At 40.1% G+C, this 60948-nt stretch overlaps 2 protein-coding genes across 12 annotated transcripts; one reads left to right on the plus strand and one right to left on the minus strand.

The window, feature by feature from the left end:
• Nucleotides 1-10809: 10809 nt before the first annotated feature.
• On the minus strand, nucleotides 10810-11745 carry LOC104831873 (taste receptor type 2 member 40-like). Its single transcript, XM_010567696.1, has one exon. The coding sequence runs from the start codon at nucleotides 11743-11745 to the stop codon at nucleotides 10810-10812; it is 936 nt and encodes a 311-aa protein (XP_010565998.1).
• A 15553-nt stretch (nucleotides 11746-27298) lies between these two features.
• On the plus strand, nucleotides 27299-60281 carry KEL (Kell blood group, metallo-endopeptidase). Of its 11 annotated transcripts, XR_774352.1 has the most exons (21): nucleotides 27299-27390; nucleotides 27490-27642; nucleotides 29413-29716; nucleotides 29848-29915; nucleotides 32488-32629; nucleotides 34058-34261; nucleotides 34855-34979; nucleotides 35925-36071; nucleotides 37224-37286; nucleotides 38264-38452; nucleotides 38851-38996; nucleotides 40282-40405; nucleotides 40920-41030; nucleotides 42064-42162; nucleotides 42612-42689; nucleotides 43134-43237; nucleotides 44195-44305; nucleotides 46438-46505; nucleotides 46745-46902; nucleotides 47755-48746; nucleotides 49148-49234. XR_774352.1 is itself a non-coding variant. In XM_010567620.1 (19 exons), the coding sequence occupies exons 2-19, from the start codon at nucleotides 27625-27627 to the stop codon at nucleotides 49322-49324; spliced, it is 2160 nt and encodes a 719-aa protein (XP_010565922.1). In that variant the 5' UTR covers nucleotides 27299-27390; nucleotides 27490-27624; the 3' UTR covers nucleotides 49325-51257. The 11 variants fall into 11 exon arrangements, 2 of the variants coding, with proteins under 2 accessions (XP_010565922.1, XP_010565923.1); XR_774351.1 differs by lacking the exon at nucleotides 29413-29716; XR_774349.1 differs by lacking the exons at nucleotides 29413-29716; nucleotides 29848-29915; nucleotides 49148-49234 and adding an exon at nucleotides 60270-60281 and having other exon boundaries at nucleotides 47755-48428.
• The last annotated feature ends 667 nt before the right edge of the window (nucleotides 60282-60948 follow it).

Here is a 60948-nt window from a genome sequence, read left to right on the forward strand (position 1 = left end):
AGTAAAGTTTTAGTGACTTCTTTGAATTGTGGTCTAAGGCAGATGGTTTTGGTGCACTTTCTCTGAGACATTTTACTTTATACACGGAAACATTGGTGGTTTCTTTTTGTGGCTATTATTTCTTTCTGTAGCATTTTTCTTTAAAATAATAATAAAAAAATCTTTTAATATGATTCTCTGTTACTTTTTTTCTTTCCAGTTTTTATTAATTCCAAGTTGTCATGAAATCACTATTTATTCAAGCCATGTATGGTAAAATTAACTTGAGGTAACTGTCCAGGATTTCATGATGAGTATGCCATCAACTAATGACAGAAGAGCTGATCCAATGGCTTCTGAAAAGTTGCATTAATGATGGTGCATTATGCTATGACCTTTGCTTCAGAGAACTGTGAGGTCACCTTTAGTTTTTAATTAAATGCCAGCATCTCAATTCTCAAGATCAAAATGATTCCTTCAAGTTTCAACAGGAATGAGGTGACGTGTGTATGTCTGTGTTTGTCCCCTTGGTAAGATAAGGTTTCTACACTTTTTCTCTAAATACTTAAATCTTTTATCCCTGAATTTGAAGGCACAGATAAAAAAACAGTGGATCAGGTCTTTCTGGTAGCTGGCCTCCCGACCCTCAGATTCTCCAGTACCTAGCTCCTAAACTTCTTACTCCACTCACCAGCAAGTCCAGCTTGAAGTTTGCTGTGACACCACACACACAGAAGAAACAGAGAGCATACTCACACGAAAGCAGTTAGACAGGACAGTCTGTAGTGATCAAGTGCAGGGACTGGCCAGACAAGTTTCCTGCTTATGTGCAATGGCATCTTTTATACTCCCCTTCCTCCATTTCTGTCTATAACATGATCCTTCCCATTCCTTGTAAACATCCCATAATTCATCCTCTACATTCCCAAAACTCCATTGTTTAATCCCCAAATTCTCCTCTTTTCCCAAGCTCCCCATTTTAACTTCTGTACTCCTTTATGCAGTAGTCTGCTTTACTTTGCATTGCATTCCAAAGAGAACTGAACCACCATGGAGTGCTGTACAACAGGGGCAATTACTAAATTAGTCATCTTCAATGGTTTTAGGAGTAGATGATTCAGAGGGATTAGGTTGGCTGAGGTCTTGATTTGTCACTGTTCTTCTGATTGCTTTCTGTGTATTTGTATTGCCGTTAGCCAGATTTTTACTTAATTAATCTGAAGTATATGTATCCTATGAACTTAGTTGTGTCTCAAGAATCTTGATCCTTAAAAAGGTTAAAAAAGTAGTTCTGAGATTTACTACTTACAATATGGGAACTCTGAATAAGCACACACTCTTGAACTTCTAGAATGTTACTGTTAGGAAACATGTCACCAAATACTTGAAAGAAACAATCACTCCTTCAGTAGATCTCAGATTTGACTTATGACCCTTCATAAAGGGGCAGAGAGGCTTAAAGGGAGAAAGAAACCATGAACAACTCCATCTGTATCTGTGTGGTGCCATACTAAAAAATGTCAAGTTAGGCTATAAAACACCCCTAAATGTAAGAAAATCAGCAAAAGCACAAAAATTCTTGTCAGCCAACTGCTGAAACCAAAACACTACTGTGGACCTCCTGGAGATGCAGTGCAATCAGCTGTGCCCCAAAATGCCAAGGAATGGGTGGCACCTCATGGGTGCAGACTTCCTTCTGAAGGAGCAAGGACACTGTCCCAGGGACAGCGGTGCTCCAAAAAGCCAGCAAGGAGGAAGTAGCCAGTGGCATTGGACTCTTCCTGAGCTACCTGCATGTGGTGGAGGAGCTAGCAGTACCCAAAAGCGCCAGGTGTGGCATAACATACCCCCAAATGTTGGAAAATTCCAGAGAAGACTTGACAACAGGGGTTCTGGATCCCTCACTTCTGCCACCCCAAAGCCATTAAGGGTGGCTAAGCCAGGAAACACCATCAAATCCCTAAAGTTGTTCAAAGACATGTGAAGGACTGTGCTGAAAGGGGACCTTAGCATCTCACATTTGAACATCCAGAGATTGGTTCAGTATACAGAAGCATTTCCACATGAATGTGAACCACAGTACAGGCCAACAAGTGCACATTGAGGCTGTGTTAGGGATGACAGGAAATTACTTTGCAGAAGTAATTTTGAAGTGCATTTCAGAAACTGGAGGAAGCCTTTTCCCAGATAAACTCCACAGGCTAGAGTTCCAGCAGGAATTATTCTGGGCTAAAAAGTTTTACTAGAGCATGATTGTACATCTGTTCTTCAGGGTTTTTTTTCCCTAGGTATCAAAGAAAGATTCAGAAAGAGTGAGATTGAAAATAACTCAGTTCTAGCTTAAGAAAGTGATTTCAGATGGTGATCCTAGGGATGCAAATCAGTCAATAATCAACTTTCTACTGCTGCTCACAATATTTTCTTCCTTCAGTGCTAGTGATTGATTATTGCTAATATTTTAATTCTGTTTTCCTTTTGTAATTACATTAGGAGTGTGTGAGTGTATCCTACTCGTACAGGAGAAATACAGAAAAAAACCCAATTATATCTGGTACTGTAAAAAAGAAAATACATTTAAAGGAAGTCAAAGGAGTGGGAAGAAAGAGTCCAAAAAAGATCTGAGCATGTCTTCATGCTCACTGTTCTAGCACAAGATCTTCTTGCAAAAATTATCATCACTACACCTTTAAATTGTTCTGCGTGAGTTTGTGTAGGGTGTAGGTGGAGAAATAGTTACCAGAAAACAGCAGGTGGAAGAAGTGAAAACTACATCCTTAGAGGTATCATGAGAAAGTCTCCCAAGAGCTGATATACTCCAGACACCAGTGGTACTGTTGAATCCACAGGTACTGATAAATTCAGAACACGAGAAGACTGCTGAATGGATGCACAGTGACCAGCATACACTGGTGTCAACAGCAGGTTGAATAGCTCAGAGCACAGCCAAGGAGGCAATAGTTGTTAGACTAGAAGATTATATACAAATACAGATATACATATGTACACATATATATGTATATTTGATAAGAGCAATATCCCTTTAGAAATTTTCTGAACACCAACCTAAAAGCTACTGTTGCACAGCTGTTGAATAAACAGCTGGGATTGGTGTCTCAGCCATTATTCTGATGAGGTTACTATGAGTGAGCATGTATACAGGGTGTGTGGGGGGGGTGTATGGGAGACAAAGAGAGAGAGAGAGGGAACTGTGTAAGAGGGTAAGCATATTTACTGTGTTACTAGCTATCTATTAATAAAAAATGTATTCTAATAAAATAGCAGCTGAATTAATAACAGACATTAAAGTAAATATTGTTTGTGGACTGGGTTTCACCACAGCATAATCTTCTGTCAAGGAAAGTGGAATTTGCAATAACCCTAATGCCCCATGTATTGATATACAGGAGAAAATATTTTCAAGAGTTTTAAATGCTCTAATTATGTATGTCTGATGGAATCCTTAATTTTTCAAGTTTGGAGAGTAGAAGAATGCCTATATCTTTACAAGGAAATAATTTCAGCACTGAAAATTCAGGCATCAAGTATGATTAGTCACTTTTGACTAATCTTTCGAGGTGTTTATATTTTTATATTATATACAACATATATTAGGCATATTTTCAAGATGCTGTCTTAAAATTATTTATCACCTTTCACAAGTACCATATGTGTGTAGGCATTAATCAAACTAAAATCAGTATGATAGTACCGCTTTTAAGATATGTACCCAGATAAAGACAAAGTTGTGGATCTCTGGGAAAGCCTCAAAGATGCAATAGGATTTTCCATTTCTCTTAGCTCTGGAAAGAATGCTTTGATTTTAAAAGCCCAATCAGTAATCACAAGGATGCAAACTACAGTGAATGGCTGTTTGCATCTCCTGTTTGGATCATTTAACTCTTTCTATGTTTAACCTGTGTATCATCTTTCTGTACAATTCCATCTTGTGCCCAGAAAGAACAGGCAATAAAAAAATTAGGAATTCATTCAGAGCTGTGCCAGCTAAACTGCATCTGGTTTGTAACTGCTGCCTGAACAGTCTACACAAGTAAAACTGAGTATCATACAACTAGAATAAAGCCAACCTAGCTAATATCAATAACCAAGGCTCTGGTGATTGTATGAAATTGATTTGGTAAAGCAAAGTGATAGGATCCCCATAGGGAAATGATAACCCATGTACAAAGAACGAACACCTAGGACTGGTCTATAGAAAAACATAGGCCAAGGGTGTATAGCCCAAGCATGAGCATAACATTGGATTCCCAGGAAGACACTTCAGCACCTATGTGGGATTGCATCTGGCTTTTTTTTTTTTTCCCATTTCTACTGGATTTTTGCCCAATAAATGTTTCATGTAAACCTGATAATCCATGGATAGAAAAGGAACCAGAAACAAGGACTCTGGTCTCTTGGCTCAGGACACTTAATATTTTAAGTAGCAGTCACTTTCTCTGTTGTGTCCAATTAGTATTATACTAGGAAACATCTCCACAAAGCAAGTGGAGAGAACCTCCTTCATGCTTACAGCCTTGTAAGGTCTTGCTGGTATGTTTGTTTGCATGTTATCAGGTTGCACAAGACACTAAATCCAGGCTCTCTTTCTTGAAGAAGTATTCTAGACAGTAGACAAGGAAAGGGAGGAGAACCACATTCCTCTCCTAACTCTTAATGGAAATAAGGCAGCTGTGATTAGATCTTTGAAGCTGCTCAACTCTATCGATATATGCTGCATGTGGGCAGGGCAAACATAATGCATGGCGAATATATGCGCTGCTTTACCTAGTTTGTTTTTTTTTTTATTATTCTACCAGAATTCGAGTCAGAAATAGCATTGAGTACTTCTTGGTGCTTGCAGAACTCAAACTCTAGGCACATATAAACTTCAAAGACAAGCAATGAGAGACATAGAAAATTTTAGGAGTTCCTTCCAGTGTTTTTTGGATTTCTATTCCGAATCTGGTCTTCTTACAACGTGTTATATAAAGGCAACAGTAAGGGTTAAGTCCTTTTCTGGCTTGCAGAAATAGCATGGTTGTTGCTCCTAACAGAATGACAATGAGTTATCTTTATCTTTGACACAACTATTGTTTAGGATGAGTTATTGCTGGCAAGTCACAAAAATGTAAAGAAGTGCAATAAAAAACAGAGAAAAGTTACTCCTCAAGAACAGCAAACCTGCTTGCATAATGATGCCTATACATGAGACTGGTAATACTGTTTCTCAAGTTAATTCCTCTGTAGTCCTCTCCTAAGTATGTAGCTATCTGTAGCCCTGGTATCTCCGAGCTCTTACTGTGGTCAGAGAGCAGGCACACACCACAGTTCTCAAGTGTTTTGATTAACCCGTCAGTAAAGAACTACACCAGATAACAGCAGTTGTAACAGTCATCTTATTTTCCAAATTCTCAAAGCCACTGTTGTCAGGTAACCTTGAAAAAAATAGTCTGAAAAATCCCCACAGATACCATATGCCTGTAAATTCAGATATGAGATGCAGAACAGTTCAATCCATAACATGGTGTTATTTGATGAAAAAATTTACAAGACTAAGCACAGTTTACTTTTATTTAATCATAAAAAGTTTTCCTTAAAAATGCAAAAGCTAAAATTATTCAAACTTAGGAAATTATCTATAAACTGTCTGAAACTGTATGTAAATATAGTGTGAAACTGTAATACCATTTACAGTAAAAACTTACATTTGAACCAAATAATTATACAATTATATGATAACTGTACAAAGGAGTTTCAAAACAATTTGAAACATTACCTTACACTCAGTTATTCGTTAAAATATTGGGTACTTAAAGTATGTATGGAGTTTCAAGTCATCCACTTAACCCTTGAGACTCATTTGTGTTTAATGAGCACAGGAATATACAAAATTCTGCCTCATTTATGGTGTAACTATAAGACTAAGCTACTCTGCTAAAAAATATTAGACACAAAACCTGTGACTTCCTCAAAAATAGTCTTAATTGTTTTTAAATACGCAGGGAAAATCCATCTTTGTAAAATTTTTCTACAATTCAATGTCCTTCTCTTAACTTCTTGCTTCCTGAGAAAGGCTATATTGTTCTTCTGGCAACTGGAACATATATGAACATGTTCCCCCCTGCTTCTCTTTCAGAAGATGACCCAGTTTTGCCATAAAAGACACAACCCATTGAGAAATAATACAGGCTATTCGTATATGTGTCCTTATGCTCCTGCCTCTGGTTGGAAGGAATGTGTAAAACAGTGAAGACTTTGATGATCCTGCCTGTCCAAGAGTTGAAAAATGTGGTGACCTCCAATATAAATGGTGAAGAAACACAGATGCTGAGAAAAAACAATACAGATGATTACGGAAAGCTCCACCAATTAATTACTTCCCTTTGTATTGCTGGTCTCTTGTACTCATAACCAGTCATACAATAGTCTACTTTTTTCCATCAGTTTTTGTCTGATCCTTTTGTTCTCTCTGTCCTGCACTTAGTATGTGTCATGTTTGTGTTCCCTTTCAACTTTTTCCCAGCTTCAGAGAGTGCCAGTTACCACATGCAGCGGGATCTTCTTAGGCTTTGTTCAAACAATATTGGAAAAGAATTTAGCAGCTAATTCCTCTTATACTACTAAGGCTGATGTCTGTCACTTCAGCTTTTCAAACCTGGGTGTCTATATATCAGTGAAGTTGTTTAAATTTAGAAGCCTTACAAAGAGATTTCTGCAGAAAATGGGTTTGGTGAAACATGTACTTTCAGGACAACTTTTCAGACACACACACACAAGCTGAGTTGTGTTAAAATGAACATTTTTACTGGGAAAGATGAGGTTTCTATACAGGTCTCTTTTTCTGCCCTTTAAAATAAGTGATCTAGGAATCCATATGAATGTAAGAATACACCCATACTGTGATTGTGTTTCATTAAACTGTGTTTTGATGACAACTCCTTTTAGCAGAAATTTCCTTCATTTTGGAGGAACTGATGTTAACTGCTCCTGTGCTTTCACATACACATATATACTATCACAATAAACTGGAATTTCTGTCCATGCTGTATTTTAGATTCAACACATATCTTTGCAACAACTTGAAGATAATAGAAATCCCATTTTTCATCTCTGAGCTTAGTGTAGCATTCCAGGTGTCAAAAAAGAAAGAAAAGAATTAAAATGTTATGTGTAGGTATCACCACTTTAACTCCCCTTCATGCAACAAAGATACTGTTCTAAGAGGTTTCACTGCTTAAGTAAAAACGAAGAAGGTGGATGCAAAGAGAGCTCAGTGAATTGGTCTAAATAAACAGCAAAACTGGGCGTGTGTAAGACTCTTGCAACCTGCCATATCAGATATGCTGGTTTAGGCATGCATTAACAGTTGCATTTCCATATCTCCACAAATTAAGCCACATGAAGATGAAAGAAAAAGAAGGGTAATGAAGAAACTTTGCCCATTAAAAAGATGTATATTTTGGTTTAACTAGCTACCAGTTTAATGTTGAAGTCCTGCCTTCTATTTTTATATGCACATACAGAGGTATAAAGAACCATCACACAAGATGCCTGGTTGCCAATATGTACACATGCATGCATACATTGAAATGTTCCTTCATTTCAGGAAGGTGTATGAGGAACGAACTGTATCTGTGTATATAGCTAGGTTTTCCAATTTCTTGAAATCATGTTCTGACAGGCAGTGAAAATAGACTCCGTAGCATGTTTTCCAGAATTTCAGTTATGAAAATTCCAGCTGTGCTTTCAGCTATGCAAATCAGAGAAGGGTCCTGTAGTGATCTGTCAATTACATGGCACATCTTTGCATTTTTTGCCTTGAGCTAATGACTAGAATCAAATTACTGTTTCATTACTTGGAAAAGAGGCCAGACTGTGATTTAGAAAACAAATGAGGGCTGTTGTCCTTTCTTCTCTGAATTACTCATTGATGATTTTTTTTATCATTATGAAGGATTCTATGATTTACCAGTCATCTATAGGCTACTTTAATACAATATATTGTTATTATCACAAAAGTGAAGTTCTGTCAGTGAATCCTTTTCTTAACCATTTTGTTCAGGGCCTTTTCTGTGTATAGTTTACTCAGTACTCAATAGTCCACAGTCCCATGCAGTGTAATAGAAGTAATTTTCTGTCTGTCCACTACAAAAGAATCTAAAGGCCATACACCTTGTTAAAATATACACATAATGTTGCAATTTTATAATATGTCTCCTTCAGGGAACAGAAATCACATCACATCATAGATTACAAGGAATTTGCTCCTCAGGCAAAAAGAAAGGCTCCTGAACTTGTAAATTACAGAAATCCAGAAAAGTCTCTTTAGTGCAAGAGAGCTTTGTTTCAAATGCTGGCATCTTTGTTTTATGCTATATTTGAGCAGTTTCCTAGAAAATCTTGTATTTTTATTTTCTGGATCCTCAATGAAAAGAGCTACAAGACAATATGATTTGTATCATCTCATTCTGCTAGTGTTAGAACAGGATGAGCTTTGAACTTGGCTTGTCTCCTGATTTGATTTACCATACAGATTTTAAATAGAGCTGCCAGTGCCTCTAAGTAGCATTGGTGTGTGTGGAAATAGTTGGGATGTTTTGGAAGGGTCTCATAAGATGAATGTCAAACTTTCTTCAGGTTGCAAACTGGTTAAGTTTAAGATGGAGGAATCAAACCAACCTCTGGCATACAAACAAAACAGAGTAAAGAGAAAAATGCCTACTATCAGATAAGATGTATAACATCAAAGAATCATAACTCTAGTAACAATTATTTTCCTATTAGTACATGGGCTGTTTTTCTTCCCACAACAAATGTTTATCAATCTTATTTAATAATTTATCAACAACAAGGACTTAGTAGACTGTTTATAAAATGCATTTTAAAGATATTATTAATATGACAAGTTAGTTCACTGGTCAGTTACAGAAACAAAGGTCTACCAGAAGACTGACCCTATAAGGGGCCTTCCAGTATTTCTGTCTACCTTCCCTCTTAGGTTCCAAAATGCATGTTGATGCACAGGTACCTTTTTCATCTAACTCTATGCAAAGAAAGCTTTGGAGGGAAGATCCACTTAAAGAGTCTGAAAAATAACACAGCAACCTCTTTCAAATCTCATATCCACCGAGGAATGTGGTTAGGTTTATTCATGAGGGGGGAAATGGAAAAAAAAATGTAAGCCAAATTATGTAACAGAGGCTGTTCAGAGTATCCCTGCTGAGCAGCCACATACCTTATAGCTCAGCCTGGAGCAGGACAAAAGACATGTTCTATGGGTTGACCATACCTCATGTGTCTTGCTTGTTCCTGTGGTCAAGAGAGATCTGAGTTTTTTTTCCCTAAGGCCAGTGAGGGGACACCATGGAGGGGCAGAGGATAGACCAAACCTCCTAACATGTGTGTTTCATGGTGCTAAACTGGGAACCACCGTATTTCACAGATGGTGAAAATGGCAATGACACCATGACATGGCATGTCCTGAATTTTCACCAGCTCTGTTAAATGCCATACAAAATTCTTCTGCAAGCCACTGTTGTCACCTGTGGAACAGTTTACGTCATAAGGGGAAGAAAGACTCCAACAGAAATAATTCTTTAACTTGGTATTTTTAAATCCTTTTAAAAACCCAATTCTGACACAAACTCAGTTTAAATACAGATATATTGCTTCAAACAGATTGACTGTGACAACATCAAAACCAGATATTTTAAATCAGAATGGGCTTAGTCAACATGAGCCTCAAGCCATATATATTTCACTGATGATCACTTTAAAAGAATGTAGACTCCCACTGCAGCTGAAAAGAATCTTAAAGTTCCAGTCCCAATGTGCTGAGTTTTGGACTCTGCCAAAATATGTGATTTGTCCAGGGAACTGTAATTTATTTCTAAAGCTGAAGGAATTCCTGTGCAGAAAAAAATTACAGGACACAGCCTGTCAAAATTGAGACAATTCATGGAGATGTGCAATTTCTAGAAACTTTTAAAGAGAATTTCAAGCCATATATTTAAACACTGGTGAACTATTTTCTCACTAATACTATTTTAGTAATTTAATGATATTTGACAATATTTAAATGACACAAATCCATGCTTCCGATTTGAGGAATCTATTCTCCCTAGCAAAAGCCAAAAATTAACCTTTCAATTCATTCTTCAGAAAAGTCTGATATTAAGGAAATTCTTTTTCCTATTAGCTCTAGTCACAGGATTTTGGAGAGTCTTCCAATGTATCTTTCTGTTGGGAACAGCAACACTGATTACTAGTTCAGCAACAGCAGGAAGCGCAAAAGGCTGTGTCATCCTTTACTGAATCATACTGGAATCTTAAAGATGCTTTTAGAACCAACAAATATTTTTCTTCTAATATAATCAACAAGCAGTCAAAAATGACCAGTAAGAAACTCCCAAATTTTTGGGAATTCCTTAGCATCCTCATATGTGCTTGCACTAACCAGAAACAGCCTTCAAGCTTCATATTCATGTATAAAATTTGAGCATGCCTGTGCTTAAGCAGGTCTGTTCTGTTACTATCATGAGAGTCTGATTCGTAACTTAAACCATCTCAAGTGATTACATATTGGTGATTTCTAAATAAAGTACAGCAAGTACACTACTTATATTCTGCAGGCAATCATCTTTTAAAATAGGAGAGAACTTACAGAATTCCTCATTACAAGGATCACATCCAAGTAAAGCAAATTCCCAGCTTCATGATTCCAGATCAGGGCCATAGTCTACTCATTCATGCTTCTATTATTTTATACCTCTGGGGACTTCAGTTTAATTAATTTGGATCTAAACTAGAAAGCCCAGGCTATCCCAGCATCTTTTATGTGGATCTAGTTCTGACATGACAGTTTGCGTGGTGCAAAATCCTAGCTGGCAGCTCTCGAAATTTGGGGTTGCTCCAGATTAAGACCACAGAGTGTCCTGCAGGACAAGCAGCCATTACAGCTAAACACATGGCTTCCCCAATGCTTAAAGGTAAAAAAATGTTGGATAAAATGAGAACCAAAGAAATAAAATATGTAACATAGAGGATAAGGAAGGAAAAGATTGACTTGATGGCACCAATATGGGCCTCTAAGCTGGCATCCCTGAAGCCAGTTGCGTTATTTTGCATCTGTCTGGTGTGTATCCACAGAGACCTAATCAGCAGGATACTTGAAACAACAAACACTATTAAAGGCAGTGCTACACCAGCATTACAGAGAAGAATCAATAAAAAAAAACTAGCTTTCATTGTGACTCTCCTTTCTGAAGAGTTTGTCATGGTTGAAGGAGCAGTGAAGTTGTTGTGCACGTCATAGACATCCCAGGCAAAAGGAAGAGAGGTTGCAAAGGAGAAAAGAGATGATGTTATCAGCATCCAGGGCACAAGACTGGAAATTCTTTGCTTCAGCCAGATGAAGAAAGACTGAGTAAAACTAGCAATCTTGGTACAATAGAAGACACTAAGCCAGGCAGCAAACCAGAGGCTGGAGTAGTTCAGAAACATAAAAACTGTCTTGAAAATTACAAACAAATTTTCTTCGTAATAGGAGGTTTCGCAAAACAGATTTAGGAACAAATCCAGCATCATCCAGGACTGCAAAGAGAATCTGGATAAACTCAGAAAGATCACAATCATATCATACGAGGACAATATTTTGCTCCTGATGCAGCTAGTTGAACAGACAGCCAAAACAGCTCCATTTCCTAGAAGTCCTGCCATGGATTCAATTATAGCAATTGCTACAAAAAGGAGAGAAAATAATGCATACATAGCAAGTCAAGAACTCACAATTTTTACTCAGCTTTTCATGGGCTCCTGAAAGCCTTAGATTTTGCAGGGCAATGCCAATCCCAACTAGCTGTTATCAGCACATGCTCGCCTATTTATCTCAAAAGAAGAAGTATCATAATAAGTCATTTAATATTTATATTATTTTACATCTTTTTGATGATTAATAGCTCAGCTGCTTTCTCTAAGCATGCAAATTAGATGAAGATTCAATTACGGTCTTTTCAATTCAGAGAAAGGATTTGCATTTAAAGGACCCATGCATTTTTAAAAGTGTGTTGTAATCCAGTTTGCACAGAACCCTCTGAATTTATGTATGTAAAGATGGAGAAGAGTTTCAAATATGTGTATTCTCTCTCATGCTAGGATTGGGCCCCATAGCCCTATCGGGGAGAAAGACCATTTCAATATCAGAACATGCAAGAAATATGAGATATTTTCAGAAAATACAGAATGAGCTAACTTTTGTACACAAATGCCTAAAGTCTCTCAAACCTATCTGAGGAGCCTGATCTGATTTCCACATCTGGCCATCATGCAGTTAACATTCTTCCTCCTCCCTCACTCCCGCAACTGTTAGGCAAGCATTCTCACTGTGGGTCCTAGGTTTGCAGAAAAGACATTCACAGCTTGGCTACTATATACTTGATTTTTCCTAACAAAACAAAGGGTTCAGACCTTGGTTCAATTCCACTTACAACTTGTAATGGAATAGCTAGTGTTATTCCCACTCATCAGGGAACTGGATGCTTTAGTACACTTGTTTTCCAGTCCTTTTTTTTCCTTCCCTGAATCTATGGTGTTTTGTTTATGTATTGACCAGTCAGAAGTGCTAGCCCCTAACCATTAAAGTTCTGCAGCCAGCAGCCTAAATACACCTTTAAGGACCAATCACACCAAGGCCAACTGAAGAGAAAGGTATGATTTACACTGACTGGCAGCTCATTCCTACCAGCTAATTGATGAAGCAAGCATGCAATTTGCTCTTGCTGATCATCATGTCATGATGTCAATCTGATCTACCACTTTGTTTCTTTGCTTTGGCTGCTGTGAGCCCACTTTTTGTCCTTGTTTTTATTCACCCACCATGCTGGAGCATAGCAGTCCGGAGGATAGCTTGCTAACCCTGGCCAGAAGAGAATCTGGCCTTGCCTTCCAACTTTCAGTTAAATGTCTGTCATGGTTTCAGCCCAGCTGGTAACAAAGCCCCGGGCAGCCGCTAGCTCACTGCCCCCCCACCCCGGACACGGTGGAACGAGGAGAAAATATAACGGCAGGCTCGTGGGTCGAGACAAGGACAGGGAGGGATCACTCCCCACATATGGTCACGGGCAAAAGACAGGCTCAACTTGGGGAAGGAACAAAGTAAAACAAGGATATTGGGAAGCAAAACCCAACCTGAGAACACCTTCCCCGCAGCCCTCCCACCTTCCCGCCTCAACTCCACTCCCCGTTCTCTCCACCTCCTCCCCGCGGCGGCGCAGGGGAACAGGGGACGGGGTCAGCTCGTCATACCTGGTCTCTGCCGCTCCTTCCTCCTCAAGGGCAGGACTCCTCACTCGGCCCCAGCTCCACCGTGGGATCCCTCCCACGGGAGACAGCCCTTCACCAACTTCTCCAACGTGAGTCCTTTCCGCGGGCTGCAGTTCCTCACAAACTGCTCCAGCGTGGGTCCCTTCCACAGGGTGCAGTCCTTCAGTCACAGACTGCTCCAGCGCGGGCTTTACCACAGAGTCCCGGCCATCTTGGGGGGCATCTGCTCCCCCGCTCCCCTCCATGGGCTGGGCGACACACACACAACCTGCCGCCTCCCCGCGGGCTGCGGGGGCATCAGCCTTCTCAGGCGCCCCTGCTTCTCCTTCTCCGACCTCGGTATCCACAGAGAAGTTCCTCTCACATTCCAACCCCCCGACTCACTGTGGGTTCCGCTCTTAAATCTGTTCTCCCACAGGTGTTACCACTGTCACTGAGGGGCTCGGCCTGGGCTAGAGGCGGGGCCGGCTTGGAGCCCGGGAAGCTTCGAGCAGCTTCTGACAGGAGCCGGCCCTGCGGCCCCCTACCCGCTACTAAAAAAAAACACAAAACCTGCCACACAAACCCATAACAATGTCCTAACTGCTATATAGTAGAGGAGAAAGATATAGGGACCCTGCCTCACTTCCCATGACAAAAAGGCATTGTAACTTCAGAAATGATCTGAAGGTGACATTAGCAAGAACAGGTATCTCCACCTTGAAAAAGTACTTCAAGGTGAATAGTAGTCTGGATGGGAAAGTATCTACATCTCTTACGCTCCATTAAGAGAGATTTGGGCATTTTCTTTTCCTTTTCTTCCTTTGTGTCTGTTCAGTGGTGACTGGGAAACCAGGTGCTTTCCTTAGCACTGGCAGAGGAAGAGGTGACAGACCAGGCATATAGACAGGCTAACGCTATGAAGCATGTCTAAGGTTATGCAGCCACTGAACTGGGGTTTTCACAGCTACAGTTTTGAACTCTGGCATCTGATGTCCCACTTTACATGCCTAAATTTGTATTTTATATCTGATGCCTAAGCCTCTCCCTGGATTGCACAATTATCACTTCTGAGTTTATGAGAAATACTTACCATAGCCTCTTCTGCATTAAGAAACAAAATGGATGTCCTTCTATTGGGGCCTCAGGTCAGCTCCTTAACTTTATTAGATATATTAAAAGGGTTGTTACAACGTGTATTATCATGTTTTTCTTATGCGTGTGGAGATTTTTAAGCATTATAATTATCATTACAGGCTTGTTCTGAGTGTCCCAAACAAAAATAATAAATTTGTAGTAAGATAGAAAAAGCGAAAATGAAAATTATTTTGCCAAAGTACTTCACCAGTCCATTTTGCTCTAGTGTCCTGAAAAAATACAAGATTTAGCTGAGGAATTTAACATCTGGAAATATACAGCATTAAATACAGGAGAAATGGCACAAGTGTTACAAGAGTCAGAGTCTTGCTCCAATATGGAATGTGCATACTTTTAAGTTCTGTTGTACTTGCTAAAAGGAGTGAATTCAAACACTTTTCACATACAAGAAGAAAAATTTTAAGGGTCTTCTAAATGAGTGGACAGGTTTGGGTTCAGTGAAAAGGTTTGGGAAGGATGTTTTACATGTAGGATAGACCACTGAAGAAAAAACCCAAAGACTTTTTAGAAACTAAGTGATACAAATTGCTGTCAGTAGTACAGTAGAAGGTGTGGGCAGTTATCACGGGAGTAATTTTGAAATATTTTTTCAACACTGTTTCTTTGTGTAGTTTGAATTTACAAATGCTTTAATGTAATCTGTGATTGCCTAGGGCAGTGATCAAACTTTTTGATCACACACTCCTATATATAAAAAATTTTTGAGCATGCACCCCTGATATATGTATATTTATTTATTTGTAAATTATATACATGTACCAGTGCACATATTATGTACATTATAAAACATACACAAAAATAGAAATTTTAAAAGGATTAAAGATTAAATAAGCAGTATATTAAAAATAATGTTTGTTTTATTTTATTAATGGTACAAACCCCTTTTTTGTTCTCACTAAAAATATTATTAATAATTATTTTTAGTGAGAGCAGTGTGATTGGATATGTTTCATTATTTTTTAAAATCTTGGTTTAACACTTTGTGATACAGTGATCCAAAGGTCTGGTTCTATGTTCAGTTTATTTCGATACTTGGTCTTAATGGCTGTCATAGCTGAAAAAGATACCTCACAAAAATACATAGATCCAAATGGAAGAAATATATTGTTGGCCATGCTTACTAAATCATGATACTCATTTTTCAATCCCATCCACCACATATGCAAAGATTTTTGTTGAAATTTGGCTAGCAAATTTCCATCTGCCTGATGTCAAAACTTGCAAACTAATCAGAAGGTGTTGCATTCTTATATCTTTAATAAATGGGTTCAAAACCCACTGAAAGTCTTAACCTGGAAGATTTTTAAACAGATTAGAAAGTTCTATTTCCAAATTTTGTAAGTGTTCATGTATGAGAATTTTTGTAGGTGACACACATCATTTCTGGCAAGAAAATCACAAAAATCTCCACAGCACAAGTTTCTTTTGAAAAGCAGTTACTTTCTTACCCACTGTTACAATGTCACTTTCACCTTGAAGGGATGCATTAAATGTGTTTATTTTTTTTAAAATAACTGCTAGGTAGCATGCTACTGACAGACGTGTGTCATCACAGAAAAGATCAGCAAATTCAGAACACTTCTTTTTTTGTAAAAGAAAAACATATAACTGGTCTTTAAATTCAACAAGTCTTTTAAAAGCCCATTACCACGAGATAACCAGCAAATATCTGTATGGTACAAAGGATTTTCGTGGTCACTCCCCATCTCATTAGGAAGTACTGTAAAGATTCTGCTGTTCCAAAGTCTTGTTTTTACAAAATTAACCACATCGATGACATCCTGTAGTACTTTGTGCATATTGGCTCCCATTTCTTTGCTGCAATAGCTTGCCTGAGAACAACGCAGGGAATGAATTTCAGGTGTGTTGCTATCTATGTAACCTTACCACGCAATCCTTTTCTTATGCCAAAGCAGCTGCTCCAGCAGTCATTACACTTGCACAGCTTTTCCATAAAACATTTTTATTAAAGAAGTAATTTACTGTTGAGAATGTAGCTTCTCTGGTAGGTCTTTCCTTTAGTGGCTCACAGAAAGTACTTCTTCATGCATTTCACTATCAAAACAGAATCTAGCAAATACCATAAGCTGCATAGCAAGCCTCTCACACTGTGTAATTTGTACTGATACTTGTTTCTTCAAATCTTCAGGAATGTTTTCTATGCATCTTCCAACAGTGTTTGCTGACAAAGGAATGCATTTGTTTGCCGCCATATTGCTTTCTGCGTATCACTGCAGCCATTTTTACCATGGCAGGAAGAACAAGTGTTTCCCCAGTGGTATGTGGCTTTTTGTCTTTTGCTATGAAGCAAGAAACCTCAAAGAAGGCTTCTAAACATTTATCATTAAGTTCAGTGAAATTCTGTAAAGTACTGGATTGAATATCACATAGTTTGAAATATCACTGAAAAAAATTGTAGAGGTTTGTCTTCCTGTTCTGGATGCTTAGTTTTTAAATGTCTTGCTGCTTCTGATAGCTTCATAGGATCATTAGCTAACTTTTCAAGGCACATTATATGGGGTGAGGTACTTCCTGTGCATGCTGATCTCTGTGGCCAGCAGCGTGCTTGAGTATTCTGACTGTATGTGCTTGTGTGTTTCCGTATATGCCTGAGGAGTATGTGCTCAGCCTCACTACTGGCTCAACCTCAGGAAGACAGAGCCACAGCATCCATGCATCATCAGGATAATGGATTAATCAACCTGCAGCAGTACAATCCCTAGATAATAGAACATAATTAAGAGGAATAGTAAGTATAGAGACTGCTTTAAACAAGTATCATAAATACTTTCAATGCTGGTGATGTTTCAACAGGATAGATTAGTTCTACATTTAATGAAATTACGTAACAATGTGCTAACGTCTGTTAGTAGTTATTAACATACTACAGTACAGTCCTAGTGGTACAAGTTGTTTGTACAGTTAGCGAATTGGGCACAGATCATGTCACCAAATTGCTTACAAAAATTATTCTTAATTTAGTTTTGGTAGACTATCAGTATGTTACAATTCATCCCATATTTACAAACTACAGAACTTGGGAGTTGTTTCATGCAACTTTCTATTGTCCTGGTGACCCATTCCAGGCAATGATCTTTGTTTCCATGGCTAAGAGACACCTGGAGTGACTCACATGCATTTACTCGTTGCACACCTCAAAAGCCAGGCCAAGCCTACCCTGCCTGGCAACTGACAAGCTGACTGATACTGCTGCCATTCTAGCTGCTGTTTTTGATTTTACTGCTGCTGTATTCTCAATTACACTCATGCTCGGTAATTATCTAGAAAGTCCTGGACCAATAATTTTTTCCAGGAAGGGGCAAAGTGAGCTGCTGAAGGGTAGATAATTTCTTCACACTGCAGAAAATGACCCTCCATTTCCTGGGGTCATATTGTGTTGTGCACTTGGGTGGACCAGCAGGAAGTGCCAAATTTTGACATAAAGAAGGTTACCTTCAAGGTTCTATGCAGTGACCTACTGCCTGTCACCAAGTGTCACCATATCACATTCTGGATGCCAACACCTGTGAAGAAGGTCCTCCATTGAATTTTGTAGCCTTATCATCTTGATGTTGATTGCTAGGCAGCGAAATTGAAGTCCATAGTGCAGACGGAGATGGAGGTCTTCCAGGCCATCTTCCAGACTGTCTAGCCATGAGTCAAAAACAATATCACAGAGATTAGATGGGTGTTAGCTGAACCTGAACTCCCCATCTTCTTGGAGACAGTTAACAAAGTACATATCCCCATACGCTGTTTATAGGGAGGCTACTACCAGTACATCGATTTTAAAAGCTACTCAAGATTCTGCAAGTTGAGAGGGAGAATTATGGATGAAGCATGGATTGCAATGGCCACGTGTGTCAAGGAGCAGCAGGAGGAGCTGTTCCATAAGAGAAGGTGAGCCAAGAAGTTAGCACCACCGCAAGGCAGGCAGGGATAGTAAGGGCACTGTCAGGCATGCAGTCCCACAGCGTATGAGCAAGAATAACAGATAAGCTCTGTGATGGTAACTAGGGTCAGCTAGCAGTCCAGTGATTGCCAGAGAAATGGTAACTAGGGTCAGCCAGCAGTCCAGTGATTGTTAGACAAGTCCATAGTGATAAGGCATGTCCAAGATCAAGCCAGGAATTCAAGTCTGCAGGTCATAATCAGTATTCAGATCAGCTAAGCATGTGTAAAGGCACAGGCATAGCTGCAGCATAGCTCAGGTAGAGACCAAGGGTGAGCGCTCAGCTTAGAAGCAGCTCCTGAAAATAGGGAGGGCAAGCTCCACTGGGGCTTCTCACACCAATTTGATTTAAGGTCAGCCAGCTGCACTCTGAAAGTTGGCTCTGAATCTAGGCAGCCAAAACCCCAGAAGCAGTGGAGGAGGAGTGCACTCAAGGCCCTGACAATATGGACTATGGCAGTACCTGAGAACTTTATCAATGAGTCCATCCCAGTACCATCTTTCTACCACCTGGTGGTAAAATGAATAATATCAGTGCTATTCAACACAAGTAAATTCCAAGGGTTTGACTAAGAAAACTGTTTAAACAGAATTAACTACCACAGTAGGTGAGTAGTTAAGTACATAAAGTAGTTCAGTGAAAGTATAGAGAATAAGTATACAGTGTACAGTATTCTGAGCTGTTTTAACAGGAGATTAAGGGAAGTGATTCTCTCCCTCAGCACTTTTTAAGACAGTATCTGGAATACTGCATCCAATATTCAGGGATAATTTTATTTTTCTAGTGACAGGAGACTATTAAATCTGTAGATAACACCAGGCTTGGACTGGCCACAAAGTTTTTGGAAGACAGATTCAGAATTCAAAATCATCTTAACAAACTGGAGATGCAGAGTGAAAAAATACAGACAAATGCTTATAGATATGAATAAACATATGCATAAACACTTGATAGAGAAGAAGCTGTCAGCAAAACTGCAGAGAAGGACCTGGTGGGTACAGCAACAGTTGTGAAGACAATTGTAAAAAAGACAAATGGCATGCTGGGATATACAAACAGCAATTTTTGTTTGTTGTATGAATTAAGGCATTGTACTGTTCTATGTAGCTCTATTAAGGTTATGTGGCAGAACTCCAAAAGTTAAAAACATTTGCAAAAATTGAAAACACCAGCCTTGTTTAGTTGAGAGAGAAGCCCCTGCAAAAGGGCTTACACATGTGAAAAATAACTCTGAAGAATAAACTTTTCTCCACGTACATTGTGGGAAGGGCAAGGAGTGGCAGGCTTCATAATTACAAAGTCAGATCCTTTTTATGAGCAGAGTGTTAAAATTTAGATTAAAAAAAGTCATATATATTCTCATGGCAAACTTTTTAGAAGAGTTTGAACAAGAAGCTGCAGGAATGTCACAGGGAAAGTTGAACCTGCCTTTGAGAAGAGAATGAAAGCACAGCTTACTCATTTAACTACATAGAAGTGTACTAAAAATGCATTTGTTTCCATTTCAGTCTGGGAGAAAATCTTTCCCTGCTAATTAGCCTGTTCAGTTTGTCTTTTGACTTTGTGTACTGGAGTCTTTGGTACTTCATAATATCTCATAGTCACACAGGAAATTATTTAGTTAATTTAAAAAAATGCCACATTGCTGGGCAGATACAAACAACAAGTTAGGAGATGACTCAACCCCACATATTACATCAGGATCAAAGATAGGAGTGGAAGTTTAAATTACCAGAATCCTGAGTTTAGGCCTTACTACTGAAACACAGTGCAATAGCTGGAGATACCGAACAGGACGAAAAGGGTAAGAAGAGAAGTCATAAAATGAAAACTTGGTGGAAATACAGAGCAAGGAAATTGAAGATTCCTTCAGGAGAGATGAGATCACTTTTTTTTTTTAAATATGTCAGTCCTCTTTGCATTTCACAAGTGTTATTTGTGATATTGCTAAGTATATGAAGAGCTTTAGTATCAAGTACGATCTAAAACACAAATGGGGACAGCAGATTTGGAGACTGAACAGAAGAGAAGAATTTTTATTACTGATGACACTTCAATATCTGGTCCACAGCTGTAACAAATAGTAAATAATATGGATGTACTTCTATCCAAAAAAATATTGAAAAACAGTGTTCTTACTGACACCTTCTAAAGCATTGCCAATGGCCATGGAATTATGCTTCCACATAATTTCTTGTTGTGGCATAACAGTTAAAATATACATGTTGAGACACAAGTCTCTGAGTTTTGGTCAAACGGCTATTGCATTTTAACAGTCATGACTCAAGTGATTCTGCATCAGAAGAACTTAATCTACATGTGAAATATAATTGATTCTGCCCCATAATCTCTGAAATTCAAGGCCCTTTTCACCTCACACATTAGCATCCATCGTTTATAAGGCTTAATTCTGTTTTACTGTCACCAAGCACAGAACTTAGCCTGAGTTTGCCATAAGTAGATATTAGTGAACAGCTCCACATCTCACACAAGGTTGTCTCTCATCTCAGTTGGATCTGTAGGGCTAATGCAGTAAAACACAGGACATACATAGCTTTTGTATTATTAAATTCACCACTTCTGATTATGTGGAATGTGAAAGGGGATTTTTTTTGTTCTACTGATTTTTCAGAATCAGAACTGAATTTTAGAGCAAATATCCTTTTAAATCAGCCTGTAAGCAATTGTAAAAGACAAAGTAGGTAACCAGTACTTTAAAGAACTGTGGAAGATGGTTTTCTAGGGTGTATTTCAGAAGGTGGTGCACTGTGAAGAAGCAAGAACAGAGTTGGTACAGAGTCAATTCTAACAGAATCCCTCTGGTAGTCTCCTGGTCTCAGCCATTTCATTTGCCTTAGCATGCCTCCTCAACAGCAGGCTGTGTGGCTGCTTATTCAGGGATTATGTTTTTATTCTTTCTTGCCCGCCTTCATTTTAAATAAAAGTTTCAGAGACTAGGACTTGCTTTTCTGAATGGAAAACAATGCCTCATGGGTGTTTTGGGATGGTTTCACAGTTAATGTCTGAATGTGTAAAAAGATATACAACTACAAAAAATCTTTTTAAATATAAATCTTTACCCTGTTGCATAGAAAAAATTCAAGTTCTCACTAGTACAGTAACTGCAACAAACTACAAAATCATTAACAATAGCCTGAAGTGATTTTATAATTAAGCCTATTTATTCTTAGAGATTGTGCCCAGTGAAGCAATAAAATGAGATATTAAAGTAACATAGAAAATAATACAAAACATTCATGTAGGGCAGGATTATGCCCAGGGAAACTCAAGAAAATAAGATGGGTGTCTTGTCATTTCATCTTCAATGTCTTCTCCTGCCATTCTTACTTTCAAGTCTTTCCCCTTCTGGCTTTCTTGCCTAATATTCTCTACCCTCCTATCTTCATACTCAGACTTCCTTCTCTACTACCTGAAACCAGCTTCTTTTCTTTTCTGTCATCAAGGCTACCCTTCCTGTCTACTTCCTGATTCACACACTTTGCATCTATTCTATCCACTTGCTTCCAGGTCGGAGTATACTCTTCCTTTTGGATGGATTGATGAATCATTAGTTTGAAGGACCCACACAGGTCAGGCTATCCCACTTTTTTTCTCATTCTCTTTAACAGATTCAACGAGGTAACAAACTACCACACACTGAGCTAGTTTGTGGTTACAACCTTTGGTCCTTCCCCTTCTTCCTGCCTCCTCTGAATCTGAAGTCTTTTGACGGATGTTAGTGGTTAGTAGTATCAGCGACTTTTCTGTCCTTTTTCCTGAGTAAAGCTGTTGAACAAGTGGCCCCAGAGCAGCTGGAAGAACAGGTTGCCCAGGGAAGTTGTGGATGGCCCATCGTTGGAAGTGTTCAAGGTCAGGTTGGACGGGGCTTTAAGCAACCTGATCTAGTGAAAGATGGCCCTGACCATAGCAGGGGGGTTGGACTAGATGATCTTTAAAAGGTCCCTTCCAATCCTAGCCATTCTGTGACTCTATGATTCTATGTACCTGATGGACTGAAGGTAGATGAGAGAGCAAGTATTTGGCAGAAAAAAAGGTAGTGAAAACCTCCCATCTGCATATGTACCTAAGAGTCTCTGAGAGCATTCTTGCCCCAGAAGGGATCTCTCTATGTCACCCATGGGGCAGTTAGAACACTCTGCTAGTTCCCTGACTGGCAGGTCTAATTCTGGGCTGTTTAAAATGAATTTATCTTGCCATCAGTGCTCCCATCCACAATAGAAAACATTATGGCTCTCAGGTTATCCTACCTCCATTCTTCTGAACTTCTCTAGTGAAGCAACAAGCTCTCACAGTGCTACAGCGTTCTGACGTTTTCAAAACAAATTTGTGCTTTTGATGGTTATGAAAACTACTACTAACATTTGGCAGGCAGTCTTTCATATAAATGAGAATTTCTTTCATGTTGCTTTAATCCACAAATCACACTGTTCACTGGTAGTACCATCAGTGACCATTTGAGGTAGAAAAGCTTGAGTTAGTAAGTTTATTTTTAAAACTAAGTACAGTCTCTTTGTAAGTGATAACCTTTCCACAGGAGTTTTCAAGATGGCCAGTGACATTAACATTGCTGCATCATGTTTTTTCTAATGTGCTTTTTTTCATTTAATTACATAAAGCTGCCAATTTTTTGTGCAGTCTATGATACATATGTATTTTTCAAAGGTTGAAACTGGAATACCAATCTGTGAAGCAAAACTTCACCCTGCCAAGGTGTTGCAGGGGAATTTATTATTCACACAATGTAGAATATCAAAGTCCCAATTCAAATTCACTTCAGGACAGATATTAAGAAAATAATCTCCCTAGATTCCTAACCATCTTGAATGTATAAGAAAAACCTGCAACAACATCTGTCAAACACACATCAATGCACTTAATAATTCCATATTTCTTTGAATCATACATCTATTTAAATCTAAGTGGTATCTAGAAGATAATTGCCAGTAAACATTTTTATGTGTGACAGATGGAAAGCATGTCCAACACTGTATTCTTTTCAATGTGCTGTTCAGTGTTACCTTTGGAAAAGCTAATGCATTGTATAGAGAAGAGAAAGAGTCTGTCACAGAGAAAAAAGCCAAAGGTCTTCTCACCAATTTGTGAAATCAAGAGAGCAGAGCTGTCTTCTGTGCCTTAAAGATAAGAAGGGAATCAGTCGATAAGGATTACTTGTGACGTTTCCCCCACCCCCAACCCCGCTTCCTGCTTCTGTAGTTAGAAAAAGTTTACAGGGAAACTTTTTGTCTTCACTTTCGGTAGTTGATAAAGCCATCTTTAAAGAAACTTATTTGCTAGCAGGAAAAAACAACTGCATGTATACAGCACCATATCCTTGTATACATGAATACTTCATGTATTCAGCTCACAAGATCCCCAAAGCTGTATAGGCTGTATATTCAATAAAGATGTCAGACTGCACAGTGCCATCATGCAATCCCCTCCAAGGTAGACATTTTTCAAGGCTTAAATGCATATACAGACATTACACGGTCCTGTGGCACCTAACCTGAAGAAGACTTCCATATCCAATTGGTAGTGTGGAAAATGTAAGATATGCTTCCCTGGCTTACTGCTGCCAGATGAAAATGTGCTCGGTCCTTAGCTTGATAGATGCAAGAAACTCTGCTTGAAAAGGTACATAACTACAGTGTCTGAATTACTTGGCTTCAGCCAATGACCACAGTCAAACAGATTTTTCTGAAGTGTGGGTCATATAATTTTGGATAAAATATGTCTTATACCTGGATATCTCAGAGCACAAGCACAGAGAGAGCATCTATGTGAAATAAATCTACATTGTCTCCAAAGAGAGACATGAACCTTGGAATAAATAAAAGTTTTAACAACCTGATTCTCTCTGTAACAGTTCAACATTCCTGCTGAATTATTTAACAAACTCTGTTGCAGTAGAATTTTACTCAGAAGCATACTCTTCCAATGGAAACCAACAGTAGTGTCTGTTAGATCCAGTATATAACATTATGGTCTGTGATGGCTTAGGAGGGGGAATATCGCCTCCATGCCAGATCTTGCCAGACAGCTTTCTCAGCATCACAGCACCACTGAAGCATGTACTAATTCAAAGACCCATGCTCTTCACTGTGAAAGTGATGTGCATTTCATTTCCTGAAACATCCTATGCACACTTACAATGAGGTTGTGATCCAACTACTTTTCAAGATGTGTCCTGATTAGTTTACAAAGTCTGGAAAAAATTGCCCATATATAAACATTCACAGTGTTTCTAGATAGTGTGTGTGGGACAGTCCATATGGCGTGGCAATATCAATGTAACATTTTGTCAAATTATGTGGTAAAATTAATTTAATCAACAGGAGGTAGAGGACCTGTTTAAAAGATACTGGCTCATGAAACAATGTTAACTCCAATCATATCCCATTGGCATATTGACCAAAAGGCTTTTTTGGTCTTCTCAAGTTTCATTTTAAAACTGAATACTTTAGCTAAGGTTTTATTACTTGCTTTAATTTAAATTACATTGTGTTCAGAATTATCATAGCCATTTTATAATCAAAAAGGCAATAAATTCCTTGCCCAGAGAAATTTTAAAGCCTAGATAGTGTTCATTAGAGAAAACAGAAGTAAAATTAACTTCATTACTTAAAGCTTGGGAACTGTTAGATGCTGTAATTATGAAGATGGAAGCGTTCAGACACATAGATAAGACAGATAAATGAACTGCATATTGTCATGAACAAATTTGTCCAGTCAGTTTCCAAAGATCTCTCCACTGTAAGATCACTTATAATTAAACCTAGTCAGGTCACTACACACATTTGCATACCATTTCTTTGTCTATACTATCAGTGCAACTACTAAAAAGCATTTGTGAGAGAGTACTAGAACTGTAGCCATTGTGAGAAAAGATGTACAGTAGAGAAGAGTGAAAAAGGCTCAAAGGCAAATGGGGCAGAAGCATGTGGAAGACTTAAAGCTATGTTGAAACAAAGAATTATAAGGGCTGAATTTTGTTACATATTCCCATTTGTCAGTTTGCATAAAGATTTGGGATTTCACTAGCTGTAAATTAATTTAGGCCACAATGAACAAAGCACATCTGTATCTCTTGGACAGTATGCATCACAGTAATGCTCCTCCCAGTGATGCAAGAGTTGTGACTACCACAAGAGTGTCTTGTTACTTCCACTAAGTTGAATCTCAAGCATTCATGGAAGGAGTATTTACAGATTGGATTCTGATGTTAAGCTGAAGGGAAGTGACCTATTGCAAGGAAAGAAGGGTCATCAAGGACCTTTTTTGCAGTATTTAGAGCTGTTTGGTAAATGTAGAAATATATAGCTACCAGTGACTTGAGAGGTAGAAAGAACTGGGAGTAAGTAACTTGTTTCAGCCATAGAAGAAGTCTGTTGTCACAATATAATCAGAGATGTTAAGAAATTATGCAAGCACTACAGGAATAGGGAAAAAATCAGATTGATGAAGGTGGGGAGAAGATTTGGACTTTAGGAGAGAGACCAAAGTTTTGGGAAGTTGTGAACCACTGAACAGATATCTAATTATCTTCAGATCAGTGAACCAAGGCATCATATTCCCCTAAGAGACTAGCATCGTGGGGAGGTAAACAGTTCTGTCCTGGTGTTCTGCTTGTTTCAGTCATTTGTGAAGCTGACACCAAACTGGTCCTCACCATCTCTCTCAGCTCCCAGCTGCCACTTGAGAAGGTCTCAACTCCCAACATCCACCACTCAGTTTTTAAAGTCTCGGGGGAGTGATCTTGTAGTCAGATCTTTGAGTTATGGCCTAATTGTGGTGATACTGCTCCATTTAGGGTTAAACACAATGCATTGTCCTCTAAGGAGGACCATTACTCAATAGTTTCACTATGTAGACCTGTTTACTTTGGATAAACAATGCAGGCTTTGCCAGCAGCTATACCTTTGAAGAAGGAACTAAAGACTGATAAAAAGGAAACAGAAGGCACCGAAGGTTGGACGATTGCCAAAGAAGCATGAACTAGGGGAAAAGTAAAGGCAGCAGGGGGAGATCGTGACCACCAACTCAATTCAAGACCTAAAACACTTACCCCACACACACAGTCCTTGAGCATGCACTGTAGAATAAAAGAACACTGTACTTTTAATTCGAAGAGGAGAAAACCTTAGCCCAATAGAAATGGTGGCAGGTGAGCAACTACCAATAATGATTTTGGGGAAGGACTTTGGAAACTAAGTAGGTGAATCTAAAACTATAAATTGCTCACTTGTTTAACTGCAGGGTGTGCCAGCTTTGTGGAGTTATCACCTGGCACCCATCTCTGCGCAGACATGAAATAAACAAATATCTTGGCTCTGTGTGTAAGATTGGCTCATTGCACACTGGGTACCAAACCCCACTTGTGGCACAACCATCCTGGTTCCCAGTCCTCAAAGCAGAGAAACTTCCCTCCCAGATCTTTCCAGTATGCATCCTTAAGGAAGCAAAGACACGCAGGCTGGCCATCGCCTGAGAAGCAACAAACAACTGTAACTAGAACCAGTAATGAATGATTTCTTTTATGCCTCTTAATGCAAAAAAAAAAAGAATCGGAAGTATATTTGTGTTCAACCCTTGAATGGACTTAGGAATGCAGATGAGAGCAAAAAGAAAGTCAGCACATCGGCCTTTCTTTTGTGGGAGGAGGAGCATGAGGACCCATAACCCACACTATCTTGCAATAGGCATAGGCCTCCAGGCCCAAGAGCAGCAGGTTGAAACAGGCTAGTACCAGTGAGAATATCAGACCAAAACAGGCTTGTTGGGTGGGCAGGATAATAAGGCTGTTGGAGAGAAAAGAAGCAGCAAATTGTTGAGAAGAGGCTGTGGGAGATAAAGAATCACATACTTCTGTTCAAAAAGATTTCGGAGCAGCTCCAAGAGACAGAGGGACGCATGGGTCACAGCAAGAGGTAGAAGGGAACAAAAAATACAGTTTTATGAGAAGTAGAGGTGTTAGGAGGAGAAGGTGGGTGGAGAGTTGCAGAAATGTATCCATTTCCCTCCCTCCCATTTTCTTTAAGGGCGTTTTTCTCAGAGCTTTTCCTCTCTTTTCTCCTCCCCACAGCAATCAGCCAAGCTGGGAAGAGGAGATTGTCTCTGAACTTAGCAGTGTGGCTTGGCACAGGAGACTGATAGTAAATAAGTAAACAGAGTTGACAACTGTGGTAACCACAGGAGAAAAGCCTGCTCAGTGACAAGGATGAGGACTCTTCCAGAGGTAAGGGTCTGTCTTGCAATCTGCTGAGGTACCTCCATTGCACCCCTCTCTTTTTCTTCCCCTGTCACAGGTACACTGCCTGTTGCCCTCAGGAACTGGGAAAGTTGACCTTTTGGCAGTTTGTATCCAGCAGGGGCTTGTCCGGGTGTCAGGATTAATGATGTGGGATGTAGTGTGAGGATTTAGGGGTTCTTGCCCTTCCTGTTAGTCATCCTAATGTCCATTCTGAGGCTGTATTCAGATCTGTTTGAAGCACTGACCAATAAGTAGTAGTAATAATAATAATAATAATAATAATCTGATTATTTGTATCTTTTATTGTATCCCCATTTTTTCAACAAATTATTTTAAGAAAGCCCTTATGCAGAAACATGCAAATTTTTTCCCCACAAATAACTGTGGGTATACATGGCATAGTTTTCTGAATGTGAGAATGACATGGTAAGCCTAATTTCTCCCCATGTAGTACAGTGTCCTTTTCCTGATTTGATGTCTTATATAAATAACTAGTAAAGTGTTAATTGTGTATTTACAGACAAATCACACCGAACCGAACTGTTAGTTCAGGGTTGCTAAAATATACAAAACATTCAAAGACAATAGAGCTAAGTAAAGTTTTCTATGTAACTAAATAATATTAAAAAAGGAATGTGTATGTTTTGTATGTTGAGAGCTGTTCAGTGTTGCAAGAGCTGTGGCTGTAATGCATACAGTCACTTTATCTTGTCTGCATTTTTCTGGCTGAAGAATTAGCAGAAATGTTTGGTTTGTATATCCATTCTCATATTTCTATGTGATAAAGATCAGACAACAATCATAATTTTAAATAGTTATGGTTATGCTTTGAACTTTTAGTAGTCCAGAATATAATTCAGCAAACTTTCTGTTTAGTTTCTCATGTTAGCAGGTATTATATTTTGAACACAGGCTAAAATACTATTTCTCCAATAGCATTTAATGTGCTCAATTTATGTACTTAAGTGATTTGCTGGCAAAATATAAATTTAAGAACATGTTGACTTTTTATGAGTATTGGAGCATTAGTCTGAAAACGTCATCCACATGACCAATGTGATAAACACAATTTGGGTAACAGCCAATGTCAGTAATTCGTGAATAATCTACTGGCTGAAAAATAATACCGCTAAACTGTCTGGTAAATAGTTATGAAAAATAACTCCAATCCTCCCTGCCTTTGATCTCTTTATTTTAATTTACTTTATTTTCATAAAAGTTAGATGATGCTGCTTCTGCAACAGCACTAAACACTGGGAAAATGCAAGGTAAGGAAGAATTAGGCAAAGGAACTTCAACCTCCCTGCAGAATTCAGGAATGGCTCACAAACAGATGGAAGGAGATGCTGAAGGAAAGTCAAATTGTTTGGCTGATTTAGTTGCATCAAACAGTTCTTGCTTTAGTCATAACAGTGCTTATCAAGATTCTGCTAGCCTAAGTCATGCTTGCATTTGAATTGGATGATTCATGTAATACATAAATTCAAAATTATTCATTTTATAATTGAGGAAAATTAGAAGTCAGCTTTTAGTGATTTTACAGGCATTTGATCTCACTTAGCTACAGTGAAGCAATTTAAATTTGAGCACTTGCACATTCTTAAAAGAAAAGCATGAAAGAACTGAAACTGTACTGGAAATTGCATTCATCTTCAACTTCATGCAAATACTAACCGTTCTTCTCACCTACTCGAAAGTGAGGCCCATATGGAAAAGCTCTGTCAGAGATTAAAGGCTCTTTATCCTTATCCACAGGCTTGTTCAAACTATTCACTTGTCTCTTTATATGGATAGTGCTGGATGAGGCAACCAAGCCTCAAAACATACCACAATAAAGTGCTTCTGCTTCCTGCAAGCTATGTAATGTTCCTGCATCCTGTGCCCTGGGAATTTTTTTATCCCACCTCCAATTCCATCTAGTTAAATCCACACTTTCTTAACCAAGGATCACTGAATCAGGAAGGGCTCTGTATTTCCGTGCCTGTGAACCACTTAGTCTGCTTGTGGCATAAAAGTGAAGTTCATACTAGATAAAGAAGCTGACAGGGATATTGCCCAGGTCAGTATCTTTATAAGACTACTGAAAGAACAGGTATTTGTCTGTCTAGATTTCTTTAAGCTGTTGTCATGAGAAAGATATAAGGGACAACTAAGTATGATTGCCCTCCTCTTTTTTCTCTGTTTATGTAGGTCCACAGGTTCTCTCAAATCCAGCCCCAGTAACAGAGACAAGATTAGAAAGACATTCCTTATGGAAGGTGAAGTGTTTGAAGAACACTTTTTTCCCTTATGGCTTACAAAACACAGACCTTAATCCAGTTTCTAAGTAGAGGTACACACCAATTTCCACTCCCCTGTCTCTTCTTTTGGGGTTTGCTGTTCTTTTGGGGTATGCTGTTCTCAGCCAGGTACTTCTTCAGTTGTTTTACATTGGAGTCTTGAGGGGGACAGTCTAGTTCACTTACAGATTTTTTAATTTGATGCATTTTCCATTTCAAAAGGAACATAATGTATCCGCTCGATATAGACCTACTGTTAACCAGAAGTTTGGCAAAAATTGCAGTGACAGTCTGGAAATACCAATTTCTTTTTAGTATCTCCACAGCCATGCCATTTAGTACTTGAAAGAGAGAAACGGATGTCCTCTGATAACATGAGCCCAAAGAATTGCAAAATTATTTCATAGCAGGAATAGGTCAAATTTTCAATGTGAAAAACAAGAGGTCTATTGCGACAGAGAAGTCAGGAGCATTGTGAATGTAAATCATTCACTCTCTCCTAAAAGGTGAGAGATGAGGGCTTGCAAGTTGAAGAGTACTTGTTCTTCTTCCTTTTCAGCCAAGCAGATTTTCTTTCGCTCACTTCCCTGCCATAATGTTAGGTCATGACACTTACTCTCTGCCTGAGGAGTAAAAGCTAAAGTGTTTTGCTACAGGGGCACATGAAAGGAATTTGGATTTCCTCCTTTGTATTTTCTACAATGTACTTCGCCAGTATGATCATGTTCTGTATCTAGCACCTTTTAACACCTGGATTCACTTGTATGTACTTGCTCTCCATTTAGTTATTCTGTATCCTGTCTAAAGAAGTTGTCAGGAGAATAGGATGTTAAAGGGAGAAAAGCACTTAGGTATTTAACTCTTGTTAGCAGTTTCCATGAGCCAAGTAAGCTGACATAGGCTTTTAAGAGGCTTCTGTTCATGGTTGAATAAAATGCACGTTTGAAAGATATAAAATGATGAGGTCTGTTTTTCTATGTTTTTTGTTCTGTTAATGTTTTTGTACAGGAATTTTACACAGTATATTAGGCAAGATGATTACAGCAGACATTCATTTCCTTAGCCTTTCCTCAGGTGAAGGGGTATATGCTGTGAGGTACTTAATTCTTGTAGGATTTTGCTTCATTTCTTCTTGTGTTTTTTGTAAAGATCTATGTTTTCTGGTTTTGTGGCAAAGAAGATAGATACTGAGCGTGGTGACAAATGCAGTTTAGCTGCTGCATGTGAGGGAGCAGCAAGGGCAGACAAGGAAATACAATCTAGAACCTGAGAGTCATGACAAGACAGGCAGGACTTTACCAGCAAGGGGTGCACCCCCACAGTATGGGAATGAGAGGGGGGTAAGGCAGGTCTGGTGACAGTAGCCAGGGTCAACCAAGAGTGTAGATTGCCAGGTAAGTCTGTTGTGAGGAGGCAGGTCCAAGGTCAAACCTGCAGAATCAAGTCTGTAGGTTAAGGTCAGGATCCAGATCAATGGGGCACACAGCCAGCCATAAGCATGGCTGCTGCTGCAGCATAGCTCAGATGGAGATCACACATGAGAGCTGAAAAAAGCAGCTCCCAAGTGAAGAAGTGGGCACCTCCACTGAGGCTGCTTCTAGCTTTTTCTCAAAGTGCGCCAAGGCCTGTCAAGGTTTCTCAAACAGATTTCTTTTATCAGAGAACCAGGCTTGAGCACAGGGACCTAAACTTGACGCTGTGAGGACGGTACAGTAATCTGCTGTTCTCCAGTCTTACATGCATCAAAGTAGGTAGAAGCAGTGGACACACAGAGTAAATGTCATTTTATCTAACTTTACACAGGTAGATGTTAGGTGTGTATCCTAACATAGTTATCTAGCTTCCTTTGCAGTCAATGGAGAAAAAGAGGTAAATCTGGAGGATGCTTCAGCTCATCCTAAGACAGATGTCTAAAACAGAAGCTGTACTCATAAGGTGCCTAGCCTTCTCCACTGACTAAAAAAACACACCTAGATTATGAACACAAATTTAAGTGAGATAAAATCTGTCTGTATATCTGTGACTTACGGCTTACTGCAGTTTTTAGAATAGGGCAAATCTTTTCTCCCACTTGAACTGGACTAGAAGGCTTAGGATGCAGCAGTTATTTCTTGAGGAGAGATCTGAAATTAGTGCTCAGATTGCCAGACTGTAACAGAATAAAGAACCACCAGTCCTAGCCATCCTGTTATTAGCTTTATGGGCTCAAAAAGGCTTTGATATCTTCAGGAGGTATATGCAAGGTGATTCCATAAACCAGAAGGAACTACGGACAGACAGGTCTCCTCATGGCAAGCTGGCTTTTTGATGCATAATTCATAAGACTGTGCAATAGCTGTAGCTGGAAAAGACAAGGAAACGAAGGAGGTGAGAAAGCCCCCGGGAGTACAGTCACCTAGATGACCTGGACGACTATTGGTATCCTGGCACTAGTCCTGTGAGTGATTTTCTAGTAGATTAGGTGGAAGAGGAAGTATATTACCAGTGCTAACTTTAATATGAATTTTTCTTTCTTCATTTTTTCTCTTTTGTCTCATTTTTCTCTCTTCAGACCTGTGACCAGGAGCAGAGAGCAGGTGCAAAGAAGGAACGATGCCTTCAGGGGAAAAGCCTACTTCTGTGTACACTTCTTCTCAGTACTCTCCTTGGCTTTACACTGCTTATCACCTACATCGTGATGACTTGTGGTCTAGGTATAACATGGGATATCCTTTTCCCTGCTTCTTCCTCCACCCCATTTGTAAGACACCTTTCTCTCCTATCTGCCTCCATTGTGTATTAGGCTTAGCATCTGTGTGAAGAATCAGACTTTCAGAATCTCAAAGAATCTTAACACCAGTTGTAAAAAAGGTACACTGTTCTGCCTCTTCCTTGGATCATATTGGGCAAGATCCCCACACCTGTCCTCCTTCACTGCTTGCCATTAATATGCCTGGGCCCAGTTTTGAGGGAGAGCATCATTATATTGTCTTGCATCTCATCATCGTGTCTTGCTCTGCCTGTAGTCAGCTCCACGAAACTGGACTGAACCTGAGATTTGGAGCTCCTCCTCCACCTTTCCATCTCTGACTTAATAAGTGTAGTCCTAGTTTTCTAGCACAGACCAGTGCAGTCATAGTGTAGAAAGAAAAGTCATAGTCTCTTGCTAATGGGGGAGCTGTGAGCATAAACCAGAAATGTTAATTTGCCTTTCAGATGCTAAACAACTATCTGCAGAAAGGTCCATGTGAATGTTTATGCATATAGAATGCACAGTACTGAAGGTGCATTTATATTGGTGGATACAGACATTCCCTGCTCCAAAATAAACAGTATTGACTCTTTACCTAGCATTTTTCTTTAGCCACTATTGTGTGTTGGAGAGACCAAGGAAAAACTGTTAGTTTAGATCTTGTCTATTTTACACTCTGCCTACCTCCTCCCATGTTAACTGTTGAAACCATAGTATGGAAAGTCTTACTTTGATTTTCAAGTGGCTTATTTCAGTAAATAATTGATCTGATCTGATGTTGATACGAGATACCGAACCAAAATGAGAACACATACCCAGTGATTCACAGCAGTTTAGATAAAGGGAGTTTTAGATCAAAGCAAGATGTACTAGAAAGTGTCCTGTTTTAACAAATGGCATTGCTGAGAAATGTTTCCCATGCTTGAACATCTCCCTCCACATTTTAAACTTACCTCCTTACTTTCTCTGTGCTATGTCCTTCTTTTGCTTCATGTGTTGACACCATCAGTTGCTTCTTGTTTATCATTTGGCCGAATTTGGCTGATTCAGAGAAAATACACTGAGAAGGCAGAGTAATCCAAGCTGTGACTGTCTAGGTACTATGAACAGAGGACACCACCTCTGGACATATTACCTGTCCTTTATTTAAAGAATCTCCCTTATAAAGTGCAAAGGCAATCTTCCTGTGAAGTGAAAGACAGAACACACTTTGTTCCATATTCAGCAAAAACTTAAAGGGAATTCAACAATCTGCATGCAAAGGAGTTTGTACCAAAAATAAATCTTTTGGGGGAAATGTCCCACAGATAACTTCTAATTTTTTTTGTTTGGAGTTGTTCTCACTCTCCACTGTCACTGCTCAGTTCTCTCCCATTTACTTCCTGCCCAGGATCCTGTGATGCCGAGCTGGGTCTTAAACTGTTGGCCAGACTCCTGAATTCTAGGAATGACACTGTAGACCCCTGTGAGGATTTCTACAAATATGCCTGTGGCAGCTGGGAAGGCAAACACTCAAGCAGAACCACAGAAGAATCACTAAATGTATTTGATGTGTTGTTGGAAGAAAACCAGTTGATCCTGAAAAGGCTTTTAGGTAGGGACAGATGATTGGTGTGTTACCTTCAGCATCTTCCTCAGCCAGAGCTGAGAATACTAATAACTGAGAGCACAATCATTCCTAACAGGGACTGAGTCCAGTCTCTTTGTTCTTCTATCATTACAGGTACAGATTTATTCTTGAGCATGTCATATTACAATAGCTGCATTTTAAACATTTTAGTTCCCCTGGCCAAGTGTAACAGATGAAAGTAACACTTTAAAATTCTGACAGCAACCCAAATAATTTTCCTGTTGCCTTGTAAAAGTAGACCCTTTTTGCTGTGTTTGTCCGGATGTGCACTCTGGTCATGTGTCCTGACTCCACCTGGGACTGAAGCCTGGGTACACACCACCTTCCTTTTGTGCTCCTGTTTCCATGCAAAGAAACTCACATATTTGGCCTCAGGAAGAGTCGTAGCAGAAGAAGGTCTCTTGCTTTGAGTGACCATGAGAAGTGTGAATGTATTTACTGTTCTGAATCAAAGTGCAGTGTAGTGGTTTCTTACAACCTTTCTCTGCCTCAATAATGCCCCAACTTTTTTTTTTTTACCACTCTCGTAGTTCTTAATCTATTTTTTTTTTCCTCAGAGGGCCCACAGTTTGGGATAAGAGGCTCAGCTAAAGAGAAAGCAATCCAGTTCTATCGCTCCTGCATGGATACCCAAAGGATAGAATCCCAGGGAGCTCAACCATTGAAGGACCTCCTAAATCAGGTGAGTGTTCGTCCTATTTCCTCTCCCTGCAGAAGATAATTCCTGAAGGAAAAAGGAAAGTGTGAAGTTAGGGTCATATGGTCCTACATGATGGAATTTTGCCAGCATCTGGTCATGAAATAAGCTCATGGTTCACAGCACAACTTCTAAGTGATAAATCTTCTAGCTTTAAATGCTGTTTCAAGATTTGATTTTCTGACATCAGGTACCTGAATCTTTCCTCATGACCTTACATATTAATTTAGGACTCTACAACAACCAAGACTGCAAAGAGGGATCACTTCTAATCTCAGAAGTTCAGTTCAATAGGATCCAACTTACAGATCAGGGAACATGTTGCAAAATGGATGAAATTTTTTTGTCTAAGATCTGATGGCCATCCACTACTTCAGGCTTTACGGGAGCTTGTTTAAAGAGTAAAATGCTTCTCTTTCCATTCTGGGAGACTCCTCTCAGTGCCAGGGAGAGTTGTACATCTTCCTGCTAGCAAAGGGCATTTATGCCCTGTCTCCAAGGAGGATGCAGAACCTTCCAGCAGAAGAAACAGTGACTGCAGGCCTACCTGTGAATCTGCTTGTCAGGGAGGTGGGACCTGTAATCCCTGATTCCTGGTTGCCCTTTGGATGGCTTTTGAAAAATGAGACCTCTTTCCTTTCTCCTTCTTCTGCTTTTTTCATGTACACCTTGTTCTGTTGATAATTATCATTCCTTTTTCCTCTTTCATTTTGCAGTTCATTGCTTTGCTTAAGTGAAAGTAACAGGTCATTTTAAAGCCAACAGGGTATGTAGAAATCTTCATGAGTTTCCTCTGTTACTATTATTTGCTTTGTTGCTTCTCGGTTGTCATAATGACTAAGCTCATAGGAGTGAAAAAAAGATTTTGTAAATATGGATCAAACAAGTCTTTTTCTCACCTGCTGTCATGCTGTCTCTCTCCCTCTCTAGATCGGTGGATGGAATATCACAGGCATGGGGAAAGCAAAAGATTTTAATGAAACTCTTCAGACTCTTATGGGCAGATACAGCACCTTTCCCTTTTTCAGAGTCCATGTGGGACCTAGTCCTTTTGACCTCAAGACCAATATTATTCAGGTGGGTGGACTAAAGAAAGAAAATTATCAGGAAGCGCTGGGAATAAAGAGTCAGTTACACAGCCCATGAGACCCAGGCTTGCTCAAGTTAAGCCTATGTTCTTCTCTGAAGAAAGTTTTCCTGAATTTCAGCAACCTTCTTGATTTTATTACATAAAAAGCACTGATTTCTGGAAAATGAGCAGATGAGGAAGAATAAATCGCTTACTTTCTCTCATCTCTTCTGCCTGACAGTGTAGATTGTACTTTGTCATGGAAGGGTTTGGTTCTTCTTACGTTCACGGGTATGACTAGTATAATAAATTATGGACTCTAAGTGCTATGTGTCTAATACACATAGCGTAATATGAATTTTGCAGCTCACTGTTGGGGTTTAAACCTGGTAGGCAGCTAAGCACCACAGAGCCGCTCATTCACTTCCCCAACCAGTGGGATGGGGTTAAAAGTCAGAAGGGTAAAAGTGTGAAAACTCATGGGTTGAGAAAAAGACACTTCAATAATTAAAAAAAAAGAAAGAAAGAAAATAAAGAAGTGATGCAAAAAACCTCTAGTTGCTCATTACCAACCGATCACTGCCCAGCCAGTTCCCAAGCAATGGCAGCCCTGGCCAACCTCCTTCACCCCCACTTTTATTGTTGAGTACGATGTCATATGGTCTGGAATATCCCTTGGGTCAGTTGGGGTCAGCTGTCCCAGCTGTGTCCCCTCTTAGCTTCTCGTGCACCCCAGCATCCTCGCTGGTGGGGTGGGGTGAGAAGCAGAAAAGGCCTTGACACTGTAAAAGCTCAGCAGTAACTAAAACATCCCTGAATTCTCAACACTGTTTTCATTACACATCCAAAACACAGCCCCATTCTAGCTACTATGAAGAAATTTAACTATCCCAGCCAAAACCAGTGCACCATGTAGAAACATTTAACAATGTGGTTTACATTTGAATATCAGGTACTGCAGATTTGTAATGAGCTTTTAATGAGCTGCAGAATATGATAAATCCACAAAAAATAATTAGCAAACATTTTCCAAAAGTAAAAGCAATTTATTGACATTTCAAATTCTGTGACATAGAAATTAACAAAGCCCATTGAGCATATCCTCACATTCCAGTGTTTCTGGAAATATCAAGATGTTTTTTCTTTACTCCTTTTTGCAGATTGACCATCCTGAGTTTGAGATGCCACCTGAGAGTAAATTCAAAAAGAAAAATTATCTTGAGGTAACATATCAGAGGCTGAAGAAAGGTAAAAATAGCTATTTGGTGTAGGGATCTCATTGAATTGCCTCCTGGTTCAGAGTGGTCTGTTTCCATGGGTTACGGTCAGTGACCTTTGAAAATGTCTCCAGAAGGAATTCTTTACAAAAATCTCCACTTTTCCAGAAAGATAGTTTGTAAAATGTAACCCATTTTTAAATGCCAGGTTTAAAACTTCTAGCGCAGAAACAGAATGTTATAGTTTTAATTTGTATTTAATAAGTAATATGAACCTGGGCTTCCCTCTAGGTTTCACCTTGAATGAATGTTTAAAAAAAATGTTCTTCTCTAAATTAAGGCTTTACAACTTAAAATCTGTGTATTGGGGGAGGGGTAGCTAGCATTTCAAAAGTTATTTTAAAATGTTTTAACCTAAGCTGGGGAAACAAGCTCTTTGACCTTGGGAGTTATTACAACAAAGTTAATTTCATCACAGCTCTGTCATTTTTCTGAACTTATAAAAACTGAGTTGATTTCAGTTTCTCAGTCTGACTCTTTCAGAGGAGTCCTCAAAAAAATGAGCCTGTGTACTCATCACAAGTGTTCCTTTGATAGGAACATAGCAGCAAGAAGCTGGCATTTTCTCTCCCATCAGAAATCCTGGCTCATTATATCACTACATCTCTCTCCTTTGACTCCAGAGATGGCCGGCCTACATCTCTAAAATTATTCCAGTATTTAATGTAATTGTAAGCTGGGACAAAAATAACCTTTGGGGAATTCAGTGTTCTTCACTGAAAGAGCAGCTGTACTTGGCAAACTGTATTCCACATGAATAATTACCTAAGGATGTTGCAGTGAAGAAGACAGTTTTAGGGATGTGGCTGCAGTGGTTTTGAAAGATTGAAGCTTATATGGTCAAGATGGATGGATGGATGGATGGATGGGGTGACTAATTTTCAGTCATGTTTCTCCCACTGGTCATATGCTCTGTATTGCAGGTTCTCCGTGTGTATCTCTCATATTTGAAGAAACTGGGGAGCCTACTTGGAGGGCCACAGGATGGTCCCCCTGATTCCTTTTCCCTTACTTTGTCCTTCATCTCTAACCTCCAGCGAGTTGTCACCCCACTGCAGGAAAGACAGCAGAGGGGGATGCTGTTCTTTCGCACTACCATTAGGGAGCTACAGGTATCTATTCCTTAGAACCTGAGCGACACAATTTCATGTTACATTCACATTCTGAAGATCTGGATCAAAAGAGATGTGAGACACTCTGTTTAGATGCCACTCCCTTGCAACTTACACTTGAAGTCTGTTGAGCTTTAAATAACCTATTAACTTAACGTCTTTTATTGACAGCAGATGGATTTTTCAGGCCCAAAACTCTCTCCCATCCCTGGTGCTAATTCAATTAAAAAAAGTCAATTCTCCTTTTCTACTATAATCAATACCCACATCATAAAAACAGTTTAACTTGTTGAAAGCATCTCTTGACAGTATCAGAGAGACTATCCCAGTTGCCGTATTATTTCCTGTCAGTCAATTTAGATTCATAGTTCAGCATGTAAGCTTTGTTTTACTTCTAGGAAAAGGCACCTGCTATTGACTGGCTATCATGTCTCCAGGCTGTCTTCCATCCTATGCCACTGAACCTCTCTCAGCCGATTGCAGTGCATGACATGGATTACTTAAGAGGCTTGTCACAGCTCATCGAACAATGGCACAAGGAAAGGTAGGAGTCAATATCTATGGTTATAGTTGTTCATGCCTCGAGAAGTATTAACTTCAGATACCATAAATCACAGAGGTCTCTGTTAGAGGCTGCTGAATCTAGTAGCCTAACAATTGCAAGGCTGCTGGGGCTCTACATCCACAGGTTTAGCCAGTACTAATGCTTAGCGTATATTCCCAATAGGCTTGCACATGCAAACACCATATATGTACACACATATAAATATATATAGATACATGCATCACACAGATCAATAAAGATGGAACACAGTGCCTTTACTGGCACCCACCCACCCATAGCACTCATACAAACATGAACAGCTCAGCCTGATCCTATTGCTCCTCTCCAGCTGATCACGATTGGTCTATATTAGTGAAATATGTATACGTACACACACAATATGGATCACTCCAATAGCTGGTCTTAGATATTCAGTCTGTCCAGAAGCTGGCCCCAGGTCCCCCGGTGTCTACAGCTGCTGGCATCTGGATATATAAGCCCCTAAGTCTTGCAGCCCTACTTTGGTTGCTGGTACTCTGGTCTCTTCCTGTTACATGCACACATACACAAGCAGATCTCTCCAGTAGCTGGTCCAAACCTCTAGACTCTCCAATAGCCAACTCTCAGACACCTGCTCTCTCCAGCAGCTAGCTTGGACCAAAGTCCCTCCAGTAGGCAACTCTCGGACTCCTTGTCTCTCCAGTATCCAGTCCCATCCCCATACACAGAGAGCAGAATGTTATTTAAGAATAGCATTTGATAAGATAGGACAGATTCTGGTGACCATGTGCAGGGCTGAATCAGACAGATGTCCTGGCGGGCCACAAGTTTATGCTCAACCATTCCCTCTTACCACCTTTCCTCTCCATTTTCCCATGCATGTTCCCCCCAATCCACCATGATCCTTCCCTTTCCCTGCCTTTGGTCCTTCCCATAAACATTCCATAATAAATCTCACAGAATCCCACAGACCCCTCAAAATATTCTATAATAAGTTTCACCCAGTCCTAAAAATGCTCTTTCTCCTGCTTCCCATAAAGAATCCTGTGCCCCAGCAGGTTACCCCTTGAGTCTTCATGGTGTTCTGGGGAGAGAGTTTCTTCGGTTGAGTCATGTCAAATCATCCTCCTTTGATAGCCCCAGGTGTAGCCCATTCAAGTACTTTGTTATTGTTCAGGTTACTAGGGTTCTTCTGCCTCAAATTATTCCTGACACTTGCCACGCCTCTGTGTTTATAGTGACTAGCCTTCAATCTTCAGTCTTTTTAAATGTCATTTTCCTACAGGGTCCTTCACATTTATATGATTGTTTGTCTGGTTGGGAATCTCTCCCCAGCCCTTGACAGTCAATTCCAAGATGCACGCCTGGAGCTATCTAAGATTCTTTATGGAAAACTGGGATCTAGAATGGTGAGTTAGCCTTTAACCACCTTCTTCAGCCTGACCAGCAGCTGAACACCCTAGCTGATCACCTTCTAGATGTTCTCTTGATGTCTTGTCTGGATGGATTTCTTAAATTTAGGAAGGGAAACTAGTCTCACTAGGCCATTAAATGCTTCCTTTTTCTCTAAGAAATGCGGGAGTAGACATGACACCCAAAACTTTAGAGAGCTAAGTGCACTGTATCACAGGGTGGGGAACAATATATAGATGGTCACCTTTCTTCTATGTATTTGTCTCAGCTGGCATATGAATCTTCATCTTGTATGAAAGTAAGTGGAGTAAATAATCAGGACATTAATGCTTTACTTGATTAAAGTTTTCTGAACTAGCTTAAACGGAACTACATTACTTACCATTCACTACTGGCATATTTAGATAGCAGCGTATATGCTACTGACTGCACGTTTACATATCTTTTTACTGTCTTCTATCTCTTTGTCCTCACTCTTATGTGTCTCTATTTCTTTCTCTGTTCTTACAGATCGCAGCTGAACGCTGGAGGAAGTGCTTGACTGATACCACTTCTTTCTTTGAGCCAGTTCTAGGGCAGATGATTGTGCAAGAAATTTTCCCTCAGCAGAGCAAGAAACTTGTAGGTATTCATCCTCTTAACCCCCAAGCAGAGCTCAGCTTCATCTTTCTTTTTTTGACATGCCAACTTAAGACCACATCAAGGCAGCAAAATCATGTGTAGATTTTATAACTTTTTACCTGTTCCTATACTTATGCACTTCCCCTCCTTTTGGGGGAATGAAAGATGTCAGAACAAGACATGGCTGTCATTGCTAGAATAATCAATGCTAAAATACCAGTTATTATCTTTATCTCAACTGTTAGCAAAGTCATGCGTGCAGCACCAATACCTATGACAGCCCTACAAATGCATGCAATCTCACTGTGCTTCCTGGAATGACAGTTAGTATTAACAGTATTCATCACCAGTCTGACATATTTAAATAAGATTTTCAATTGCAAAGCCATTAAGCCATCATATGGCCAGCTGTACGGAAAAAAAATCAATGCCAAAACATTCTGAGTAAACGGAACACCTTTTTTTTCCTTTGATGATCAGAGTTCCTTTTTCTTTTGAGGGAAGTTAGTGTAGGCCCCAGGTTTTATAAGGAGTTTGCAGTGTATAAAGTGACAAGAGTAAATAAGTTAATGGGAAAACTAAGACTACGTGTAGTGAAGCACAAAGCTGAATGAACAAAACATAATTTTGTGAAGGAGAGACTCAGATTGCCATAACTTTGAAAAGGGAGACACCACCATGAAATACTTGTGGATACTGAATTTTGATTTCACTCAAGAAGTGGGACAATCATTTGGTCCACTCTTATCCCAACAGGGATTGAATGAAAAAGAATTGTCTCCCTCTTAGTTACCATGAGAGGCAAGACGAAAAGGTGTGTGGGAGAGAATGATGAGCCCTGTGAGGAACCACTGGACGCCAAATAACTTAAGCCTAAACCATTGTAGAAACTGAAATCTCTTCTTTCATCACAAGAAGAGGAATTTTCCCCCAGTTATTCTGTGGCTGAATTGCGGGAACATGGGAAGATGGTAGCTAAGCCTGAACAATGTCTTTCTGCAGTTCTGACCGTGCCTTCTTTAATCCATTGCAGGCTGAGCAGATGTTCTCTGAGATCCAAGATGCCCTCTATGGCCAACTGGATCAGTTGGAGTGGATGGATGAACAGACCCGCCAAGAGGCTAAAGTCTTGGTGTGTGCAGAAGGCAGAAGTTACTGAGGCCTTCCTTTCACTGAAGCTTTTGGGTGGTTTTATAAGTGCCATCACGCCATGTGATCGTACACTGATGTGTAGGCAAAGAGAGGCTCAGTGTTTGTTTGTCCATACTCTGAATTAATTGTATTGAGATACAATTCAGTTTTATACACCTAAACAGGTTAAAAACTATAAAGCTGAATGCCAGAAAACAATGCTATAAAGAAAAAGAAGAGTAGAACAGCATTAGGCCTCAGGTCATTGAGTTAAGAAACCAGAGTAGCAAGAGAAGATGTCTTGTTGAAACAGAGTAGCTGTTATTTTGAAGGGCTGATTCACAGATCGTATTTAGGTTGTTTAAAAATAGAGTTTAAAAAGGACTTCTAGAATGTAAAGCCTCCTGTTGGTCACGTGTCTTTCTGTTTGTTTGTTTATTACGATTTTAGGTTTCCAGACTACAAGTGGAGATTGGCTATCCAGCTCACATACTCCAAACTGCCAAAGTGAACCTGGAATACCAGAATGTGAGCTATATAATGTAAACATGCCTGCCTCATTATTGGCAGTTTACCTGTACCAACTGCTATCTTGTCCACTGCTAAAAAAGGCTATGGCCTCTGGAACAATGCACATTTCTTACCGTTCATTTTCTAAGAACATATCGGCCCAGAGAACCTTTATCTGTTGCTTCTGTGTTGTTGCCTATGCTGTCTCTTACTTAGAGTGGCTGGCCTGAGAGAGATTGATTGTGACCTGCTCGTATGTTCTGTTTGGCCTGAAGATAACATTCCTGTCATATCTTAAATTGAAGGTCTTCAGAACTGGGAGAGAAAAAAACACAAGTATTCCATTGGTTTGTCTTTTGATGAATCCTTTTTTGACCTGTAGGACTTTTCTCTTTCTCATACTGTCCAATTCATTCCTTGTTCATGCCTTACGACACTCACATTACCTGTCTCTTCCCTCAGCTGGAGATAAGTGAAGACAGCTTTTTCCTCAATGTGGTGGCTTGCTTGAAATTACTAAGGCAAAATTCCTACTTGAAACTCCTTCAGCATCACTCACAGGACAAGTAAGTGTCAGATACTGATATAAAAAATGTAACAGTCTCACACACTCGTGGACTGAGGTTGGAAGGGACCTGTGGACATCACCTAGTCCAACCCTCCTGCTCAAAGCGGGATCAGCTAGAGCAGGTCACTCAGGACTGTGTCCAATTGTGCATCTATATCTCTTTTTTAATGGGGAAGGAGGGGGAGGGCAGGTGTGGGGCTGGGGCAGAACTGGACACATTACTTCCAGATGTGGTTACTCCAGTCCTGAATAGAGGGGCATGGTCACCTCTCTTGACCTGCCAGCAACGCTTCTCCTAATGCAAGACAAGATGCTGTTGTCCGTCTTTGCCACAAGGCTGCATTGCTGCATCCTGCTTAAAAAAGCCTTTAATCTGGCAGCCTGTTTTATATTCAGCCTGAGCTCATGCTACCAAAAAAACCCACCATTGTGGATGGGCCCCAGACCCCTGAAAAAAGAACCTTTTTTGCCTGTGAACCCTTGAGTAAGGGGAATAGCTGGTTCTCCTGGACTTAGCAGCAAAGCAAGCAGCAAAGCAAACAGCAGAGCACTGTGATGACATGAATGCTGGCAGGGTTACCTCAAAGGCAGGACATAGGATGCTTCAGAAGGCAGGCAGCATTGACAGGCATGCTTGGGACCTTAAACCACCTGAAGAGTATTCTGTGCAGGACTTCACAGGAGATTACTAATCCTGACTTAACTTGACAGAGAAGTTGTGAGGGTGAATCCCTTACTGTGTATGAAAGCTAAGCTACTAGCTCTGACCATCTGTAAAAAAGTGAAGGTTTATTTCAAACACCTTTAACTCTAGATAATGTGAATTTCATCATTTGCTGCTGCTGTATGAACAGTTGTACTGAGCAGACCATTTTTGCAAGCCCAGTGGAGGAAGGGAGCAAGGTATGAGATAAGGACTTCATACATTCTCTCATTTCTCTTTTTCTGCTTCTAGCTGGCATGTGTCCCCCTGGACTGTGCATTCATACTACTCAATAAGGCACCACATGGTGGTCTTTCCTGCTGGAATGTTCCGCAGCCCTTTTTTCCACATGGAGTTTCCCAGGTATGGAGGGGTTGCAAAGGTGGAAGCTGAATGTAGTCCCTTGGCTGCACCATGTTTCCAGGAAGAATCTTAACGGGTCTGTCTTTAACCTCTTTCTTACTACATCCCAGAAAGACACAGTAAAGGGGGAAAAAATAGCTTTTTCTAAAGCCAGATGGATACTGCCTTATGAATTCTGAAAGAGTGTGATCATTGACTCTGCTGGAGCAAAATCAGAATCTAGGTGAAACTAAGATAAGCCAAGTATATTAGTCCAGAGCAAAGAGGCAGAAGTCCCATGTAGGTTAACTGCAAAGAAGACATTGTGCCTTTGCCTCTCATTTTCTAGATTCCAAGAATTCCTGAAATCTAACCCATAGAAATCTAACCCATAGAAAATAGAAGCCTCACAGAGTGACATTTTGTCAGAAGTCTTTTTCAAATAGATTAAACACAGTTCTCTTCCTTTTTTAAAGAAACCTTCTCTAATAAGCAAATACATTTTTAATTCTGAGTCTTCCCCTGCAATGACATGTCCGTAGACCGTACTCTTACAGTTGGGTTCTTCCATTGTATGGAACAGATCTGCAATATTTTTCTGATATTAAAAGCACGTAGAACAGTTGACTATAAAAATACTAGTTTATGTCCTTTTTTGCATGATAATGGATAGATAATTCTCCTGATCCCATTGTACTGAAAGATAACCTCACACTATGCAAGAGGCTGAAGTTTGAAATAAACATGTCTCAGTTAAAAGTAATTATTTTCTCCATGGTCATCTTCTGCCACTAGTTGTATGACATCTTCTAGTGCTTGCAGTATTTAATGAATTCATTATACTATGAAGAACAGGACACCTCAAAAGAATAATAGAAGAAAATATTTTTTCCAGTGGTATCGACTGTCACTTACCATATTCTTCCTCTCTGAAAAAGTGTCTACAGCTTCTTATTCCTTTTGTGTTCAGTGTTAGTAAAATACATTTTTCTCACTGTCATCCCAGTTGACTAGACTGGTAAGTCAAACTTGATCAGCTTCTGGTGAGTTGGCACAATAGCATTTTCTCGGATGATTCTCCAAAGTTTAAACTTTACTGACAGAAGGCAATTCCGATGACTGTGAGGATAATTTTTAAAATGAGACATCAGCAAAGCAGTACAATTGTTATAGAATCACAGAATCATGGAATGGTTTGGGTTGGAAGGGACCTTTAAAGATATGTAGTCCAACCCCACTGCCATGGGCAGGGACATCTTTCACTAGATCAGGTTGCTGAAAGCCCCATCCAACCTGACCTTGAACACTTCCAATGATGGGGCATCCACAACTTTGCTGGGCAGCAACTATAAGATACCAGCTACAGAGCTTCTGAAAGAGCAGTTCTACGAGAAGATGCGTTGTTCTGTTCTTGTCACTTACTGCTGAGTTCCCAGTGATGTAATGATGATCTACTACAACCATTTCATGCTTCAGCAGTGTTAATCAGTGCATGTAAAGAATGAATGAGCCCATCATTTCGTATTATGGAAATGCATTTTGAGTGTACTCTTACTTGTGGGACTGTTTGTAAATTCATTGCATAGAATCATAGAAATTCTGATTGGAAAGAACTGCTGGAGGTCTCTAGTACAACCTCTTGCTTGTAGCGAGATTACCAATGCTAGACGCGAGTAACTGTAGTCAAACCTTTATGATTTTAATTTGCCTTGCCAGTTTTACATATCATTTTTCACTAGACAACTGTTGCAAGGTCACTTCTCCTACCATCCAGCTTTTGTATGATTACCATTGCAGTTACTGTTTGTGCAGCAGTTCAGCCAGTAGTGAGTAAATAAGGACATATCTCAACAACAATACATATCACTAGAATTAATAAAGGCAGAATCTCATTCACAGACTCTTCATTATTATGATGGCTTATTAGCTACAAGTACTTTAATGCAAACCCATAGTACAATTTTAAGCATTGTTAGAGTAATTTACAGTTGTATTTGCATTTTTACAGAGTGTACCACATCTGAGAGATGTACTTCTCTGGCTCTCACAGTAGAATGCTCCTGAGCAGCTCACAGTTGTGCTCAGTGGCTATAAAGAATGTTCACCTGCTCTCTTTTTTTTTCAAAAGCATTCTTTTCATGTTTATTTTTCAGTGCTGTGAACTTTGGAGCCATTGGGGTCTTCATGGCGCATGAACTTCTTCATGCATTCTATGATTATGGTGGGTACCAGCTGTGGTGTCTTTGTTTACTCTTCTAGGTCCCCACTGGTACTTTCCCTCAGGGTATCTTAAATCCCGGTCCCTATATCAGTGTATACATATATTATTAGGGTAGATGAAGCTAAGGAAAACTCATTCCAGGCCATGCTGACTACTAAGAAGACTCAGTTATTAATGTGAGAAATACAGGTGAATGCCAGAAATACCTTTACTTTCTAGGATTTTTTTTTTTCCCACAGTGCTGCCTGGGGGTTGTCCTACATGCAACAGGAGTGCACTACAGAAATCTATAGACTGCTTGGTTGAACAGTATGAAAGCTATGGCTTTAAGGTCAACGGTACTTTTACACTGTTGGAGAATACAGCTGACACTGGAGGGCTCGCCATTGCTTACCAGGTATTGTAGTCTACTTACTTCTCTAATCTCATAGTTTCACCACACAACTCAACCGCCATGTTACAAGATTGCTCTGCTGCATCCCTCTACTACATGCTGCTCCAGTTCCAGATTTCTTGCACACCTCTGCCAGTGCAGCATGTGCCCTGCATGTCCTCTGCTATTCCAGATGTAGGTTCCTCAGAAAGCTTTGCTCATAACCTCACTACTTCCATGTAAGACGACTTCTTCCCTTCACCAGTTCTGGGGTGGGCCTTTCTTTACTTCCGCATTTACATCATGCATAAAAAAGCATGTTATTGTTTGTATGTTTATGTTATACCTGAGGAACTAAGCTGAGACATGGACCAGAATTCTGTGTGATGGTAAAATGACTCCATAATGATGTTTTCAGCAATACTTTAGTCTAGAGAGAATTTTTTATTTCCTCATGCAGTAGTTCAGCAGTTTAATTAATTACTGAGTGCAGGATGCTCTGAGATCTCTAGGTCTCAGATGGTGCATGAAGAATGTTGGGAGGTAGAAAGTCTTCTAATTTTTATTCAAATATTTGTGACTTTCTTTGAAAGTAATTTTCATTCTTTCATAGTGCAGTCACCACATCTTCTCTTACGATGATGTGAATGTGGTAGTGTCTGAAATGGGAAGCAAAGGAGTTAGAGTGTTATTCTCCCGTCTTAAAGCTGTTAGGGGCATGGCCAGCAGCAGGGAGCCTCAGAGCGAGGAGAGAGAGATACAAACTTGCTAATTTATTAAATATATATGAGATTGATGTATTTTATTGACAGAAGACATAGTTTTGGGACACTATCTGTAGGGGAATTTACTATTACTAATCTTCTCTCTCCACAGGCCTATAAGAATTGGCTGAAAAAGCACAAAGAAGAGAAGGATTTTCCTAAGACTGGACTTTCACACGACCAGCTTTTCTACCTCAGTTTTGCTCATGTAATGAATTGTAGGCTACTCATGTGTCTCTCTCCATTGTCTTCCACATTATTACAGTTTTTCTTTCTCAGTATTCAATCACTTTTCCCCCTCTTCACAGAACTGGGAATGACCAATGTTTCTGGGAGGTCCAGAACCTTATTTAGAAAGCTAAAATTCACATACAGGGCCCCTAACCTGTTATGGATCTCAAAGCTAACAAAAGGCCTGTCTGCAAAAATATTTTTTACAAAGCTTTGAAATCTACCAAAATTAAGTTGTAGCAGACAAGTTGTGTCAGGGAAAGCATGCTTCATTGCCAGCTTCTGAGTACTTTTTTGCTGTTGTGAGAAATCTTACACATGGAAAGTGGAATTTTACTGGAAAAGGCATGTATCTCTCCATCCCTTCCTTCATCGACCTCTCTGTCATGTTGAATAACTAGATGTCATGTCATTCTGAGTGACTGACAGTGCAAAAAAGAGTTTAGAATGTTATTTAGAGATAAAGAACTAAAAGTACACGCATACATAGTTTGAGATTTCTGTGGGAACCTGGTTTAAGGATTTGTGCATTGTTGTGCATTGTTGTGCAGTTGAGTTCCTCATGATAGATCATTGGATTTCTGTGCTCAGAAAAGTCACACCCTTAGAAGTCACTGTAACTGTGCAAAGGGAAAAGTTTTGTGCATGTATTGACATTAGGTCAGAGCAGCATGTAGAAAAGCAGTTCTGAAATCACAGATTATTGGGTCTTGGTGGCAAGATTTGCATTTCAGAGGCTATCTGGCAGCTACTGCATCATTTGTCAATGAATAAAGACTGAAATCGGAAGAGTGAAGACTTGGATTGCCAGTTTAACACCAGTAAGGTCACACAACCTTCCCTCCAATCTCTTGAGCAGTAATGGGATGTTGTGTAAGTGCTCTCCTTTCTTGATAAGCACACATTGCTTTTGCTTAAGAAGCTGAATCTACACGCTGATACTACATCTATACCATTATTTTAGATGGAGTCCAAGGTTGTATGCACCTAAACTCCAAGGTGTTCTAAATTCCCTGTGTTCTGGACTACGCAGTATAGAAAAAGACCAGATAGCTTGTTATATAGGGAAATTGGGACAGAGAAGTTTAGGGAAGGGCAAAACAGAAATTGTGGTGTTGAAGGGAAAGATCTGAACATTGTTGGCACCCATGTAAGCATGTTTCCTTGTTTACTCCAGCAGCCTCAGTCATGTGTGCAGAGGCATGAGGAGCCTTAAGTCTTGTTCACCTGAGGACTTTCAGCCAAACTGACCTATCTGTTTTGCTTCCTTTCAGGCAATGTGTGGACATCAGGATCCTGAGAAACTACAGTCTTCCCTGAACACAGATCCACACAGTCCCTTGCCACTTCGTGTCTGTGGGCCTGTCAGCAATAGCCAGGACTTTGCCAAGCACTTCCACTGTTCCAGTGGATCCCCAATGAACCCAGACAACAAGTGCCACATCTGGTAATCTGCATGGAAAAGGAGGAAGAGAGATATGACCCCAGGGAGAGGAAGGCCTGACTCATGAAAGTATGACCATCTTCTCAGGGCCTCTAGGGTGACATGGTGCTCTTATTCACTCCTCTAAGTTCCTTTTCTTGTTATCCTTTCCCCAGCGGTTGATGGTAGCAAAATTCTTAAACTGAGCTCGTAAGGAAAGAGGCTCTCCTCCTACCCCTCTCAGGACTCTGTCCCAGATGTGACAACTCTGGACTTCAGCAAGTCCCAAGGTAGCAAGATAACTAGCTAGTCTCTAGTAGGCAACAACTTCTGAGGAGTCGTAAACAGGACTGTTGCATTATTAGTCCCTCTGTTCAGTGCATTTCTCTGTCTACTCCAGCAGCCTCGCAGTCATGTTGAATGGACAGGGCAATAATGTGGAGTTCTAAGACTTGTTCATGTAAGATTGGCTCTTAGGAAAATCCTATGGATTACTATGCAAACTGGACATGTAATTTTCCAGAGAGGGAAGAATCCTGTTCTCTTCTTCTGCCAATAAATGGAGATAGGTACTAGGAAAGACTCGGTGGCTCCAGCTTCTAGGCTGAATGATAAGTCACCTAATAATGAAGGTTATTGAAGGCCTTCCCTCTTCTGGCTTTTTTATCAGCAAAACTCCTAAGAGACAAAAGAGGAAAGAGGAAAGCATCCCCATTGGTGGGAGGGGGATTGGGAGCTGAGAACAGATTCTCTTTCTTCTTTCTTTTCCAGCAAGATTGTCTTTTTCTAGTCTCTATTTAGGGTTGAGGATATAGTTGAGGGTGGAGTATGGGACAGTTACAAGGGTTTCTAGAAGTCTCTGAAGACTGAACAATTAGAATTCCAAGAACTTCTCTGGATCCTGAATCTAGTTCTCTCATCCCTACATTTGTAAATATTTCTCATCCAAACAGAGGAACAGAGCTGCTGTAGGATTTTACTTTCTACTTGAAATTGAATTTTAGGTATTAATTTACTTTAGAGGAAGAAGAGTGTAAGAAGTAATATATTTTAGGGTAGCAGGAGAAGTTCTTAAAGCACATTATTAAGAGCAACCTAATAATTACATCAATTTCAGGTTCTGATAATTAGAAAATTTATACCAATGTTCTAAAATTTACCAAAGTTAATAAGTATACAAAATACTCCTACCTTTTGCATACTCTTCAAACTGTTCTTGATTATGGGAGCATTTTTATTTTACTTATTATATTGGCTGCCTGGGGATTGGTTGTGGAATAGGTGATGGCAAGTGGAGACATCCCTTATCAATCTAAGCATTGTAAAAATTGTGAAAATCCTAATAACTGTGTTCAATCTTTCCAAGTACTGACCAATACAGCAAAACATTTCCCAATAACAGACTGTTCAGAGATTTTGTTTTCATTAATTAACTAAAATACTAATAAAGTGTTTGCTTCAGAAAAAAAAAATTACTTTGATTGCAAACTCTTTATTACCAGGCCTGTTTCTTTCCTCTGTATTTGTACTGTCCCCAGCATGACTGGAGTTCCTGGCTGAACTTCACAAGTAATAAATAATGTACCTCAAAATAATTTATTTACCCATCATAAAAAAATAACAAAATTGGGCTTGTGCTTATCTTTACCATTTAAACAGTGTATACTCTTCCTCCATTTGTTTAATCAATTTTGTCTGAGCAGCGTGTCCAGACTGTCTTTCTTTTAGATGCTAATAGCAATTAACATTGTGCCAGACCTTGTGTGTAATATAGAAGTTATTTCAATGTACTGAAACTACTTGGCTTCTTTGTTTATAATGTATAGAATAAGCAAAAGCTATTGACAATCTGCCTTTTGAGGAGCCTTTACCTTTTATTGTATCTATCTTGTTAAGTGTATGGGGGGACAGTTCCCTGGAATATGCAATTTTTTCTTGTTCTTACAATGTATGATGAATTTATGAAAACTCTGTTTAACAGGATCACCCTTGAAGTTGGTGAGTTGAATCAATTCTTATTACTAATTATGATGTTTTTACACAAAGAACATATGGGAAGTGCAAAAAGGGAGGTCTGGCTTAGAAAAAAATTGCATGAGTCTTGGACTGAGAATTTATTGTGTTTCTCAAGGAGAGAACGAAACTCTTTCAGTATGTGCACAAGGTCCCTGCCCTTGTCCTCAGTGTTGCAAGTTCCCTGGGATGTGGTTGGTGAAGAGAAGCCATGCTGCCTAGTAGGTGATCATGAAACACAGGTAGATGTTCAAACTGTTATGACTGATGACCACAGAAATTATTTAATGCTTTATGTCACACATAAAAAAACGAGCACAACACTGCCAGTGTTCAGGGAAAGAGCCAGATCCAACAGCAGATCCTTCACCGATGAATTCCTCAGTCTCTGTGTGTCCTCCTGCTGCACCATGTTGATCACCTCCATTCCTTCCCCTATTGATGAGGCCACAAATGTTTCCTCCATTTGCTCCCAGCCTGTAACGGGGGGTGGGTGGGAACAACAAAAGCTTTCTTCTTGTCCTCTTCTTTCATACTTGGATCCTTTTCACCTCTGCTTCCCTCTCTCTTTTCTCTCCCTGCTTTCTAAGCTTTCAACTCCAGTTCACCCTTACTGCGTGTCCATTTTCTCCTTCATACTAAGCAGCTTTTCATTCATGCCCCTTCCCACTCCCTGCTTCCCTTGTCCTATTCTTGTTTCTACTCTTCCTCATTCAGTGTATATTCCTCTATGCTCACCCTCCCCATAGCATCCTCATAATTCCCAAGAGTGTTTTCTTGATGTGTATGGATGCCAGTGTGCAAACCTGCCCTAAACTTCTCCCCTTTGCCCTGCTAAGTGCATGCAGTTGCAGCAGTGTGGTAAGTGGTCATCCAGGAAGGGGAGACCATCCTTATTGCTATTTTAAAAGGGGAACTGAGGTACAGAGAAGCAAGGCATTGGAAGAACTGGGGACTGGAATCTGGACTCCTGTGGTTTGACACTTGCAGGATTTTTTTCTTTTCCCTGCTTTTCTCAACACAATCTTTCCCATTCTCTTGTTACAAATGTGTCTTCTTCCATTGATTTTCTCTTCCCTCATTTTCTCCCTTATGCATTTGGCCAATTTCCCCACTTACTTCTAAACACACTTTCTCCCTGACTGTTGCCTATCTTGCTTTCGCTCTTCCCATGCTGGCTCTATTTCTCAGACTTACTCTCCCTGAATTGCTGCACTTGGGTTGTTTCCTGGGTATGCTGTGTGCTGTGACAATGTCTCATTTTTCCTCTTCAATTATATTGCTGCATGACAGACAGGAGAAAAGTGTCCAGTAGAGCAAAGAGACAGAAGGAGGGAAGAGGAAAGAGAAGCATGGCTCAGACGCTCCCCAGGAAACAGTACTTGAATGGCCAGCATTTTCAAAAGCCAAATTTTTTTTTTTTTTTTTTTTTTTTTTTTTTAAAGAGGGACCTGTTGTCAGGTTGAGAGGAACTGACCACTTCAGAAAAGGTTGCAGATCTTAAAGTGAGCCACAGCTCCAAAGACAGCAGATCAGGGTCAGAAGCCATTGTCTTTTCCAGTGCACAGCCAGTCAGTTTTTTTCAGGAATTAGGGGCAGTGATTACTGACTTGCCACAGGGCAATTGAAGTCATTTTAGATACTGCTCTCTCAAGCAGTATTTTGATTTTTGGAGGGAGTTGTGTGTTAGGAACACTTGCTTCTTATTGCAGGTAGGATCTTTTAAGAATTTATCTTCTCCTTAGAAAGTTTTAACTCTTGCCTCTAAGATTCTTACAGATTTTCTGGCTTCCTGATTCCACCAGGAAGCTTGGCTTGGAACAAAGTGCCTGCTTCCTTATGGCTCTATTTTGAGAAACCACCAGTTTCTGTGCAAAGAACTTTACTGTTAGCCTACATCCCATCAAGTAATAGTAGGAGAGGTGGCCTGAGAAAGACTGCAACCACAGTGGCAAATGTGACTATCTCTCAGAACATTGTACAAGGCAAGTACAGAGCACAATGAAATATATAAGCGCATTGCTTATATGAATAAGAGAGTTCTTGCCTGAAAAAGGCCTTTTGAAATCTTTTATTTTGGAAATCACTTTCTCCTCACTCTCCTTCCTCTGTGTCTTCTTCCTTTTCTCCTTTCCTGTACTTTTCCATTACAAGAGTCATCCCAGATTCATTCTTCCATCTTTTCAGGGCCATGACTGCAGTAATAGGCTTTAATGGCCCTTACCAGCCTCAGCTGGAGCCTTCACCCCCATCCTCTGCCCATGGGTCCAGGAGCTTCGTGTAAGCTCAGGCCTGGATCCCCAGTCTCTAGTTGTGGTCTGTTGCAAGTATATGCCTCGCTCCAGCTCCAGCTCCATCACAGCTGTGCCTGGCCATGGACCCTGTTATTCTGGATCTTGACCTACAAATTCCCTATTATGAAATATGATCCCTTCCAAGTGACCAGCCTGGCCCTGGGTGCTGCCCCCAGGATTCTGAATGAAGCCCCCTGCCCTCCTGGCTGCCCAGCCTCTGGTGCTCCCAGGGGTGGCCTGGACCTTTCTTTTCAAGCCCACTGAGCCTCCAAAGCTCCGCATGGGCAACCCGATCCACACCCCACCCCCCTTCCCCAGGCTTTAAGCTCCCCTGGAGATGCCCATTTCCCAGTTTCTCATCCTTTTCCTGGCTCTTTGCCTTTGGAAATTGCCCTGCAGCATCCCATAGTGATTAAACGACTCTACAGCATGTCCATTCGGAACCCAGATCTCCATAGGGTATGAGGGGGGCCTGCTGCCAGGGCCATGAGTGAACAAAGAGGCTTTAATGGCCCAGACCAGCCTCCTCCCACATGCTCTGCCCCATTTCAGTGTAGGGCTGGGCAGTCACTGGGCTGTGTCTGACCCTGGTTACTGTTGCTGCATCTGATCCTGACACTGACTGGCATTCCTCCTTGAACTTGGACCTGTCTCATCATCACAGACTTCCCTGGTGATCTCTTGTCTGACCCTGACTACCATCCCCAGGGCTGTCCTGCTTGTCCTGCTTGGGGCTGTGGGGACCGGGCCCTGGCAAGCGAGGCCCCTGCCCTGCTGGCCTTGTTATCGTACTCAATTGCTGGCTCCCTCTTCCTTAGGGACCATCTGACCCCCATTGCCCCTTGATGCGTATCTTTTCATTCCTCTTTTGCTTTTGTCTTTGCCAAACCAAGCTTCTGTGTCCATACCGCATCTCATTTATTTGCTCTCCGAGCCTCTTTCTCATTCTCTCGCTTCAACCCATCCTCTCACCTGCTGACAGGCTGTTTCCCTCTTGCTGTCCATTCTTGGCTGTGTGAATCATGGTCTGGCGCTTCAGTGGTGTGAAGGCATTAGAGAAGACTCGGCAGTAAGTGGCTGGGAGCACAGCCACCAGATAGATGGTAAATGCCAGGGAAACTGTCAGGGTTGGATTACAGCCCATCCAGTTCTCCTGTCCAGCCCAAGACACTTTTGCTCCTCACCCCTTTTCAGCTAACGGAGTCAGGATTTCCCTGGCACCACAGTCTTAGTCGGGGCACATTGTGACATCACTGGGCTCATCTGAAATACAAAGTCATCTGCTGTTAGGCAGAAATACTGTGGACTCCGCGTCATATGTAGCTAACAACACTCTAAAGCATGAAAAGAAAAGAGTGCGGAAGATTTTGGGAATCAATGACATTATGTCTCTGCTCAAAGTTAAAAAGAAATAGAATGAAAGGGATAGGATCATAACAATAGGACACCATCTGATGTGAAAAATCACACTTAATCCTGGACATTTCTGTAGTTCCCTCTTACAAGTAGTGCTCACAAGTAACTGACTGAAACTGGACGAAAAGATTTTATAAGATCGGTGCAAGTGGAGGGGAAAGGAAAATGTAATGACTTTCTCACTTCAGTCCTTAACCAATTGTTAGTATTTTGTGCTGTTTGGCTCACACAGCCTCTGTGAATAGAAATAAATTTTTAAAAACCAACAGTAGAATGACAAGCATGTGTTTTTAAATGTCCTCTAGATGGTGATCTAACAACATCAATGCAGAAACAGCTCATCTTACACAGCACCTATTCTACGGGGGGGGGGGGCGCGAAGTCTTAACGCTTGCCCTGCCCTTTCCCAGACCAAATTGCTGACTCTAATTCAGTCTCTTTCCAGACTACATTTTAGGACTTTGATGATGATTTTCCACCGTGTAGCCTGGAAGACAATTTTCTAATTATTTTCAAACTCACATTTAACTCCAGCTATGATTTGCTGTACCAAATATCTTCCACACTTCCTGAATTTACATAAAGTTTCATGTTACCATTGGCTTCCCCTTCCACCCCACACCCCCACGGTCCCTTTTCTTTTCTACTATTAATAATGGTCTTTTTATTCAAGATCTTCATGTTTTTCTGAAATGCCAAAAACCTGTCTGGAATTTAGGCAGGTCAGGCATTTATCTTGTCAAATCAAGATAATAATTATCTCAGGCCTATGAAAGTCACTACAGAAGTAAGCACATGCAAGGATATATACACTCTGATTTATAGACAGAGATTTCTGCACCAGGTGGTGGTCTTGGGTCATCTTCAGCTTGCTGTCCAAAACATTAAAGGATTTTTTTTCCAGATAGTCTTCAAAAGATTTTGCACTCAGCCCAGAAAGTGCTCATTAGAACCAGACTTCAGGAACTTAGAAGATCAATTTTTCAGAAATGCTCATTAAGTTGAATGGTTGAGTACTACATGGCTGTATAAATTTCTTATATACTGTCTCCTACTGAATGGTGTGTAATAAGGAATGAGATCAATATGCCAGGTATCAGTAGCTATATACTCTAACACAGAAGGACAGAAGCTCAACAGATCTGAAGGCAGAGCATGTCAGACAGAGTGAGAGGGTAAGTGGAATTTTCAGTCCAGCAGCAAGACTAGTAAAGCAACTTCAAGGGGCATGTTCCCTACAGAGATCTCTGGATCTAAAGGAATCTGTACCCTATTCACTGTAAGATTGTATATCAAAGGTGTTCTGCATTCCTCACAGGGAGTGTAGAATACTTTCAAGTCCTCACCTGCACCTCTGAAATTCTTTATTTTACCAAAGTAGGTAAGTAAATAGATGTCAGACGTGGAAACTCATACTACTACTACTACTGAAGTCATAGTGACATGCTCATTCTGGCAGAAGTCCAGGCTCCTGCCTCAACAAGGGATCCTGCCACAGGATGCTTGCTCCCACATCTTTTCCTGTGCTAATGCTCGTGTTGGTGTGGCTCCATTAATGAAGCATATTAGGTGACAAAACCGTTTTAAATACAGGTTTTATTAGGTCACTTTTCTAATGCGTGAGTTTTGGATCCAGTTAACTGTGCAGTCACACAAATGCCAGTCTGTGGCTAGGCAGTAGAAACAAATGGTTGGGGTGGGACAGAGGAAGGCTAGACTGCCCTTTTCTGAGTGCCAGACACTACAAATTCAATAGAAGCCATGGCCTTAAAGAGACAGAGTGACTATGCAATCCTTGCTTGGGTTCAGAGAGTTCTGACTCTTTTTTCCCTCATTTGTGGTTATGTATGTTCACCAGCAAAGAATATGTGCAGTGAGAATAGGAAAGGGATGTACTAAGATGAAATGTTAAGTGAGAAAGATTTAAGCTAATAGCAGTGCTTCTGAAACACAGCTCCATGGCTGAAGAGTTCATAAAATCAAAATGCAAAATTCTTTTTTAAAAAAAGAAAAAAGATGGAGAGCAGAACCAGACTATCTAGCAAATGGGTTTTTACTCAGTGTGACTGACAGTAGTAGGATATTCAGCTGTCCATCTCAGACCTTGTATGCATATTTCTCTGGATGTTCCCTGTCACAGTGTTTTACATGTGTGGGTGCAAGTATGTGTGAAAATTTCAATTTGTATGCATTCAGCACAAGAAAGATAGAGCAAAAAAAGGTTGAAAGAATCAGTGTCATACTAACTTTTTTTTGCACTTCATCTCTATTCCCAGAATTAAATCACACTTTGTCAGCACTGATACCCCATGTGGAGACAAAGAGTGCTCTACATTATACAACTCTACCTTCAATCAATTAATTAAACTGATTTGTTTAAAAAATAGTTGGATATTGTGCATAAGTGGGACATATTTTGAACTGAGTCTTTTTGTGCTTGGGCTCCCTGGTCTGCACACTAGTAGGTTAACATCACCTCCTGCTGCTGAAGAGGACTGACTTGCATTCAAAAATCTCACTCCACGTGGCCTTGTCCTTTTGTTTCTGCTTATTGTCACACTGACTGCACTGGACAACAGATTCCTGCCTAAGGCTGTGCTTTTCTGACCAGACCAAGAGATACAGGAGCATTTCTGTAGCCAGTGAATTCTCAGTGCAGTCCAAAGGACTGCCCTTGGACTCCTCTGAAGTAGAGGCTCCAAGGTAGAAAAGAACAGTGGATATGGATTCCTCTGTCCATGCAGTGGATCCAGTAGTGGGGAGCAAGCAGCCTATGAGAGAGATGAATACATTGAAACAAGTGGATAAACCAGAGTCACAGCAATAATTTATCTTTCTAGGGATTTTGACTCAATATTTAATTTTTCCTCCCTCAGGTAATTCTGCAGCATGACCCAGTGTGAGGTGCAAAAACAATGAAAATATCCAAGCCAGTGCAGCACATTGGCCACTGCTCTCATATTGGGCTGGGGGAGGGGGATAAGACAAACTAGTTAATGTATGCTTTCTCCCTCATCAGGTTGAAAGAGCTGGTGCATGAAATCTAGTAAAGCAGCTCTCCGGTCCAGTGAAGCATGGGACAATTGGCAGCACCAGGAAGGTTATCACTGTCTGCATCAGATGACTCTCCTATGTGAGGTCAAAACCCCATTGGATTTCTAATGAGGAGGTGGACGAGGCTGTAAAGTCATTCCCAAGATGGAGCAGTGAGGCCCTTGAGGCAAAAAGGAGCCAATGGAGGGAGGAAAGGAAATGGACCGAAAGATCATAATCAGTGAATTTCTGCATCCTACCCCAAGGCTGTATTCCTCAGAGAACAGGATAGTTCCAGGCAACTCAAGGCACACCCACTGGCTGATTTTGATGCCACGATCAGAAAAATGATAAAGATGGAGAACTTGGGGGTACTCCAGTCTATAATGGGGGACTACAGAACATGACCAAGAGCAGATCCTCTTGGGAGTGCCCAGAACTACAAAGGCCAGGGAATAGGGTAGGAGGGAATGGCACAAGTAGAACTGTGTGAAGATCCCAGAACAGAAATGAGTGGAGAGATGCAGGGCAGGACAGAGGGAATTGGCAGAGGTTTTGGGGGAACATGGGATGGGAATGACCGGGCAGCTGCAAGACATGAACGATGGATGTTGGAAGTTCTGGGTTTGAGATGGATGAACTGCTGCAGCTCAGGCCACAGGCAGTTGTGAGTGGAGGTGTGTGGTGAAGTGACTGCACACAGTTCTACATTATGGCTACTGATCTGGTGTTGCAGGGAGTCAAAAAGTGCACTGCAAATTCTGAGAAACTAGTTCCCCTCTGGCAAACAGTTCTTTTTATTTTTCTGTCATGCTCATTATCAGAATGGTAACTAGTCTGCTGGAATCTGTTTTTCATGACTGTCACATGCGTTACACAGGAAGGCATGCACTCTCCCCCTTCGCTTTCTCATGCAGAATTCTAAGGTCATCAGTACATAGAAAACTTGGAAAGAGGGGTGAAAAAGAGCAGCAACCTGCCTGGGGTTTCAAAATGTGGCCATTTTTCATCACTAATATTGGATCCTGAAAATAAAAATGTGTTGCCTCTAACAGCAGATACCAGAAGTCAGGTTGTACCATACCATGCAAGAGATGAAGATAACATCCTTACCCGAGAGGTTTCATTTATCTCACCATGACACAGTAACAAGAAATGAAAAGCTCCTGATCTGGGAGTGATGGTGACAATGGCTGATGATCATTTAAAAAAAGAGTACAAATTGGATTTCCACTGAAGCATGGGCTATACTGCTGCTTTCTCTTCTCATTCTCTTCTTATGCCATTTCTGTTTTCATCTGCTCGTCTTGATTGCTGTTAATTATTTAAAATAATAACAGTGGAAGCATATACAAGATACGTAGTGTGAATCAAACCTATATTAAGCCTAGTATTCTTTAATAGCAAGAGAAAGAGGCACTTCCATGAGGCAACCCTTTCCTAACAGCTTGAACAGCTGTAGTAGGACACAATAAATTAAATTACTTTTTACACTAACTCAGACTTAACTAAATTTTAAATATCTAGATTTAAGTGAGATAAGCACCCCTGCTTGTTATTTTGAAGAAAGTGAATTCAGATAAGAGAGGAAGTTCACAGCTGGGAGCTTCTATATTGGACTACTCCACTGCTTGCCTGCCAGGCCCCTTCTTTTAAAAGCAGGAAGAACCTGATGCCTTCAGCAGCAGCAAAGGAGTCAGCGTAGCCTAAGGAGAAGCAGCTTTAACTGTCGAAGCACCTTTCTGTCTGGCCTGTCAAGCCTCACATCATTTATCCAAATATCTTTATGACAATCATCAACCACCTCCTTATGCATTCAATAAATGTTGAAATCTCCTTTACAACGGTCTTACTATGTTTGTTTTAAAGCATTCTTATGTTTTTTCTCTAATTTACTTCAGGCTACCCTGGGTCAATTTAGACAAAAGATAAGACAGAAATTACTTCAAAAGAGTTTCAGCTTCTTATACTTATTATTTCAGAAAGTCACAGTTGTTAAGCAAAATCTTAAGAAAATTAATAAACTGTCTTTAAGATTATAAGAAATACAACATGCAAAATGTTGTTTGCCTTCTGCTTTCTGAATATGCTTGCTTAATATTTTCAGGGTTCTTTTTTTTTAGTAATGAAATCTAGGAAGCCACTTTTTAAAAAGCTGGCAAAATTCAGGGACTTAGTCCAATATGCACTGTAGGCTTCAAGGTCTTTCTGCAGAAGGCATTGTAGTGCTTGTACAATGCAAATTATGTTAATTTCCCAGGAAATCTGCATATATCCATCCCTCTGGTTTTTATTCAGCTTTTATGATGCAGATATTAATGGTTTTCTTCATTTGTGAAGTGATCTAAGGCCTATGTGGAAAAAGATACAATTTCATGATTATTTAATTAAATTAATAAATATAATTAGTCATTATTGTTTAATAAATGAATATATATCATTATGGCAATAGAACGAGGCTTCCAAATGGGTGGAGGCTACATATACCCAGAGTTCTTGCAAATGAGAATGTGAGGCAACTCTCCATGCACTTATCAAAAGTACAGAGAAGAGAAATGGTATAGCTACCGTGGGAATGCAAAAGTCATTAGGTGCATTGTCAGGGCCTTGAATCCCTTTCTCCCCAGGCAAAACATCAGCAACATTGTTCTGACATGCTTTCTTTATGAATGGGCAATTATACAAGGTTCTGTCTTAATTTCTCTTGAACCTGTTCCAGAGTTGACCACATGATGTAACTATTCATTAGATAAGGTACACAAATCACTGCTGCAGTCTCCTTCCAGACTGTAATTTGGTTTGGGGTAAATGAGGGCAGTACAATGATAAGATGGAGATCCAAGATAATTAGGTAGTTTGTAAGAAACTGTGATAGTTCACTGCTGTCAGAGGTGTT

The sequence above is a fragment of the Haliaeetus leucocephalus genome, unplaced genomic scaffold, assembly GCF_000737465.1.
Source record: "Haliaeetus leucocephalus isolate CR32 unplaced genomic scaffold, Haliaeetus_leucocephalus-4.0 Scaffold228, whole genome shotgun sequence".
In the NCBI taxonomy this organism is placed as follows: Eukaryota; Metazoa; Chordata; class Aves; order Accipitriformes; family Accipitridae; genus Haliaeetus; species Haliaeetus leucocephalus.

Bases quoted from the DNA above. Each gene is read 5' to 3' on its own strand.
- LOC104831873 (XM_010567696.1), bottom strand. From the start codon at position 11,745: ATGTATGCATTATTTTCTCTCCTTTTTGTAGCAATTGCTATAATTGAA.
- KEL (XM_010567620.1), top strand. The intron at 40,406-40,919 runs GTGAGTTAGCCT...CTGTTCTTACAG, and splicing joins GAAAACTGGGATCTAGAATG to ATCGCAGCTGAACGCTGGAG. The intron at 44,306-46,437 runs GTATGGAGGGGT...TTTATTTTTCAG, and splicing joins TTCCACATGGAGTTTCCCAG to TGCTGTGAACTTTGGAGCCA.